The 72,089-nt window shown below is 33.9% G+C and overlaps 1 protein-coding gene across 3 annotated transcripts; it reads left to right on the forward strand.

Moving 5' to 3' along the window:
• The first annotated feature begins 25,680 nt into the window (after positions 1 to 25,680).
• LOC107421780 (putative disease resistance RPP13-like protein 1) lies at positions 25,681 to 30,039 on the forward strand. Of its 3 annotated transcripts, none has more exons than XM_016031094.4 (3): positions 25,681 to 26,089; positions 26,175 to 26,236; positions 26,805 to 30,039. In XM_016031094.4, exon 3 carries the CDS (start codon positions 26,958 to 26,960, stop codon positions 29,790 to 29,792), a length of 2,835 nt encoding a protein of 944 aa, XP_015886580.3. In that variant the 5' UTR covers positions 25,681 to 26,089; positions 26,175 to 26,236; positions 26,805 to 26,957; the 3' UTR covers positions 29,793 to 30,039. The 3 variants fall into 3 exon arrangements, with proteins under 3 accessions (XP_015886580.3, XP_015886579.3, XP_015886581.3); XM_016031093.4 differs by having other exon boundaries at positions 26,192 to 26,236; XM_016031095.4 differs by lacking the exon at positions 26,175 to 26,236.
• Positions 30,040 to 72,089: the final 42,050 nt, after the last annotated feature.

A 72,089-nucleotide genomic window follows, 5' to 3' on the forward strand; every position in this document is an offset into this window, starting at 1 on the left:
CCTACAAAAGAGATGAAATAGAACTTGACAATTCAAGTTCTTCAAGGTTAGCTTGATGATTTAAACAAGCATCTTTATAAATCATAACCAGCATAGGTTTCTTACTAAAAAATGCTTTATTAATATCACCTAAACAAAGATAAATTTTTTTATTTTTCTTCTCTTTCCTCCTAGTTTTTTATTTTTCTTCTCTTTCCTTCTAGTTTTTTATTTTTCTTCTCTTTCCTCCCTTTGTCTTTGCTTCTCTCGACCACCTCTATTTTTCCCTCACTCTCGGCTTTCTTACCATTTTTCTCTCTCTCGAGTTCATCTCTCTTTTTCCCCTCAAATTTAGTTTTAGAAGACTTACCTTGGATGAGTGGATTGGCCTTACCTTCTTTTACACTGGGTGAAGCCATGGGTACCACACTTGCTCTCTTCTTTAGCTGTTTGGCCTCCTTCCTTTGTTGCATTTGCTCTCTCCTTTAGCCGTTTGGCCTCCTTCCTTTGTTGCATTTGTAGTTGGTCTCTAAACACTTCTCTTGGAGTCAACGACTCAAGCTTAATCTTCCTTTCCTTAAATTTAAAAATAATAGCATTTTCCTGACCATAATGTATAGTATCCTTATTAAATTGTCATGATCTTCCTAATAAAATATGTCCGGCACGCATAAGTACAACATTGCAAAAACAACATCCACATATTTATCAATGCTAAACTTTACCTTGACTTGCTTATTTACCTTCATCTCACCACTATCATTAAGCCATTGTAGTCTATATGGTTTGGGATGTTTAACTGTTGTTAACCCTAATTTTTCAACCACAACATTACCAATGACATTAGCACAATTTCCATTATCAATTATCATACTACAAATATTACCTTGAATTTTACATTGGGTATGGAAGATATTTTCTCTTTGGACTTGATCCTCATCTTTATACACGGTTAAGACCCTCCTTGCCACCAAACTCAATTCAGCCTTTAAAGCTTTGAGAGTCTCGACTTCATCTTATTCTTCATCCTCAATTTCTTCATCTACAATTCAATTTTAACTTCAGATCCCTCACTTTCAGATTCCAAGTCTTCATTACCTTTTAGCACCATGATTATTCTATATAGGCATTGGTTGGCAATATGTCCTCATCCTTGGTACTTAAAATAAACAATATCTCTAGTTCTTAAGGATTTAGGATCAGATTTACCTTCCAACTTGGGTACTTGAGTGGAATCCGGCCTTGTATCTCTCCGTGGCTGATTGGAGCTTTCACCTTCTAGCTTTGGTTTTTTTCTTGAATCAAAGGTGGGATTGCTTCTCCAAACACTTGAACTTGACCTCCCACTGTTTAAAACCCCTCCAAACCGTGAGCTTGTACCCCTCCTCTTGAATTGGTTCTTAATTTTGATGGCCACATGCAATATCTCTTCCAATTCCACTTGGTTGGCTCTCTCTCGGTTCAAACATCCCAAAAACCGTGTCATGGTTACCTCACGGTCCTCATTCATGTTAAATGTTAGGACCCATCCAAAATTCCTCACTGGAACCCTAGACAAGTCCTGATCCCAAGGAAACCCTACCGGACCTTACAATGGAAAATCCGGCAGAACTTCCCCTAAGGGTTAGACTTACCACAAATTTGCTGCACTGAAAACACACTTCTATAAATACCATCTCATTCCTCCCATCTTAATACAATTTGTTTCCACAAATTTACAGCACTCCAAAATACTAACAGGGAATTAATGCAGTATTTAATACAATGTGTCCAATACAGTATACAGAGCATTATACAAATAAATATGAAATTAATACAATGTCAGATAAAGAAGCAATACAAGATGAAGAGGAAATGCTTCTTGGACTTTCGGCAATGAACTGAGACGTCGGGCTCGCCTCGGTTGATCAACGTCTTCGAATCCTTGTACCTAAGGGAACAAAATTAGAAATATGATATGCTAATCATCTCAGTGAGTGACCCTATTTACTGTATAATTATAATAATAACGACAATTATAGTACATTTGATTAATTAAGAATAAGTAAGTAAATAAATAATAATTAATTGAAAATAATATTTTCTCTCAAAACCCTCACCATTCACTCCGTTGGAAAAGTTTCCCTTTCAAAACATTTTCACAAAACCCGTTATTTGTATTCCCCGAAAACCAAGGAATCAATTAGTCAACTAAATATCAAATAAAATATAATAAATCAAGCATCCAAAATTTATAATGAAAATAAAATAGGAATAGAAATAAAAATAATTTCGTAACAATTACTAAATGATTAATAAATGTCATAAACAAATAATACAAAAATATTAATGAAACCTACATTAAGACAATTCAGGAAATAATAAAATAATTAGAATGAATCAATTAATTGAACAATTAAATAAATGAATAATTAAATCAAATTAAAACCTCCATTTAAAATTAATGGTAAGAATATAGTAAAATCGCTTTAAAATCAGCAAATCAATATAAATAGTAAAATAAATCATTTAATTAATAAAAGAAATACTTAAATCAATTTAATAATCTATTTGAAGTAAATGATAAAAATATAAAAGAATCCAATCCATTTAAATAGTAAAATAATCAAGGTAAAATGCATTTTAGAAACATTGATTAAATAAATTGTAAAAATTCCATTAGATACATTTTTATTTTAGATACTCTTTAAAAACATTATTATTTGGAAATAATATCAAAAGCTATTTGACGTGCCACACTATATACCAGTGATGTCCCACAATACCCAGCGTCCCAAGTACCGTGTAATGGGAGGTTAAAGAGAGAAACTTGCATACGGTCGCTTCAGCGTCTCGACAGCGTCGCTGCTTAAACCGTCATCTCGGCCATGGAGGGAGGCGGTTTATGGCCAATATCAAACTTGCCTACCCTCGGTCCAATGGTAACTCACTGGAGACATTATAACTTGCGTGCTCATCCACATATTTAGTATAGAACACTAGTACTGTATGAGTGCGTCTAAAACAGATAACCAAATTTATTATTAAAATATGCAATTTTTCCAAAATTCACCGTGGGAATTATACCATTTTTCAAATTCACATTCCCACATTTTTCTTAAATAACACCAGCATAAATCCATCAATAATATATAATTTTTCTCATATCATAAAATCAACTAGATAATATTTCAGATGCATAAATATAAATTTTGAGAGCACCATAACTTAAATCAATATTTTTCTTGAAATCTTTAAAATCAAATCATACCAAAAATAATATTAAAACCACATGAATTTCATATATAATTTAATTCACATAATTGTGCACAATAATTGAATAATAACCATAGCAATAATTAAAATAAAATCAAAACCATAAATTCTTTAAATTCCCAAATATATTCTTTTGGCACCAAAACATATATTGAAAACATTATAAATTGGCAATACAATTCTAGATAGAAATTCTCATAATATCGAACACATAAACATTTTTTGGAAATATTCAATTATGAAATATTCCAACAATGAAATTTGATAATAATTACCAAAATCTCAAATTTCTTAAAACGAAAATATTTTATAATGTACAAATATTTAATTCCATTCAATTTTGGCATCAAAATTCCAAATATAAATTTACTAAATATTCAACACATCAAACATATTTTTCAAATAACCAATTAACACAAAATATATATATTTTAACATCCCAAAACAATTTTGAAGGTGGGTCACTCACCTCGAGCACGCAATTAACCCAAGATCCTTCATGGGATCAATTCCACGACGCACACGTGCTCCTAGAACAACAATATTGCACAACTCAAATATATTAATATTTTATTCGGATAAATAATATCCGGTACCCGGGGGGACTAACACAAACGTTAACCAAAATTTATGAGTAATATACCGAAATGAAGCTTATGGAACGAGGATTACGAATCTGGTCTTACTTCCTAGAGATCGGACCCGAGGTGGCCAGAATCTCGGCGGAAAGCTTTTGGAATTCAAGTCCTCGATTCTCTCAATTCGTTAAGAATTGGGGAAAATGGACACAGGATTTGGGTTCAGAGGGTCGGAATTAGTGGGAAAGGAGGGGCGGTGCAACTAGAAACTCGCCGGAAAGTCGATTTCCCAACGAGCCGCCGTGGTCACAGGAATCTGCCACCGCCGGTGGTGCGTCCAGTGGCCACTGGCCGTGATTTTTGGTGGAAGGTGGATCTGGAGATGGGTAACTCAATGGGACCGACGGTGAGGCAAACGGTGGCCGGAATAGGGAGAAATCTGGGTTTGAAGCAATCGGCGCCGCCGCCGAAAAAAGTCTCGATTCGGGTGCATCGACGGTCGGTTGGCCGGCCGGTTTTCAGGTGGGCTTCAAGGTGGGGTGGCATGTGTACTGTTCTGGTGGTCGGAAATGGGTGAACGATGGTTGGCCGGTTGTGTTTCTCTCTCTAGCTCTCTTTCTCTCTCCTCTCCCCGGCTTCCGTGTTTTGCCAAAATAAAAGCCACCCGTGGGTGATACTGTTCACTCACGGGATTGGCTGAAAATACGACACGTGGCACACACTGTTCACTCAAGTCAAAATATATTAAAATATTACGGTATTCGGAAAATTTTGCATGTCCATAACTTTTTAACCAGATGTCCAATTTAAGCGTGCCACTAGTCTATGAACTCATATCGATGAGTATTTCACAACCATACATGAGTCAAAGCTTAACTTTGTATGAACAAAAAGTCAACTTCGACACCCCTTGGACAGTTTGGACCTCAACTTGCACCCCTTGGACAGTTTGGACCTCAACTTGCTTTGCTCATAACTTACAAACGATAGCTCCATTTTTGACGTGCTACAAGTCTATGAACTCGTGCTAAAGTGTACTTTTTAATGGTGCCTCGATCAATGTGAAATTCCATTAGGAGTAAAAAGTCAACATTTGACCCATTCTCGGTCAACGATGGTCAAACCCGGTCAACCTTGGTCAAATTTGAGAAATTTTCGATGTACTTCGGGACAGGGTGTTACATTCAACCTCATCATGAGCATCTCATCTCTTTGTATTAGTCCTCCATGGTCGTACTTCCTTGTGATAATGATTGAATCCTTTGATGTAGCAACCTATGGTAATGATTCGGCACAGATCTCTTCCTCATGGCTCCCTTCATTGGCTGCCAAATGGTAATTAGTTCATCATCAACTGTCCTTCGGGTACCTTGTTCATTATTCCACCATTGGAGTGCACAATAACTAAATTCCAAAGCAGCTAATTTTATCTTCTTTGCCTCAGAATAGTTATGGTAATCAAATATCATCTCCATGCACTCTTCCCACTATAGGTAAGCCCTTGATCACTCCTTCGCATGAATGGTGGTATATTGACCTTAATATTTCCAAGATCATCGTCTTTCTTACGGGTTTACCTTCCACAGTTTTGCCTTTGTTGGAGTGCAAAAATGTCTTCAAAATCCTCCTCAAGGTTATCTCCATAATTACCTCCTTCAGATTCCTCCCTAAAACATCCACGGCTTCCTCGACCTAGACCTCGGCCTCCACATGGTTCATGCCTTGGATTCAATACATCTTGTGATGTTTCAAACCTGTCCATCCTTTGATCAAGTTGATTGAGGCGAGTATCCATCCTTTGAATTTGTTTCAAAACCGCCACATGTCGGTAGGTTCACCTCCAAGTCCCATTGCTCTTGATTCGCCTTTGAATCCCATGGATTGCTCTTCAAGGTTTCTTAACGAACCATCTCCTCTTCTCATTTTTGGGTCTGCCATGTTAATAAAAATAATGTAAAAATCCTTATAAATTCACATTCTCATGTGTATCACTCAAATAAGATCTCGACACTCGTGTTTGCAAACTAGTTTTGGCTTTTAACCCTCTTTTAAGCTCATACTCTCTTGCCTTTTTTTTTCCACTCACAAAAATATCTCAAAATTCTATTAAAACACACTCAAAATAGCAATTAGATCACAAGTATGCCCTAATTAAACTTATCAATAAAACAGCAACAAAAAGCAAGCAAATACTGAATGAATTGATAAAACCTCGTCTTGACCTTACTAACCAAAAACAAGGTAAAATAACAATGCAAATTTTTTGAATTAGAAAAGGAATAAACCAGAATTATTAAGGACTAAAAATTCAAAGATTAAAGATAGAAAAGGATCCAAGCAATTAACAAGAACACAATTCGAACAAATATGGAATAGTTGTTGGTTGTAGTTCTTGTAATTTAAGTCTTTGTATCAAATACTTTAACCAATTTTAATCCAAACAATTTTACCACTCAAAATTGAAATCTCCAGCAGCAATATAGATTGAATAACAACAACTCCAAATAATCACAATTGAAATTCCACAAGAAACAACCTGAATTCTTCAATCCTTAAAAACCGGCCTTTTTACTATTTTTTTTTTTATATTCGGCTTTCTTTTTTTTTCTTTTTTTTTAATCACTCACATAATATAAACACAATATAAAGTAGCAATTATCACCACCCAAAATCACAATTTTAATGCCAAAATTTTACCAAACCCGATCCACACTTTCAAACAAAAACAATTGCACAAATTTTAGGGTTTTATGCAATATGCTTTCAAAACTCTCTCTTTTTCTTTTTCCCTTTGAATATGAAAATGCAACTAATTAAGATTAAAACAGTAAATACAAATAAAAAATAAACCAAATTACTAAGAAAATTTATTCAAAACAACCAACAAACTAGAAAGCAAAAATTCGGCTAAAAAAAAGAACCTAATTTTGGCTATGAATAAATTTTTTTATTATATATATATATATGCAAGCTATGAATAGATAGGAAACAACCTTAACCTAATGTTAAAATGGCAGATTAACACAAAACAAAATAAAGCAAATAAGATAGATCAAACCTAAACAAAATTCGGCTTTGATACCAAATGATATGAACCTAAGTCGACACGCTCCTAAACCTGCATTATATTACCCGAATCAAAATTAAGTTCAAATTCTAACGGTCACCTTAATGCCTAATCAATTTATGATTGGAAACCTTAGTATATGATGAAGACACCACAATAGGTGATGGATGTCCTATTGATAAGTCAAACTAAAACACTTGATCTCTATTAAGTGTTTTAGGTGTTCAAAGAGAACAAAGATAATTCTTTTCACAAATAATTTTTGAATGATCCAAACTGTCCTTTGATTGAAAAATAAGCCTTTAAATAGGCTAAGGTTTACAAAACAAAGAAAACCTCACCAAATTGACTCCCTCACATGTATCACTCAAACAAGTTCTCATCACTTGTGTTTTCGTACTAGGTTTGGCTTTTGACCCTCTTTTAAGCTAACACTCTCTTGTCTTTTTTCACTCACAAGAATTTCTAAAAGTTCTTTTTAAACACACTTAAACAGCAACTAGATCACAAGTATGTCCTAATTAAACTTATCAAATAAAATATCTTCAATGGTGGAATAATGAGTAAAGCACCTGAAGGAGAGTTAGTAATGAGCTAATAACCACTTGGTGACAAATGAAAGGAGCCATGAGGAAGCATCAAAGATTACAATCTTTATCTCAAAAAAGTAGGTCGGTGGAGAACTACTACAAGGATATGGAGATGCTCATGATAAGGTTGAGCATGAGTGAAGACCATGAGGCAACAATGGCGTGGTTTTTGGGAAGTTTAAATCGAGATATTGCTAACCAAGTGGAATCACAATAAGATGTGGAGTTCGAAGAGATGCTACATATGGCCATTAAAATTGAGAACCAACTCAAAATGAGAGGTAGTAGCTCACAGTTTGGAGGTGTTTCTAGCAGCGAGAGGTCAAGTTCAAGTGTTTGGAGAAGTAATCCCTCATTGGAATCAAAACCAAAACTAAAATTGGAGGAAGGAAGCACCAATTGGCCAAGGAGAGACAACCAAATCGAACATGTGCAAGCACCAAAACCGAAGGGTAAAGATGAACTTAAACCATCTAAAACTAGTGATATTGTGTGTTTTAAGTGTCAGGGTCATGGACATATTGCCAACTAATGCCCAAATAGAAGAATTATGGTGCCAAAATGCAATGGAGAGTTGGAATCGGAAAGTGAGGGATCTAAAGCTGAAACCAAACTTGTTGCAGAAGAAATTGAAGAAGAAGAAGTACATGGTGAACCCAAGACACAACAAGCTTCAAGGGCCAAATTAAGCTTGGTTGTAAGAAGAGTATTGATCATGTACAAGGATAAAGATCAAGTGCAAAAGGAAAACATCTTCCATACTAGATGTAACATTCAAGGTAATATTTGTAAGATGATTATTGATAGTGGAAGTTGTACCAATGTTATTAGTAATGTTATGGTGGAGAAATTAGGTTTAACAACAATCAAACATCCCGAACCATATAAACTTCAATGGCTTAATATAGTGGAGAGATGAAGGAAAATAAACAGGCCAAAGTAAAGTTTAGTATTGATAAATATGTGGATATGGTTTTGTGTGATGTTGTAACTATGCATGTTGGTCATATTTTGTTGGGAAGGCTATGGAAATTTGATAAGGATACCTTATATTATGGTTGAGAAAATGCCATTGTGTTCCGATTTAAAGGAAAGAAGATTAAACTAAAGTCATTCACTCCAAAAGAGGTATTTAGAGATCAATTGCAAATGCAACAAAGGAGGGAGACCGAACAGCAAAAGGAGAAAACAAGTATGCCACCCATGAGTTCATCTACCAAACAAGAGAGTAAGGTCGAACCACACAACCAAGGTAAGTTTTCTAAAACCAAGAGTGAGAAGAAAAAGAGATAGAAAGCTGAGAGTGATAAGAAAAGAGAGGAAGTCGAGAGTGATAAAAAGAGAGAGGAAGCTAAAGTGAGAAAGAGAATAAAGAAAAGAAAAAGAAAAATATATATCTTAGCCAAAGTGAGATTAAAAAGGCATTTTTGAGTAATAAACCTATGTTGATCTTGATGTTTAAAGACGCTTATTTAAATCATCTAGCTAACTCTGAAGAGCTTGTATTGCTAAGTTCTATATCTTCTCTTTTGCAGAAATTTGATGATGTCTTTCCAGAGGAGATTCCTAGTGGTTTACCACCTATTCGAGGGATCAAGCATCAAATAGATTTTATTCCTGGAGCTGTAATTCCTAAGAGGCCTACATATAGAAGTAATTCTAAAGAGACAAAGGAACTTCGAAGCCAGGTAAGTGAATTGCTTAAAAAATGATACATTAGAGAAAGCACGAGTCCATGTGCCATCCTTATTTTGTTAGTAGCTAATAAAGATGGATCATGGCGCATATATATAGATTGTAGGGCCATTAATAATATAACCGTTAAGTGTAGGCATCATATTCCTAAATTAGATGACATGCTTCATGAATTATATGGTGCATACATGTTTTCTAAAATTGATACTAGGAATGGGCATCATCAAATTAGAATGAAAGAGGGAGATCAGTGGAAAATCGCATTTGAAATATGTATGGTTTGTGTGAGTGGTTAGTAATGTCTTTTGGTTTAACTAATGCACCGAATACTTTAATAAACCATGTTATGCATCCATTCATTGAAAAATTTATAGTTGTTTACTTTGATGATATTCTGGTATATAGCCAAAATTTAGATGATCATGTAGGACATCTTAGGTTAGTTTTTGAAGTGCTTAGGAAGGCAAAATTGTTTGCTGATATTAAAAAGTGTGAGTTTGCCAAATGAGCTTGCATTTTTAGGATTTGTTATAAGTGCTGCAAGGATTAAAGTTGACCAATCCAAGGTTAAGACCATACAAGAGTGGCCAAAACCTATGAGTACCACATAGATAAGGAGTTTTCATGGTTTGGCTAGCTTTTACAGGAGATTTGCCAAAGATTTTAGCACTATTGCAGCACCATTAACTAAAATTGTCAAGAAGAATGTTGGATTCCAATGAGGAGAAGCACAAGAGAAGTCTTTTAATTTGTTAAAAGATAAATTAACTAATATTCATTTATTAGTTTTACCAAATTTTTCTAAAACTTTTGAAATTGAATGGGATGCTTCAGAGGTAGGTATTGGACCTGTATTGATGCAAGAAGGAAGACTTATAGCCTACTTTAGTGAGAAGTTGAATGGAGTGGCATTGAAGTATCCAACCTATAACAAAGAGATGTATGCTATGGTTTGAACTTTGGGGACATGGCAACATTACTTAATGCTGAAGGAGTTTGTGATTCACACGGATCATGAATCATTGAAGCACATCAAAGGCCAAGGGAAGCTCAACCGAAGGCATGGAAGATGGATTGAATTCATTGAGATGCTAGATTGCTTGGTTTTGAACAATTAAAAGAAAGGTAAGGAAAACATAGTTGCCGATGCATTGTCCCAAAGGCATGTATTGTTTTCAACCTTAGATGCTAGATTGCTTGGTTTTGAACAATTAAAAGAAATTTATAAGCATGATAGTGATTTTGGTTAAATATATAGAAATTGTACTAAACATGACAATAATAAATTATATATCTTTGAGGGGTATTTGTTTCAGGAAAGTCAACTTTATGTGCCTAGTTGTAGTATTAGATAATTGTTAATCAGGGAAGGACATGGTGCGGGCTTAATGGGATAGTTTGGTGTTCCAAGAACTTTGTCCATGTTGTAAGAACATTTCTTTTTGCCAAACATGAGGAGTGATGTATAGAGGATGTGTGAAATGCGTTTAACGTGTAAAAAGTCCAAATTCAAGCTTATGCCGCACGGCTTGTACATGCCATTGCCAATTCCTTCTCCTCCATGGGTTGATTTATCTATGGATTTTGTACTTGGTTTACTTAGGTCTAGGAGGAAAAAGATTCAATTTTTATGGTTGTTGATAGATTTTCTAATATGGCATATTTCATTGCATGTAATAAAACTGATGATGCATCTCATATAGCTAAATTGTTCTTTAGGGAAGTAGTAAGACTTCATGGTATGCCTAAGCCAATTATTACTAATAGGGATGCTAAGTTCTTAAGCTATTTTTGGAAAACATCGTGGGCTAAGTTAGGCACTAAACTTTTATTTTCAACTACTTGTCATCCACAAACTGACGGAAAAACTGAATAGTGAATAGAACTTTGTCTGCATTGTTAAGAGCATTAATTAATAGAAATTTAAGAACTTGGGAGGAATGTTTTCCATATGTAGAGTTTGCTTATAATAGAACCATATATTTAGCTACTAAATATTCTCCATTTGAAATTGTTTATGGTTTTAATCATTTAAATCCATTCGGTTTAATACCTTTTCCTTTAAGTGAAAGTGCTAATCTAGATGCAAAACAAAAAGCTGAATTTGTTAAGTAGATTCATGGGAAGACAAAAATAAACATTGAAAGGAGGACTGAGCAATATGCCAAGATTGCTAACTAAGGCCGAATAAAGGTAGTGCTTGAACCCGAAGATTGGGTTTGGTTGCACTTAAGAAAGGAGAGGTTTCCAAAACAATGAAAGTCAAAGTTTATGACTCAAGGAAATAGACTTTTTCAAGTTTTGTCAAGGGTTAATGAAAACGGCTATAAGATTGACCTACCAAGTGAGTATAATGTGAGTGCTACCTTTAATGTTGCTAATTTATCTCCACTTTCTATAGGTGATGATTTTAATTTGATGGTAAATCATTTTCAAGAGGAGGGAATGATGAGAATCCGCTTGTACTCGTGCAATCAACTACACGCTGGAGTGCTGATCCTGTGTAACTGAAGACGGGACCAATTACTAGGGCACAAGCTAAGAGGTTTAAGGAAAATTTGGTTAACTTCATACAAGGTGTTATTAAATCTCAAGAAGGCATGATAATACTTGAAGATTCAAAGCCTGTACTGTGCATCCAAGTTATAAAGGCAGAAATGGATCTGGGATGCTATTTTGGAATATCTATGGACTCCGAGCAACAAAGGACTAGTTTATTAGCCTATGAACATGATTGAGCTCACTAAGGGGCCATGGAATCATGTCAATGCATAAGAAAAGGTATCTAAGATCATCATTTGGGCACAAGCCTTCAACGTGGCCGATTTCGGTGGTTTAGGCACTGAGAAGGACTTTACTTGCATTTCAAGTAAGCTTTGATCATTCCAATCAAGAGAAACATATGGGAACTAGTTCTAATCTTATTTGGAATCTTACATGGCATATTAGAGCTAATTTGGAGCCTACACTAGTTGGTGATTAGAGAAAGACAGCTTGTTTAGAAAGTTAGTCAACTACTTTTCAAATCTGAAATTTGACTTTTTGTTTTAGGAAATAGGCTTTGTATTTTAGTTTTTATTTTATTATTTGCTTGATAAATTAATTTAGGAAGTTGATATTTTATTATTTTGATTGTAAATTAATTAATTCCTATTTCAAAATTAAGAAATTAATTAATACAAATTAGTTTAAGAAACTTGGAAAAATTAGGCACTTTCCTAATATCTTTCTATGTTGGCCGAAATTAACCTAGTTGTTTTAGGGTTCGATTTTTTATAACTTTAGCCTATTTAAAGGCTTATTTTTCAATGGAACAGCATCTTAGATTATTATTCAAAAATTATTGTGAGAAAAAATTCTCTTTGTTCTCTTTGAACACTTAAAATATCGAATAGAAATAGAGTGTTTTAGTTTGACTTATCAATAGGACATTCATCACCTATTGTGGTGTCTTCTTCATATACCAAGGTTTCTAATCACAATTTGATTAGGGGTCAAGTTGACCATAAGAATCTGAACTTAATTTTGATCTGGGCTAGTATAATACGAATTTAAGAGCAAGTCAACCTAGGTTCGTATCATCTAGTACCAAGTTTAGCCCATAAAATCAATTTTAGAGAAAATACAAGCATTACGCAATTCATTAAGCATATCATCTAACCTAGGTATTGGATGTCTATACTTTAATAGTTATGTTATTAATGGCCCTACAATCAACACACATTCTCCATGTTCCATTTTTTTTAGGCATTAATAACACAAGCACAACAAAAGGACTCATACTTTCTCTAACATAGCATTTATCAAGAAGCTCACTTACCTGACACTGCAATTCCTTTGTTTTCTCTGGATTGGTTTTATATGCAGGCTTACTAGGAATTGAAGCTCCAGGAATGAAATCTATTTAATGTTTAATTCCTTTTAATAGAGGTAATCCTTAAGGAATCTTTTTTGAAAAGACATCTTCATATTCTAGCAAAAGATACATCACAGAATTAGACAAAACAGGGTAATCAAGGTTATCCAAATAATTCAAATGACATTCTTTATACACCATTACAACCATTGGCTTCTTGCCCAAGAAATCTTTCTTAATTTCACTCTGTTTTGCATAAAATGCCTCTATTTTCTTTCCCCTCTTTCCCTTTTATTTGTCTTTTTCTTTCATCTCATTTTCACCCACAAAGTTGACACTCTCTTTCTTGGAATGCAGCTCGACCTCACGTGATTTCTCCTCCTTTATGTTTTCTTGTTGGCCAAAGGTGGAATCATTTTCTCTCATTTTTGATTTTTGGCCTCTCTTGCAATTTGCTTGCCCATTGACTTTTCTATGACTATTTGATTTTCCAGTGCCTATCTAGGAGATAATGGTGCAACTACAACTCTTTTACCTTTATCATTAAACTCATAGTTGTTAGTTCGGCTATGCTGCAAAGCATCCTTTTCATATAGCCAAGGACGGCTTAATAACAAGTTTTCAGCCTCCATAGGAACTGCATCAGATAAAACTTCATCAGTGTATTTCTTGATGATAGAAGTAACATTAATTTGTCTAGTCACTTTTACATCACCACTATCATTCAACCAGTGTAACCTATAGAAATTTGGATATTTAAAGGTAGGTAAACCTAGTTTTTCAACAAGCAAAGTACTAGCAACATTTTCACAACTACCACCATCAATTATCACACTACGTGCCCTGCCTTAGATTTTACATCTATTGTGAAAGATGGTCTCACGTTATATATTCTCCTCATCTTTATACAATGCCAATGCTCACCTCGCTACCAAATTAAATTTTTCATGATATGGCAGTTCTTCCTTGTCTTCATAATCATTGCAATCTTCCAAAGGTGGCATCTCATTGTCACTTAAATCCTCCTCCTCGGACTCTACTTCTCCACTCTCTTGTATGACCATTATGACAGGACCCACCTCGGGAACCCTCCCAGGATCTCCCGAGTGGTCCCGCCTATTGAAGTTCCACCGGACAATCCCTGGAGAATATCCAATGGAACCTCACCTTAAAACATGAACAACAAACACAAGCGATATCAATAATACCTCAATATATATATATACATATCCACAACAGCATAAAGTCCGTAACTGGCCTACTGTACAATAAGCCATAACTGATACGAACCTAGGACAACCTGCACCTAAACCCGTATTATATTAGCCCGGATTTAATTAAGTTCAAGTTCTAATGGTCACCTTGACCCGTAACCAACCTGTGATTAGAAACCTTGGTATATAATGAACACGCCACAATAGGTGATGGATATCCTATTGATAAGTCAAAACTAAAACACTCATTCACTAATGGTGTTTAGGTGTTCAAAGAGAACAAAGAGAATTCAATCTCACAAATAATTTTCTATATAAAATTCAAGCTTGATTTCTCATTGAAAATAAGCCTTTAAATAGGCTTTGAATAAACAAAATAAAACCCTAAAAGGATTAGGAAATTTTGGCCAACACAGAATCCAATTAGGAAATTGCCTAATTTCACACCCTTTCCTAATCTAATTTAGATTAATTAATTTACAATGAAAATAATAAAATAATAACTTTCCTAAACTTATTTTTCTAGCAAATAAATAAATAAAAACCAAAAGTAAAGGTAATTTCCTAAAACAAAAAGTAGAAATCAAATTAGAAAACTAGAATACTAGCTTTTTAACTAAGTTGACTTTGACCAATATTTGACCAATTTGAGCTCCAAATCGACTTCTATATGCTATTTAGGATGCCAAATAAGATTATTATGGAGTCCCACATACTTTCCTTGCTTGGACGAAAGAGAAAGAGCCAACTCAGCAAAATACAGTAAAGCCAGTGGAAAATACAACAAAACCCGGCCAATTTCTCTCTCATGCGAACACCACTTAAATGACCAGCTTAGCTTCGGCCTTGACCAATTCTCATGACTTCTTAGTGATATCAAGTGAATTCAAGAAGAATTGACCCCATTTTCCACTGCCCGGAATCCATAAATGTACCAAAACGGCTTGGTCTATATCGGCTTCCACCACTTGTATGCTCAAAACAGGCTTTGTATCTTTGGATACGGATAAGCCCTCTTGAGAATGAGTTACTCCATGGATAAAGGCAGCAATTTTGTCCTTAAATCTCTTAGTTTGAGCCCTAGTGATCGCCCGGTCTTTATCCTATCGAGTCAGCACCTCAGCGGGTTGTCAGCTATGCGGGCATGGGTAGATTCGCATCAATAACTACACATACAAGTACCATGGTCTCTACTGAGTTCCATGTTTAAAATCAGAACATTCTAAGAGTGTCAACGAAGTTTAGGAGTACAAATAAGTAATAAATACATCCAAAAGATAATGATAAATGAAGAAAGGATAAATATGGCTGTTGTCGTGGAAGGAACAAAGCGACAGACAGTGTGCGAGGTAGACTACTACTAATTGCCTGGGACCTAGGGGAATGGATTTAAAACAAATAAAACATGAAATAAAAAAATCTCAGTGAGTGGAATGGTATAATAGAAAAATATTAATTTATTTTCGTAAAAATCTTTCTCTTAAGACTTCTCGTTCCACTCGTTATAAAAGTTCCCTGTTTAAAAATTATCTCATAAAACCCGATCTTGTATCCCAATTTAATATCATAAAATCGATGCTCAAAGTTAAAAAAAAAAAAATGAATGATCAATATAATATCACAAAATATCTTAAACAAGATATAAATATTGAGCATAAAATCTTATAAATATATTTTCACGAAATAAATATGAAAATGCAGAAATAACCACAATATTTGAACCAACAATATATTCAAACGTATACCATGTACCATTCGATGTACCAATCTGTAAACCATGGGATACACCCACCTCACGATCCTTAATATTCGAAATGTATGGTGGAAATAGTAAACCATCGGGACGTACCCAACCTCATGGTCCATGGCAATAATATCCTATGGGTTGAACCTAACCCACAGTACTGTGGCAATAATATCCTGTGGGCTGAACCCAACTTCATGGTACCATGGCAATAATAACCTGTGGGGTATACCCAACCTCATGGTCCGTGACAATAATATCCTGTGGGCTGAACCCAACCTCACGGTACCGTGGCAAAACCCAGGGCACTGTAACATTATATAATATAATACTGATCCAAGATATTGGCACTACATGGTACATCAATTTAAAAATAACCAATAAAATATTCTTAAAACAATCTTGTAAGATAATATATACTTTTTCCAAACGATACTGTATCATAAATCATAATTTAATATTTATCAATCTGCTCCCAGATAAAATATTTTCCAAAATTCTCTAAAATTCTAAATTCAAATACCAGAATACTTAATTAACATAATTATCAAGTTCACTATAAACTCATCAAAATTAGAAATCATTAAAAATCTTATTAAAGTCTGCATAAAATGATAACTCGTGTACGTGAAAGCAGATATTTTATATGCATAAAGCAACCATTTCAATCAATTCATATATACGTAAAATATCCAAAACACACATATATATTATTCTATATGCCCAAAACATTTTAAAAATAATAACCACTAACAGTACTACAGATGTTCACTCTTGCTCCTTTGCAGGATCGCCTCGAAGCTTAACTCAAGTATTTGTACTATCATAAAATATTTCTTAGGCTCCAAATAACTAAACCAAAGACACATTTATGACCCAAATTTCTTAAAATAATTTATGGTATTATAAAATTACAATATATTGGACACCAAATAGTCCAATTATACCGCGTACCCTTAGGATCCGATACCCAAAATTGGAAATTTTCACCCGAAGCTTAATCTTTCGAAATTTAATCTCCTAATGGGTCCTAATAATATCCAAATTCATTAATCCAACTCCAATTTCAACCAATTTGATCAATTTTGTCCAAATACAGTCTAAAATTACCCGATAATTAACTAATCGATCCAAAAATAGAAAAATTATCAAACGACCTCCAAAATTCATAAATTTTATATCAACGGAAAGCTCAAGAGACAAGGAACCCATCAGTTCTCAAGAGACAAGGAACCCATCAGTGCTCAAGATACAAGGAACCCATCAGTATGCTCACCATGATCTAAAGGTGTCATTCGTGGCCCAAAAACTCATCCCAATACTCGGTCGAACTCCACATTGATGTATCTCTCAAATGGTGAGGAATCTTGGCAAAAGGACCATAGAAATGAGTTCAGAGGGTCCAAAAATGATGGGAAAGGTCTATGGGCTGGGCTAAAATGGCTGAAAAACATGAAAATCTGGTGACCTACCTCATCGATCGTTGCCGCCTTCACTGGCCAGATCCGAGCGCGTTCGGCCGCTGTTCGCTGTGAAATTTCATGGCCAAGCTCATCTCGATGTGAGTTTCCTCCCTAGATGACGTGTATACAAGGTTGGTGGCCAGAGTGGGAAAAAATGGTGATGATCCTGTTCATCATTAAATGGGTCAAACGACCCAGTTCGGACCCACGAGTTGGGGGAGGATTTCTCGGGTTTTGGGGATGAAATGGGTATTTTGGGGTTTGCTTTTCTGTTTGGCACACTTAATGAGGCTTATATAGAGCCTTGGGTCACTAACAGACAAATGCTTGGGACTGGTTTGGACACTGATACAAAACTTATGTTTAAAATTTCTTAGAACCATAACGTTTTATTCATAACTCGAAATTTGGCATGCCGCCAATCTATGAACTCATATCGACAAAATCTACACAATGGTACCTTAGTCAAACCAAAAATATTGACCATTGAAAAAGTCAACTTGGACCCACATATTGTTCACTTGGTCAAACTTAGTCAAACTTGTTAAAATATGTGTATTTTGGTACGGGTTGTTACAATTGTCCTTCAATTTGGAAATTGGCTAGCTATATGTCCCCTGCCTTAACACTTGTAACACATTATATTACGATTATGAGAAGGGGTTGGATTGGACTTACTTGATTGTAGTGGCTTAGAACTTTTGACCTTAGTTTCTATTTTTGGCCTTGAAGTTGTTTTAAAATATGGTTTGGCTTTGTTGGTGCTCCATAGATTGGTTGTTGATTTTCAAGGGCTTGGTGCACTAGATACACGTGTGGTATCCCTCCTTTTGAGTTGTTGAATTGCCATATGCAACATCTCCTCAAGATCCATGTATTGGTGCAAATCTATTTTGTCAGCAATGTTCTTGATTGTAGTGGCTTAGAACTTTCGACCTTAGCTTCTATTTTTGGCCTTGAAGTTGTTTTGAAATTTGGTTTGGCTTTGTTGGTGATCCATAGATTGGTTGTTGATTTCCAAGGGCTTGGTGCACTAGATACACGTGTGGTATCCCTTCTCTTAAGTTGTTGAATTGCCATATGCAACATCTCCTCAAGATCCATGTATTGGTGCAAATATATTTGGTTAGCAATGTTCTGGTTCAAACCGGTAAGAAAATAAGCCATTAGGGATTCTTCGTCCTCCACCATATCAACTCTAAGCATTAAAGACTCCATCTCTTCATGGTACTCCTCTACATTCCTTGAAACTTGAGAACAAGTTTATAATTTTTGATAAATACCATGATAATAATGACTAGGTACAAAGCTCTTTCTCATTAAAGTTTTCAACTCTTCCCATGTAGAAATTTAGGCTTGGCCAGCTCTCTTCCTAGTAGTGCATTCCTTATCCCACCCCTTTAAAGTATAGTTAAGAAGCTCCACACTTAGTAGCTTGACCTTTTTTAGATTCTGAGTAATCATGACAGTCAAAAATCATCTCAACATTTTACTCCTATTCAAGTTAAGCATTAGGATCCATTTTTCCATGGAATGAAGGTATTTTAAGCTTGATACCCCCATTGTCTTCCCCACAGTTCCTCCTTCTTATACTAGTTGAACCAGCCTCTTCATCTTCCAAGCCATCTCCTTCAGTTCTACTAGTGAATTCATCTATTTGCACACCTTTTCCCCTATTTCCTCCAACTTGTGTGGCTTTTTTTTTGTACGGAAGCATTCATCCTTGATTTGACTCCATTAATTTCTCCCCTAAACTCTTTTATTTCCACCTTTAATTTAGTCTTGAATTCCGTCTTGAGCTTCTCCGTTATGTCATTAATTAGAGCTTGTAAAAGTTTTGAATCAAAATATGTTTTTTATGCCATTTATTCTAGAAAAAAAATTAGAAATAAAAGTACAATAATATAAAAGATCCTCACAATTTTACTCCCTCATGTGTTTCACTCAATTAAGAACTCAACAATCGTGTTTGTGCACTAATGTTGACTTTTATCCTCTAAGAGCTCATACCCTCTTGCCTTTTCCACTTTTAGTCAAATATATTGGTTCTTTGCAAACCAAATCCCAAACAATACTAACCTAAAAATTAGGTTCAATTAACTTATCAACAAGATTAACTAACTTACAAAACCAAGAAGTAAGCAAAAACAAAATAACTAATTTTAGCCAATGAAAAAAATTGACCAAAGAATTGAAAAAAAAAATGACCACAATAGCAAATCTGGAAATAATAAGTAATTTAGATAGCTAAAAGACAATTTAAGATGACAAAGAATCAATTAAACCCAAGAATCAAAGAGTAAGAAAACAATACCTTGAATCAGCCTTAACTGTTTCTTTGAATCTTAAGGCTTAGTGTTCTTTTTTCTAGCCAATTCTAAATCACTCAATTTGTAATATATATATACATATATATTTTAATCTTCACAATATACTTCGGCTTTCACCTTATTTTTACCTTTTTTTTTTTGGTAATAAAGCAGAAGCAACAATTTGACCAAATATCAAACTCAATCAAGGTAATTCAACATAGCTCACAAATTACACCAATGGATAAAGTTGGATTCAATTAAGTTCCACTAATATATTTCGACTAGGATGCAATCTAATGCAATTTTTTTTTTTTATCGATATACTATGATGATAATGTAAAATTAATAACTCGAATTCAGCAAGAAAAGAGCACACAAAAATCAAATTCTTCAAAGAGAACAATTGATGCAATTTTGGCCAAAATTCAAGATTAGGAAACAACAAATTAATTTTTTTTTTAAAGTAAATGGACAAAAGGACACCAAAAGTTTTAGACCTAAACAAAGTTTGATACTCAAGAAAACCTAAACAAGATTCGAACTCAAGCAAAACCTAATGCAAGAAGAATAATTTTTTTTTTTTGGATTTTTTTTTTTGGATGCTGATGATGAAGAAATAACACAAATATATTAGAATGCAATCTAACCTAATACTAAATTGCAGCAAAAACACAAAAATCAACTTAAACGATAATCAAACCTGAAAATTAGAACCTTGCTTTGATACCAAATTGATACGAGCTTAAGCAATCCAACCTAAATTCATACAAACTAATGCTAGATCATCTAATTTATTTAGGTTCTATGGAATGAATGATACCACAAAAGAGTTGCAGAACCATCCTATTGATAAGTCAAGGTTAGAGCTTTAATTCTTAAATTAGAAAAGTTCAAAGGATAGTTGCTAGAGAACCAAAAGGTTTAACTCTCACAACTATTACATTTTACTAAAGATCAAAAGTTATTGTATTAATGAAATTGAAGCCATTTTATAGACAAAAGTACATGCAAAAAAGATCAAAAATTCATCCAAAATTATTTCCTAAATGCTAAGCCTTAAATTCTACTTCATTTTCTAATTTAAATTTTACCAGTAAATTTCTTTATAGTTTAGGAAAATGACTAATTACATGACAGATTAAGATTAGAAAACTAGTTAACAATTAATTGTTCAAATAAAAATAATTAAAAATATAATAAAAATTAAAGGCTTCTTAAAATCAAAATAAAACTAAAATTGTAAAACTTAGAGAACAAGTAACTTGGTGATCAAGTAAGACATATAATTCAATCTAAAAAGGAAACAAGTTGATTTCTTTCTTTTCAAACCACGTTGGATAGCCACTTAAATGCAACATGTCCAAAGATTCTATGTCATCAAAGTGCCACATAATTATGCTCTTGAGAAATGACCAAATTATCCCTAATATTGTCCTCCTTCATGCCTTCATATCTGTAGCCTTCATGCTCAATATTGTTACCAATTTTGATTCTTTCCTAACAAAACTCTTATACTCTTGATTGATAAACACCTTCTGGATAAAACTATTCAATGTTTCATTAAACCTCTTTCCATGAACTCTTGTAATTAGTCCAGTTGGCAACTTCAATGGCTCAGAACTCCATCTTTGAGTGCTTCCATGATGATCCTCATCATTTTGTGTTATTTTTTCTTTATTCTACTCTTCGCTTCTTGATATTTTATCATGGTAGAAAGCATGTCAATGGGACCTTAGTCAATTATGTTTTTATACTTTTTATTTCCACGATGTTCGTTCTACTCATGCATTTTTGTTCTTCACATTGGCACGGTGTTCATTCCGCATGTCCCTCATTTTTTTTTATTTTTTATTTTTTTCCTTTCATGTTCGCACCATTTTGTGTACATTATCTTTCATTTTCAAATTAGAGTTTTCTCTTAAAAGTTGAAGATTTGCAATATTGGAGATCTAAATGTACAGCCCAACAACATCTTGTTTAAGTTGGCCACTTCCAGTCAACTTTTCAGTGTGCCATCTTGAAGGGGAGTATTGAAGATTAGCCATATTAAAGCCAAGATTTAAGGATCAACATAATTAACTACAATGAATTAACCCCATAAAATAAAATAAAAATAATAAAAATATTAAATTTAATTGATTATTTCATTTATTATATATTCTCTATTTTCTTTTCTTGATTACATATTTACACGCTTATAAATATTGATATTTGTTCATATATTATAAGCAAATAAGAGAGTTTCTTTTCTTGATTACATATTTATACACTTATAAATATTGGTATTTGTTCATATATTATAAGCAAGGAAGAGAGTACGATGAAATGTTCTCTTTTAATTTTTTGTTTTATGGATGTAGATCAATATTACCGAACCACATTGAATCCTCTGTGTTATTTTTCTCTTTTCTACTCTTTTGTTTCTTCGTATTTTATCACCTTATTTCTTTGTCTACCACTTTTCCCTTCAAATCTTCCTTTCATTTTTTTTTTCCCTTTCAATTACCATTAATCTTTTTTTTTTTCTGCATGAAAAAATGACCCAATTAATCTGCCAAAACAAATAATTTTATAATAATTTTGGTTAATTTTTTGGTTATGTTATATTTGAAGATAAATATTTTGAGGATCATGAGAATTATTTGGTAATTTCAAAAACTTGAATATTTTTGGATGTTAGATTTAGTTTATTACTTTTTTTAATCCATCAGCACCCACGTAAGCATAAGGTAATTTCCAGATCATTTGACTTTTATACGAATATTTTAGGGTGGATTAAGTTGCTAATAGAGAAAAATGTATAGTTTTAGAAAAAGAAATAAACCAGTACTCTCCTAAAGTAATTTCATCTTTGGGTTAAATGAAGAGAAGAAGAGAAAAATACAATAAAACTTAAACTGCCTCCATTACCTTTTCTCTTTTTTCCTATTTGTTGCTTTCTTTTTGTTTTCTTTTCTTTTTCACTGTGAGTTCCCTTTTCTTTTTTTTTTTCTTTTTTTCCTTCCTTTCCCAACCTCCTTTGCTCTTTTCCCTCCATGTATAGAAGTGGGAGACTCCAGATAGCTAGAATAACTTTGAATTTCAGTTTGGTTTATCATTTGAAATTCAATTTTTGATTTTTGATAAATTTCAAATATCCTTATCTCTCCAGATAAAATATCAGATAAAGAGTGATTTAAATGGGAAAACTAAAGTCCCATAAATCACTCCCATCATTTAATAGTCTTTCTTTTGAATTTTTTACCGTTCAACTATGAGTATATGAAGCAAAAATAGAATTTTTTTTTGCTTTAATGAATGAAGCAGAATGTTGTAGAACCCACAAATTATATATATATATATATATACACAGACCATCTACTATCAGGTCGGACCGCATGTTATCTATCGGACCAAAAACGTTTTCCAATCCACAGCCTTTGGATTTTAACACTCGGAATGGACGACTGAGATTGAAAAAATGGCTCACGCGTGAAAACTTTGCCCAAATCTCCCTTTTCCATTCGCACAGCAACTTTTTTCTTCTCCTCTTCTCCTCTTCTCCTCTGCTTGTACCGAAATCAAGCCCCACCATTCCAGCCACCCAAAATTCAGCCCCACCATTCCGTCCACCAAAATCCAGCTCAACTGGCCAGTCGATCGGAACCAGAAAGGGTTATCACCATGCGTGCCAGACCTCTGCCTCAGCATCATCAAAATGGCTCGAATCATAGATTTCATTACTCCCTTGTTCAACCATACAACAGCATCTTCCCTTTCTTCTTCCCCAGGGTTTATGGATACTCTGGATTGGAAATGCACAGCTAGCACAACAGTGACAACAACATGATGATGATTTATGAATTGGGTTTCTCTCATATCTCTCATTCAAGCAGTATGAGTAATCACTAGGAAAAAGGAAGAGATCCATTGCTTCCAAAAGAGTATACAGCTGAGCTAATATAGCTGTTTAGCATATCTATATCTATCTGTGAAAAGACAAACACAGCAGCACTCAAAAGTTTCCCTTGAACTCAGAAGTGGGATTTGGATGGTGTTTTGAGCTGAAGCTGTTGAGGAAAATCATGTGGGTCATAACATATTGGACACGAATAAATTCTCATACATATGTGTGTGCGTGTGTGTGTGTGTGTGTGCGCGCGCGCGCGCAGAACTTCACGAATCGGAATTCATTCAAGAACCCAGAACAAGTTCAAAAGTAAATAACCAAAAAAAAAAAGAGAAAAAAATGATATCAAAACAATCCATCATTACCAAAGCTTAAATGATTTTTTAATGTCCAAATTTCTTTATGGCTTGGATTTTTAATTCCCCACCGCCCGCCCCTCCCTCTCAGAGTGTGTTCTAGTGTGTTCTCTTCCGATTACGATAAGTAGTCATTTTTTTCTTAGATAAGTTCAATGTCTCTGATCTTTGATTTTCCATTCAAATGGAGGATTTTCGTACCCCAATTAGGATCACAGAATGTGTGTGTGTGTGTTTTAGACTTCGTAATTATGTTACCACCTGCATTTTGATTTTGATTATTTTAGACTCTGTAATTATGTTATCACCATTATCATCATCAAAATGGCTCGAATCATAGATTTTTATTCATTTGGGCAAAGTTTTCACACGTGAGCCATTCCTTCAATCTCAGCCGTCCATTCCAAGTGTTAAAATCCAAAGGCTGTGGATTTAAAAACGTTTTTGATCCGGATGGATAGCATACGGTCCGACCTTATAGTAGACTGTCTGTATATATATATATATATATATATATTTTTATGTGTCAGTAAAGTCGCACCATAGAGCCCCCAAGTCCGACCTCCATAGGTTGCCTTGAAACTTCAAAAACCAGCATGTTGGAAAGCTTTAAAGTCTCTCCCACCCCCCCAGTTTCTCACTGCACTATCAAGCCACCAAGTTTAACCAACTACAACTATTCTTCTCTCTATGCTATAGATTGGGTTAAATTGCCTTCCTATTGTTTTTTCCCAAAAAAAAAAAAAAAAAAAAAAAAAGGATTGGGATAAACACATTAATTGGACAATATTTTATTTTTGGGTTTCTAATTTGTTTGTATTTATATATTTATTTTTTATGCATTTGATACCTTTTAAATTCTAAAAAGTTAGATAGCATATTTGGAAGTACTTTTTCACTAGAATTTATTTTCCATAATAGTTTTGTTAAAAAAAAAATAGTGAATGTCTGGCTATAAAAAAAAAGTTGCACTTAGTTATCTATTTTATTTTGATATTTTAATTAATGCAATGGCTATTATTTTTTGCTCTTCGGGCAACACTTATTTGAAAAAAATATAAATTTTGATGCTTTTATTAAAGGTATCTTAAATGCTTTTTTTTTTTGTTTTAATTAAAAAAACATTTTCTATTTTTTTGCCAACATGTTATCATGTGTTTTTAGTTTTAATTTTATATGGCAAAAATTATTAGAGCTCCAAACACTACCAACATGCTTATAAATTTTATTTGGATGAAAGTGAAATTCTATTATGAATCATATACAGTTTAACAGTTTGGTAGAACAACTAGAAATTTTCTAAGAAGAAATAAGAGAAAAGGCAACCTTTTTGAATAACTAGCATGCATAATGCATAGTTTAAATAGTTGAGGAATTATAATGGTAATTTAATATATTATGGGATAAAATGCAAAAAAGGCCAAATTTGAGGGGGTATTAATGCAAAAGTCCATTAGAAATTTAATTCCCCTACTTATATTTTCAAGAGTTAATGACTTAATATAATTTTTTATTCATAAAAAAAAAAAAAAGGGTTTAGTATAACTTTGATTACCACCCAAAAAAAAAAAAGGTTGAAATCATTCTTTGAGGATCGACATAAATTCAATCCTGTCTCTTTAGTTTCAAGTGTATCTTCTGTCTCCAAATTTTTTCAAAAAGAAATTCATTTATCATTCTTACTGTCTCATTTACACCCTGTTGAATTTCTTACCAATATTTTTCGCACTACCTCATAGAAGTATAATTGATATTTTCAAAACATAAAAGGGTCTCGTTTAAATAAGGAAAACCTCAAGGGGCATGAGAGAATTTATCCCTGTTTTCAAAAGAGTCCCTGTTAGAGAGAAGCTGTAGAGTCTTCTTCATCACAAACAAGTCTTCTCCAACACTTTTATCTGTTGACTTGGTTCCAATCATCTCACCGGCGACCCTCACTCAAGATCTCTCCTTTCTTCCTTCATAAAACGGAAAAGTCTTTTGCAGAGGTTTTTTTTTTTTGGGTGACATCAAAGTTAGACAGTTGAATAGTCATTGCTGATCGTCTACTGAGTCGTCCTACAACGAGTTAGGCCATAACTCAATGAGTTGGTGAGTTAGAATTGCCATCCATCTTTCATATTTTGTGAGCTCTGCTTTCATTAAATCATCGTTATTATTATTGTTATAATTGTAGTGCTTTTATACTCACAGAAACTAATCTGATTATCCTCTCAAAATTCAAATATTGCAAAAAAGGTAATTCTAACAAATTAACTCTCATTTATTCCTTTACCGTCTTTTACTACGCTTGCGTTACATTAAAAAAGGGGGAAAAAATGGATTGTTTCGATTATTTATATGATTTTTATTGTTTAAGTACATGTTGCCTATTTTCATTTCCTGTAATTCAAAAATATCATATAATATTTAAATGTCAAAAGGAGACGGGGCTTATAATAGGTAAGTATATTCATTCTCAAAGTTCAGCATATAGTTTTTAGCCAAGTTTATTCCTTCCAAAAAATAAAAAATAAAAAAAAAGGGTATAAAGAGCCTAGCAAAAAACATACACATTGAACGTGCTTCAAATTAAAAGTATAATCTTTTTGGAATGGAAGAATGAAAAAAATAATATAATTCTATGAATTATTGGTATGAATTAATCTTATTCAATAGAAAATTAAAAGCATTGTTTATAACCATTAGCGTTATTATTTATATATATATATATATATATTGATCATTTGCATTACTCTTGTTCACCCATAGTCCCCCTAAAGGGAAAGTTTGACTGAAAATGTGTTATGATTGTTCTGTCTTGCAGGTTACAGCACTCCGAAAACATGTTAGAATGAGAACCAAGAAAAAAGTAGAAATAGGTTCAAAGATTAAAGATAAATTCAGCTTGCCCTGTCCAAGAAAGTGAACAAGTCGTGGGGTGTAAAGAAAATTTGTTTCTCTTCATTTCCGAACATTCATGGAGTCTATCGTTCTTCAGTCAGGCCTTACAGCTGCTTTTTTGGAGGTTGTTCTTGATAAATTTACAAACTTTGCACAAAAAAGGTTTGGCCTGATTTTGGGTGTAGATGAAAAACTTAAGAACTTGGAAAGAACAATTGTTAAGATCCAAGCTTTGGTGGACGATTCAGAAATCGACCAACTTTCTAACAATGCAAGTGGGCTTTGGCTTCTAGATCTAAAAAGCGTTTTGAACGATGCAGAGTACTTGCTTGACGAAATAGCTCTGGAGCTTGAGAGATGGAACTATGATGATGGAAGGCTCAGCAGCACCAATCATGTGCGCCATATGGTATCGTCATCATTTCAGTTCAGTATTCCGTCTCAAATACAGGAAATGCAGAGAAAGCTTAATGCTTTGCTAGGTGAAATGCAAAGTTACTTCATGATGGATGTTTTGAAATTAAGGCGGGCCAAGGTTTTGAACATAAAACATTCCACTTCATTAGTCGATGAGTCATTTACTGTTGGAAGAGACAAGGACAAGGAGGAAATTTTAAGGCTATTAAGTAGTGGGCTTGTGGATGGGCAAACACCTTCAGTAATTTCAATAGAGGGTATCGGTGGTATTGGTAAGACAACGCTTGCTCAGCTTGTTTACAATGATGATGAAATAGCAAGGAATTTTGACTTGAGAATTTGGGTTTCTGTTTCTGTACAATATGATGTACTAAGGATTACAAAATCTATTTTTGAATATGTTACCAAGAAGATTATGCACTTTTCAGATCTGAATCACATCCAAATTGAACTTCAGAAAACCCTTCTGGGAAAAAGGTTTTTACTTGTCCTTGATAATATGTGGGATGAAAGTCCTAGTGATTGGGACATCTTACGACTACCTTTCAAGGTTGCTGCAATGGGGAGCAAGATTTTGGTGACCACTCGTAGTCAAAGAGTTTCGACAGTTTTAGGGAGTCGATTTGCTTACCATGTACAAATTTTGTCCGATGAAGATTGTTGGGAATTGATAAAAAAGATAGTACTCAAAAATAAAAGTATGCAGATCAATCAAAAGTTAGAGATAATTGGCTCAAAGATAGCAAAAAAGTGCAAAGGGTTACCGTTGGCTGCTAAGATGGTAGGAAATGTTCTCTGTTTCAAATCAGGGGAGCAATGGGAGGACATGTTAAAAGTTGAACTTCGGGACATGGCTGGGAATAGAAATGAAATCTATCCATCTCTAAAAGTAAGCTACGATGATTTGTCTGCTTGTCTGAAAAGATGCTTTGCTTATTGTTCCATTTTTCCTTATGATTTCGAGTTCATAGAGGATGATTTGGTCCAAATATGGATAGCTGAGGGGTTCATTAAAGCAGGAGGAACGAGAAATACTGAAGATGTTGGCCGAGACTATTTTGATGAGTTGTTGTGTAAGTCTTTCTTTCAACCTTCATCATCTAATACTCCCACCTATAAAATGCATGCACTGGTAAATGATTTGGCTCAACTGGTTTCAAGGGACTTATGCCTTCGAGTGGAGGATACAACATCGTGCTTGTCGCCTAAATGTACAAGTGTTTGCCATTTATCCTTACTTTGTCAAAATTTTCGGCCATCAGACTTGAGGACTTTTTATCGATACAAAAGCCTAAGCACATTCATGTCAACATCGCATATTGAAGAAGTTCCTTATGATTTCTTTTTGAATATAAGACGCTTAAGGGTATTGAATTTGAGTTCTACTGGAATGTATGAGCTTCCCGATTCAATTGAGAAACTAAAAGTTCTTCGTTACTTGAATGTCTCTTGTACCCGTATCAAGAAGTTGCCAGAATCAGTTGCTAATTTATATGCTCTTGAAACACTTAAGCTAAATAATTGTTTCAGACTTCTCCGATTACCCAAATACATGAAGAATCTAAGTAAGCTACGACATCTCGAGTTGGATGTAAAACGCCAAATCAGTTGTATGCCTTTTGGACTTGGGAAACTGACTAATCTACAAAGGCTTCAAGCTTTTATAGTTGGTAAAAATGAAGGGCATCGTATTGAAGAGCTGCAAAACATGAACAAGCTTTGCGGATCCATTAGCATCACGAATCTTGAGAATGTTGCAAATTATGGAGAGGCCAAAGCAGCAATGTTGGATAACAAGAAGTACTTGGACAAACTGGAATTAGAATGGTACACACATGAGACGAACCGAGTGCAAAGGTATGAAGAAGTTCTTGGAGGCCTTCAACCTCATTTTGGATTGAGAGAATTGCAGATAAAAAATTACGGAGGAATAATGTTTCCAAGTTGGTTAAGTGATGCATCATTTTGTAAACTTGAGACGATTGATATACAAAACAGCCTAAATTGCAGAATACTACCTGCTTTAGGTCAGCTTCCAATCCTCAAATCTATCTACATCGAGAAGATGCATGATTTGGAATCTATAGATTCTCATTTTTGTGGGTTGCATGGGGTAAGTTTTCCTTGTCTAGAGTCACTTACATTTCAAGACATGCCTAATCTACAGATTTGGAGTGGAATAGGTTACAATGTCATGCCCCAGCTCCGTCGGCTTACTGTTATAGATTGTCCTGAATTTCGCACTCTACCTTCACTTCACTGGCTTGCTTCTCTAAAATTTTTGGAGATCAATCGCTGTCCAATGCTTCAATCATTTCCAGATGAAGGACTGCCAACTTCTCTTGAGAATTTGATCATTATGGAATGTGATCTTCTAAAACTACGATGTGCTGTGGAAGAAGGTGAAGACTGGAGCAAGATCAAATTTATCCAAAGTGTAGAGATTGATGGTGAAAAGGTTCCAACAGAAGGGAATGGAAGCTACACAATCTAGTGTTTGCTGGTTTTTAACGTAATGGTTGTTTATTTGCTAATGTGGTTAATTTATATAACTTCCAATATAACTAGGAGTTTCAAATTTCAGTACTCATAACAGAACCAAACATATATATGGGTAAATTATTGTTATATTTTTATGTAATGCATCTAGGACTGGGGTAATTAATTATTTCCTAAACCAGCTAGCAAGCCATGTAAATATATAAATTTATGGGATCACAGGACATGAACTTTTGAAGATATTGCATGAATATTGTTGGTACTGAAATTTAGCCAACCTCTTTCATGGCTTTCTCATTGCTTTAATTAGATTTTATAACTTACTAGGGGTTAGCCTTCTTTTCGCCGTACTTGGAGGAGCAATTTATAAGCTTGATGAAGCAGATTACTATTCCCTTTTTTCAACCTACAATGCCCTTTTTTCAACCTCGTATTTTCTTTAGACTAGTTGCTATTGACTTTAGACATGTTCCTATTCATGGGCCCACTTGCCATTTTGACGTGGCTGGTGCCTTTGAAGATTTTGACCCATCCACAAACATAAATTCTCACGAAATCATTCAATGGAATTTAGGCCATTGATTGCTTCCTTTTTTTTTTTTTTTTTTTTTGGCCGTTGTATCAAGCGACAAAAACATACTCTCCAACTTTTTGGGCGGCCGTTGTATCAAGCGACAAAAACATACTCTCCAACTTTTTGGGCGGTCCTGTATGGATATTCAATAGGTGGTATGCAATTTTTTTATTTGATATACTATACAATAAGATATAGATTCTATATATTATATTTCAAAATATTCGTACCAAGTTAAGAACAAGAAAAATATTCAAACCAGGTTTTTTATATTCAAAATAAATTTTAACCAGTCCGTCAAGATTTAAGATCTTGGAATGTAAATTTAGCAGTTAGTCTAATAAATGGGCTTATCTTGAATCTGTGGTCATGCTTTATATTTAAGAGTTTATCATATGTGCTTGAAATAGTGATTTATATCAGGCAAAATTACTACACACTGCTTCAACTTTCAACCATTTTTCAATTTGCTCTCCAGACTTTTTTCTTTTCTTTTCATTTTTTTCATTTTTTTTTCAACTAATTTTCCACTAGACTATATAGCATAACGTCAAATTGCTCATCTAAAAAAGAAAAAAAAAAGTGTTACTTATTGGTAAATTAACCCTAGCATATATAACGTCAAAATTAACCATCTAAATTTAAATTTGTTAATTATATAAACATATTTGTGTAAATTATAACCTGCTTTGAGTTAATATTGAAAGGTAACACGAAAATTATTTTTTCAAAGTTGCAACTTATCCAATTTTTATGTATAAACATCTTTAGATACTCAATTTCATTAAATTTAAACAAAATATTTTAAAAGTGAGTAATTTGACTTTTTTTTAAAAATTGAATAAAAGAGATTTTAGCATCAGGTTTTGAACAAAGGATTTATGGATTTTCAATCAATGATTATTGTTATATAGATTTTTAGGGCATAACAACTTATTTAATAAAATTGATATGTGGTTTTAATCACAAAGATGGGTTTTTAACAAGTCATGTCGAAAAAGCCCCACGATTAAAAGCTTCAGTCACCATTAAAAAAATATTTGTGACCAAACATATTTTGTCATAAACCAACTCCGTAACTAGAAATTAAAACCAAAATACAACAATTAATCAACATGTTTTATGGTTACAACTTATTTTATAATCAAAGTATACTATTCACAACTTGCTTCATACGACTTTTATCCCAAAAAAAAAAAAAAAAAAAAAAAACACAATATGTCACAATTTCTTTATTATATTAGTGACTATTTAATGTGTGGTTGAATATGATTTGGGTGGTTTTTGTCTTTTTCACTTATATCTATTAAAATACGAGTGAAGATCTAATTATATATAAATAATTAACTCTTATTTTTTTGGTTTATTTTTTTTAAGACATAAGTTGTATTATGGTGTAATTTATATTTAAAGACTTAATTATCCATAATTAATAAAATATGGTACATATTTATAAATATTATATTTAAATTTATAAAGTTATTCAAATTTTAGCATCTGATTAACCAAAGTCCCTTCCTAATAATTAAAAAGAGAGAGAGAGAGAGAGAGAGAGAGGGATATGAGAGAGAGAAAGAGACAGAGAGAGGAATAATCCAGAGGAGAGAGAAAGAGAGAGACAGAGAGGAATACACCAGAGGAGAGAGAGAGAGAGAGAGAGAGAGAGAGAGAGAGAGGAATCAGCCAGAGAGGGAGGAGAGAGAAAGAGAGAGGCTTTGATGGAGGCGAGTTTAGATTTACAGGCTTGGGAAAGATAATTTTGGACTAAAAAAAATACGTAAGACATTTTTAGTTAAGATAAAAGCAAAAATTTCTAACTTTTTGGAATACATAAAAAAATCTTATATTACGTGTTTAGATGGAAAAATAAACAAAAATAAAATCAATTAAAAGAAGTTAAGTTAAGATACAAGTGAAAAAAAAAAAAAAGGATCTTTGACAACCATTTATACTATGATTAAAAGTTTATTACATATTAAAATTTATATAATTAATAATTATTATTTAATGTAGTATATATAATAATTTTAAAATTTTATCAATAAGTTGTTATAGTGTATGAACGAAATCCAAAGTTAATCAAACATAAGTTTCATTAATTATGAATCAAATTCACATAATCTATAATAAGAGAAATAAATTGCAAAACTCGGAATAAAAAAAAATTTACAATTCTACAAGTCCAATACAATGAACTAATTACAGAAAACTTCATGACCTAAATGTGAACTAATATATTTTTTCAAAAATAAATAAATAAATAAAATTAAAAACCAAAGGAAAAAAACACAGATAAAAGCTCTCCATGTCCAACTTCACAACCTACAAAACAAGCATGAAAATAATTAAAAAGGATGAAAATCCAAGAAAACTCTTACGGGTCAAATAGTCGACAGTATATTGGCATATACATGCAGGATGTCACAGTCCTATTGTTCTAGGTGTGCAACCGGGCCGTGCAGTGCTTATTCGCCCTCGTGGGTAGTAAGCCAACCATTAATTCTGTCGCAAGCAAATAACACACACGATATTAGTATTGTGCAAGCATCAAGGAAGCAATAAAATAAAGCATGTAATCACAATTGTTAAAAAAGGGTCAGCAAACAAGGCAACAACACAATTGAATGGAAATGCATTCATTTTATTCGATCTCAATGGAGAGAATAACAGAGAGGTTTACAAGCATACTATTAAGAGTTCTCATCTATGCCAGTGGTCTAGCCCAACAACTCACCGAATAGCCATCCCCTTCTAAAGAGCTTATTGAGCTATTTTGATTCCGATAGGAATATACATCAAACTATACGAGGAATCATAATGACACTATTTCTTACAATAGAAACTAAAAATTCAAGCAAATGACCATGGGCTTGACTAATGATCGTGGATGAACTTGGCTTGGTAATTATAGTCAAAATACGGAGGCCTGTGTAACTCTTACACAGGGCATGTGCATAAATAAATAGGCAACTAATAGCAGTGGGTAGAGTAATACTTGACAATGATGACGAGCACAGCCCCATTTGGTCCAATGAAGACAATTGTTACATATATAGTTTGATTTTAAAGCATAATTAATGATGTGGCAAATTGCTTACAGTACCAACTCCTATCCCAGCCAACCCAGCCTGTATGGAGTATGCAAAACATGTGAGGTTATGCACAATTGTTACCAAATTTAACAAGCAAGTATAACATCATTTTCTTCCTCTCCAATAACAAGTTTAGTATAGTAACAGACCATTAATCAAGTCATCGGGAGGTAATAATATACATGACAATAAAGAAGTAAATAAAGGAACTAGAAAACTAACATGAACATTTCAATTCATGAGTATAACCTCTATAATTGGTGTATTTAGAATCCCCTTAGGGATATTTCTCCAAAAACTCTTTTAGGCGTCTATATAGGATGGATGATAAAAGCAAACTCTCAGACAAATTTATATGTTTCATAGTGCCTTTGAAGAATGTAGAAAATTATAATTCAATTAGTCTAACCTATAGGCATCTTCATATTCCCCAACTTGCATGTGCAAAAAATAGAGCATAATAGCAAAAAAGAGCAGAGGTTAAAAATAAAATCTATCATATCTTCCAATCAAAAATAAAATCTATCATATCTTCCAATCTTTTCACCCATCAAAAAAACTATAGGATCAGCAAATACTTTCTCATCAGATGCAGAGTTCAAAGCCTCCCTCATAGTCTCATTTGTGATATAATTATGAGTTTCCAAAAAAATGTATGTTATTGGTTTTCTAGCTTGAGATATTACTGTTGTGCCTACATAATGTTAGGTTTCTTGGCTAAAATCTAAATCACCATGTTAGCTTAAGGAGAAATCAATTACATAGACAAAAATTCTTATTTGTGTTAAAAAGGCACATGCCATAGGATCAGGACACGAGGGAGTACCAGCTGGGACAGTGTATTATTGAAACTTAATTCAATACTAATCTAACTTACAACAGAAATAAAGAAAGAAAAACACACAAATTTATGAGGTTTGGTTCAGAATTGACCTACATCCTAAAACTCCATCCAAGAAATTCTTGCACTATAAACAAAGATCGATATACTATTTAAGCAATTCCTCTTGGTTTATACATATTCTCTAAACCTAGAAACCCCTTTTACAACTTCTAAGTTTAGATATTTTACAAATCACTCACCCAGAATAATTCTAATTAGTACCAAGAGAAAGATAAAAACACCTAATAAGAGGTTACAGGAAGAAAGGGAAAAATGAGAAGAAGAATGGCCCTTGATTGAAAAATAGAAGATTCTGTTGCAGTCCCTCTGTTTCTACAATCGTGTTTCTTTTATAAGCCTCCAACATATAAAACTAATTCTTTCTGAGTCAGCTTTCTTGCCAAGTCAATTTTCTTGGTGGGTTAGCTTTAAAACAGATTGAATAGCATTGTTTGATGAATGAGGCTTATATATATATATATACATATAGTAGCTTCTGACCTTGACTTTAGTCTTTTATTTCAATCACCACTATAGCACGTAACAATGGAAAATGCTTCAATGCAAATTCCCTCTAACACATATACCTTAGGTATGTTTTATGCAAAACAACATATCCAAATCTAGGAACAACCTACTAAAAAAATTAAGATAAACTAGGACACATAGGTAAATGTTCCACAAATAATCAAATGACAAAATAAAGTAGTTATAACGTCAACGGCTAACCAAAAAATTATATATAAAAAAAAAAGAGACACATAATTCATGTTTCTTATATTGATTCTTAATAACAAATTACGAATAACATTTTTAATTACAAGCACTAAGCATATTATATAGTTGTATTTTTTATAAGAAAGTTGGAAGTAGAAAATCTAATAGAGTTATGATCATAAACATGGGAGGAATGCAGTAAGTATGTGTTAGATTTGTAATGATTAAGTATGTTTTAGATTTGTAATGATTTAAAATAACAAGTGCTATATTCTGAATCTCATTAATGTTGTAAGGTGATTAAAAATAACAAGTGTTGTGTTCTGCATCTCACTAATGTTGTACTTCTTAATTACAGCTCTTCGTTCCTCTAATGATTATAGCTTCATATTTGGTTTGGTTGTTGGAACATCTAAACTCAAGTTGAAATGCAAATTGAGTTTTCGAACATTGGAGATTTTATCACGATTCCGATTCTCACTATGCCAAATCTTGAGTACTTAACCCATCAAAACTAACTTCCATGGGCTGAGAGAAATATAAGTTATCTCAATAGTATCCAATTCCCTTTCGACATTTATACAAGGATGGTCAGCTAAGAAAGCAGCCAAAACTTGCCCCTTAACAGCTTCTGATATCGAAAAAGAAGTCAAATAATAACATTGTCCATCTACCGATCCCTCCTCTTATAATTGTTCTCGAGAGTATATACTTTATCAAGCCAGTTTTTGAAACGATAAAGACCACAATTGTCTCAACTTGTTAGTAGCAAAATATAGTGCCATACATAGCTTTTAAATTGGAGAATAATTCAACTTGTTTGGATTCAGCGTTCTGCTTAGGTAGTAAACAAACATGTCTTTTCCAAACTCATTGTCTTGGGCTAGTAAACTCTCAACAAAATTCTCTATGGCTGAAGTGTACAACTTAAGTGGCTTATTCTTTCTTGGTGGCATTAAGGCCAGTGGCTTTATCGAGCACTCCTTTGTTTGATTAAATACTTCTTGATGTTCATTATCCCATTTAAACTCATTTTGATCCTTAAGTTTAAGTAAAAACGAATTAGGTTGAATTTTCTAAAAGAATTTAAAGAAGGATAGTGAATGAGATTAATCTATCTAGATTTGAAGGAAAGCCATTGGAAATATTAATTAATTCAATACTTAAAGAATCCAAGTAGGTCAGCTAATTGAAAAACTCGGCTGAGGGAAATTAATTATATCTTCTTTGACAATAGTTGTATAAGAAAGGTCAAGATGATATATGGATGATATGAAGACATGGTTTTTATTAGCCAACTATTTTATGCCACTGCATCAACTATGCCAAAGGATATCAACTTTATCTAAAGCATGGCTTAATCTAGCATATCATAGTCATATATCTCAATCCTATAACTAAGCCCTAACCTTTTCGAATATGGACTATAGGCTCAATTGGTGAAGTGTATGCATTTTCAATCAAGAAACATACATTTATAGTCATGGCTATGAATTACTTTATAAAATAGATTGAAGCAAAGCCTAGTCAATTAATCAAGCTAATATGATCAAGTTTTTAAAGGAAGATAGTATTCATAGGTTTGGCCTTCTCTATAATTAATTAAGACTAGTCGGGAAACTGTGTTTAATGATGATGCAATCCAATAATTTGCCAAAGAAAGTGGATTTAAGCTTACACACTTAACCCAATACTTTGCATAGTCTAATGGTCAGGCAAAGTCATAAAGTTCTTAAAGGAATTTTAAAGAAGATGATACAAGACAATCCAAGAGGTTGACACAATATACTTTTAGAAACTCTATGAGCATACTGGACATCAAAGAGATCAGGTACATGTGCTACACCTTTTGCTTTAACTTATAGTCATGATATTATTCTCGTAATGGAAGTACATGTCAAATTATTAAAGTTTGCATAGCAATGTAACCTCAGTCTAGTTGACTACACTCAAGCCATTATACAAGAACTTAAAGAATTAGATGAAGAATGTAGTAGCTCGGCCTTATAATAAATGGATAAAATTCAAGGATTTTGGAGAAAGAGACCTAGTTTGGAAAGTGATTTTACCTTTTAGCTCTAAGGACCCTAAATTTGGCAGGTGATCTCCTAATTGGGAAAGAGTATTTATCATTTTTGATTGTTGGATATGGGACAAACCAGCTTCAAGATATTAATGACTAATGACACTCAAATCCTATTAATGGTTGATTGTTAAAGAGATATTATCATTCAATCTAGGAATCAATTAGAAAGGAATAGCAAAAATAATAATTTTGAAATTAGGTTGGAATAGCTATTTGTAAATGCAGGCTAGCCAAACCCTATTTTTATTATTTTTGAATTAATAACATTAGGACGCTATAATATTAGCATACCATTTATCCTTTTTATTTTGAGCAAATTTCACCTACACTTTTTTTAGTTTTGGTATTATTTCACTTAGACCCTATACTTTTGAAAAATCACCATTAATATCCTTTAGTTTTATATATCTATCAAATCAAACACATTTATCTATTTTTATTAGTTAATCTTAACAGTTAAAGGCCAAAATGGAGTTAAAAATCTATACTTTTTGATCGAATAATATAGAAAAATTCAATTTTGGCCTTTAATTATTGAAATTAATTGGTAAAAATTGCAAAAACTAGCAGATTAGTCCTTTTGATAATTTTAGAAAACTAAAGAGAAGAAAATAATGATGATTTTTCGTAAGCATCAAAAGCTAGATTGAAAGGGGGTGTAAATGAAAATTTCCCTTTTATTTTGTTATCTTCATAAATTTTGAATTAAGGAAATAAAAGAAATAAGATTCACATAATTTAAATTAAAAGGTATGTTGGCCTAAAGGCCACTATAAATAGTTCGGCTAATAGTTATTGTCTTTAAAACATAAATGAATAAACTAAAGAAATGGAGCTAAGCTTGAGTTAAATGAAATCTAGTTTGTCTGATCTATGAGAGGATTTTATTACCAAGTTTCTTTTTCTTTCCAATTTCCATAAACTCTTCCTCAGCTTAGGCAGGTATATCTTTTGTGGCCAAAGTTTGGACAAGCATGCTTTTATTCGACTTAACTTGTGTCCCAAAATTTTCTTCTTGGTCTGAGCGCAAATATTTTATGGTCCCGAGTCATGAGTCTTTTGCTCAAATTTTGAGTGTTTGCAAAGTTGATTGTTTAGCTTGATATTTCAATCAAGCTAACCAACTTTTGATGTGCTTCAATATCATATGAAGTTGAAAGATATGACTCAACATCTCATTCAAAAAAGTTCTAAGACTTATGAAAAACATATCGAAGATTATATATAAGTACCCTAGCTTCTATCAAATCATTGAATGCTTGAGAAAACTTATCTCAAACATTAGCATCAACAATAAAGTGAAAATCCTTGTTAATAAAGTCACATAAAAATTCTTTGTTTTTACCAACTTTACCTAATAATGTCTCCAAATTAGGCTAGGGAGAGTCAACACAAGGTAATTTAAGAGAGAAGTCAAGAAAATCACCAACATCGATATACAAATCATGGTTATTTTTAGTTTGCTGATGGGAAGATAAACTAGTTAAGTGATGTGGTAAAGTTGCCTACAATAAATAAATTATATTAGGAGCCTAGAAAACGTCCATACCTTTTAATTTCAATAAATGTTGGATTATTTTACCTTAACATCAGTAGCGTGAATGATTTCATAATGAGTATTTGCTTGATAAATCTTCTTTAAGGATATTTGAGTTCATTACAATTATAAGCTGAATTAGTAATGACTAGGTAAGATGGTTGATTTCAATTATCTCAATGATCTCGATAATTAATGCATCATCAAGTTGTCCAGCTGAAGCATCATTTGGTTGAACGATCCCTTTATCATGCCAAAAAGTGATTGAAATGTTTGACTCTGAAGTAGAGAGAAGATGAGGTTTCTTCTGTATATTACTAAGTCAACGACATAATGCAAATGAAGGTTAAAATAAAAATAGGGTAAATTACATCCTCCTCCCTTGAGGTTTAGGAAAAATAAAAATACGTTATGAGGTTAGAGAATGTTGTGATCCTTTGATTACAAAATAACACATAAAACTAACACAAAAACAAAGAGAGACAAAAAAACACAAAAATTGAGAAGAAAAATATGTATTATTTGCTATGAAATTTATACACAAAAAGACTTCTCTAAAACTCTCTCTTGGGGTCTCAAAAACCTGTGTTATCTCTAAGGTGTGTTATGTATGATGCACGACTAAAATTAAGCATCCATTTCTAATGCTCTTTAGGGTTGAAAAAACCTTAATGGACCGGGCTTTAGGAGAAAAGTGCTGGACCCCCACAATTCTCCTCCTCCAACCACATTTCAAAAACTCAATGGTCATCCACCATCTAAACCAGCTATGTTTCTACACAGTCTCAACTTCTCTGGTGTGACAACATTTGTAAGCATATTTGCTGGATTCTCTTTTGTGTGAATCTTCACCAACTTGAACAATTTATGCTCAGTCACATCGCATATCCAATGATAATGGATATCAATATGCTTTGCTCAACAATGATACAATGAGTTCTTGTTCAAATCCATAGCATTCTGGCTGTCACAATGTATCTTTTAGTCCTTCTACTTGATGCTCAGTTTATGGAGTAAATGCTTTAACCACATCATCTCTTTACCGGCTTCTGTTGCAACAATGTATTATGCTTCTATCGTGGATAAAGCTACACAATTTTTCAAACATGACTGTCATGACACAGCTCCTCCAGCAAAAGTGTAAATATAACTTAAAGTAGATTTCCTGCTATCAAGATCTTCTGCCATATCTGCATCTGTATATCCATGTAGAACTGGATCACCTCCTCCTTTTTAGGATTTGAAAGAAATCTGCTCATGGTACCAACTATATGAGCAATGTCCAGTCTAGTACACACCATTGCATACATTAGACTTCCCACCACTGAAGAATAAGACTCTGAAGCCATCTTCTCTATCTCTCCTTTGGATAAGGGGCACGATCTCTTACTCAACTTGAAATGGTTTGCTTATGGAATGCTGACTGGTTTGGCATTCTCCATGCCAAATCTCTTTATCACTCATTCAACATACTTCTCTTAAGATAACCATAACTTATGATTCTTCTTATCTCAAGCTATTTGCATTCCTAAAATCTGTTGAACTGGTCCCAAATCCTTCATATCAAATGACTCGGAAAGTTCCATCTTTAGCTGGCTAAGTTTTATTGCATCTTATCCAACGATCAACATGTTGTCGACATACAACAAAAGTGCAATGAATTTTCCATCTGGAAATTTTTGAATATAAAGACACTTGTCTGCATCCGTCTTTTGTATCCTTGACTCACCATAAAAGAGTCAAACTTTTTGTACCACTGCGTAGGTGCTTGCTTGAGGCCATACAAGCTCTTCTTTAGTTTGTAAACGAGGTTCTCTTTCATTGAAACCTCAAAACATTTTGGCTACTCCATATAAATCTCCTCATGTAAATCACCATGAAGGAATGTTGTTTTCACATCCATCTCTTCAAGCTCTAGGTCTAGATAGGCTACTAAACAGAGAATAACTCGTATCGAAGTCATCTTTACCACTAGTGAGAAATCTCATCAAAATCAATTTCTTTCTTCTCAAGGAAACCTTTGACGACCAATCAAGCTTTGTGCTTCACCATACGTTTGCTGCCATCTTTCTTGAGCATGAATACCCATTTGTTCTTCAGTACCTTCTTTCCCTTTGGAAGCTTAACCAACTTATAGGTATGGTTCTTCTACAAAGACTCCATCTTATCTTGCATTGCATGTAGCCAATTTTCTTTGCCTTGATGAGAATTATCTTCTTGGAAATTCTCTAGCTCCCCCTCTTGAATAAGCATAATATATTGAAATTTTGGATATCTCTTTGATGGAATACAACCTCATTCAGATCTTCGAAGAGGTGTACCATCATTTAACTGTTGTAATGGTCCTGCAGCTGCTGGGTGTTTGAGCATCTCCTTGCTCAATATCCTCTTCTCTCTTCTGTTCTGCTCATGGTAATTCTTTATGCACCTCGTCATCATGTGTGGCGGGTTATGCTGGTGCAGGATCAGGAACAAAATCATGGGTACTGGTACTAGAATATTTCAACTACTTCTCAATGTCTTCTATAGTCTGGTTTTCTTGGAATACTACAACCATGCTTCTGATAACCTTCTTTGCTTTTGGAAACCATAATCTGTATTTAACTTCTTCGTCTCCATATCCAATAAAGATGCATGGACTAGTCCTTGCGTCAAGCTTCTGTCTAAGCTCTTTGGATACATGTGTAAAGGCTAAACATCCAAATACTCTTAAATGAAAGTATGAGGGATTCTTACCAGACCACACTTTTTTTGAAAATTCAAAATTTAATGGTACTTATGGCGATCTGTTAATCAAATAGCAGGTGACATGAACAGCTTTTCCCTAGAATGACTTTGTTAGCTTAGCCATACTGATCATATTTCTAACCTTCTCCATACTTGTCTAGTTCATTTTCTCAGTTACACCATTATGTTGTGGGGTGTGAGGGATCATCTTCTCATGCTGAATGCCTTGTTCTCTAAAGTAGGCATTAAATTCTCGAGTAGTATACTCACCTCCATTGTCTGAGCGAAGACACTTCAGCGTCTTTCTTGTTTCACACTCTACCATGGCATGAAACTTTTTGAATTGATCTAAAATTTGATCTTTCATCTTTAGAAAATAAACCCACACCTTTCGAGAATCATCATCTATAAAGGTCAGGAAATATCTATTGCTCCCTAGAGATTCCTCTTCCAAAGGTCCACAAACATCATAATGCACTAGACTATGCAGTTCTGATCTTCTGGTTAAAGAGGATTTAAATGAGACTCTGTGTTGCTTACCATACAAACAATGATTATAAGGATCTAGCACAGCATCCTTGGAAATATTGATAAGCTTTTTATTCATCAAGATAGATAATCTTTTCTCACTCATGTAACCGAGTCTTTAGTGCCATAGATTTTGAGATACCTCTCGAATGGTAATGTTAAGGCTATTTGCACAAATTTTCACATGAGTCTAGTAAAGTGCTCCACAAATATGTCCTCGAGCGACAACCATAGCTCCTTTTGTCATTTTCCATGTACCATTATAAAAGTGGTTGTCGAAGCCTTCCTTATCAAAGGCTATTCCTGAAAGCAGATTGAGCCAAAGGTCTGGAACATGTCGGACATTCTTCGAAATAATTATATGTCCAACGTTGATCTTTATCTGTACATCACCGGTTCCAATGATCTTAGCGAAACTGTCATTTTCCATCTTCACTGTGCCAAAGTCTCCTGCTTTATATGTTTTGAAAAACTCTATGTGTGGAGTAATGTGGTAGGATGCTGTAGTACCAACTACCCACTCGACTTCTTGGCTTGAAGTGTGAAGGCATGATTCTTCATGTGTGGAACAATATACCACTTCTCCTCTGACAGTGACTAAAGTTTTACCATCTTTCTTTAACAGATTGCTTTTTTGTCTTTCTCTCGTAGCATCTTCCGACAGTACTTCTTCAAGTGTTCTTCTTGGCCACAATAATGACACTTATATGCTGGCTTTCTTCCATCTGTGGATCTACCTCTGCTCTGGCTCCTGCCTCTCCCCCTATTATGAGTACCTTCTTGCTGTCTCTCCATTTTCTTTGTGATAAGGGCATATGTTTGATCATTGCTAATGCCCTTTCTCCTGACCTTCTCATTAAATGGGGCATCTGTCACCATAGCCATGGTAAGTTTGTCGTTAGGGGCTAAATTGTTGAGAGAGACTGCTAGTGTCTCCTAGTTGTCTGGAAGAGAGCTCGTAAGTAAAAGTGCTTGTTCCTCATCCCTTAGTTGTAACTCCACCGCAGACAATTGGTTTACCAAGCTCTGAAGCATACTGGTATGCTCGACTACAGAAGTTCCATTCTTCAACTTCAAATTCACCAAACGCCTCATCAACAAGGCTTTATTCTGAGCAGTCTTGGCTTGGTATATGTCCTCCAATTTCTTTCAAAGGGTGTATGCATTTATCTCCTATGCAACATGATGGAAGACACTATGGTCAATCTATTGTCAGATTTGACCAGTCGTTTTTCTGCTCATCTTCTTCCATTCTGCTTCTTTGGTGGGATAAGGATTCATTCCTTCAACATCCAAGGGGACAAATAAGTCCTTGTAATTTATAAGATCTTCCACTCGATGTCTCCAAAGTGCATAGTTGGTGGCAATAGGCTTGATCATAGCTCCCGAGTATGACTCGTCTATTGATATCTTGTCCTGCAAAAAATTGGAGCTAAGTTTGGTAAAAAGTCCACAAATGTGTTTGAAAGGTCAAAAACATTCAGTTTGTTTCCTTTTGGGTTAAAATCTGAATCTCCACAAGTTAGGGTCAAAGTACAGTTTCCAAAAGTTCTAGGTGAAGCTGCAAATATCAAAACTTCTAGGACAACCTGTAAATACCAGATCAAAATGACTGGCGGTAGATGATGTGGTAGATACTAGGTCAAAGTACATGGTAGATGACATGTCAGGGTGATGCAGCACGGCTCGGCTCAGGGACTGGGTTTGCAGAGCGACTGGTAGCTCAGCTTGGCTTGGGGGCACAGCTTATGGCCCGACTAGGCTTGGAGGGGGCATGGACAGTGCGTGTGCATTGAGCGACACGTGAAAACTTGCATAAAAATTTGACCCGTGCATGTGGCTCAACGGGATCTACCTCCTGGTATGCTTAAATCATTTGTTTGAGCTTTTGGACGGTGAACCCTATTTCTAAACCAGGCTTTGATACCACTTGTTGTGATCCTTTGATCATGAAAAAACACACAAAACAAACACAAAAACAAAGAGAGACAAAAAAGCACAAAAATTGAGAAGAAAAAGAAGTATTATTTGCTATGAAATTTATATACAAAAAAACTTCTCTAAAACTCTCTCTTTGAGTCTGAAAAGCCTGTGTTATCTTTATTATGTATTATGTATGATATAAGATTGAAATTCAGCATCTATTTATAATGCTCTCCAGGGTTTAAAAAACCCTAATGGGTCGGGTTTTAGGAGAAAAGGGCTGGACCCCCACATAGAATTGTAAGTACCTCCCCTACTGTTATTTTTTTATTGTTAAAACTAACAGACGAGGGGCATTTTGATCTTTTTACAATATCAAAAAATTGATCCAAACTAATTTACATTATTTTTTCTCATTATTATATAAATATTTATGTATTTCTCTCTCCTCATGTTTCTTCTTTCTTCTCCTTCCTCTAATCTTTGCTTCATACTTTGTGATTTCCATTTCTTTCTTCACCAACACTTCTTCTTTCAAGTACAAAAAAAAAAATAAAAAAAATAAATTAAAATTCCTTCATCTACTAACCAAAACACAAGAAAAGAAAAAAGAAAAAAAAAATAGCTACTAGCTTTGATTTTGGTGATTGTTGATCCTCCATTATTGATTAAATTATGCTCTCTCTCTCTCTCAAACAAAGCAAACTAAAGGAGATAATTAACATAACCATAAGCAAACATATATTTTAACAAAAATACAAAATGCATAACCATTAGACCTTGGACAAACAATTATAGCCAATTACCTAAAAAAAATATAAAAAAAATTTCCAATACTGCTTCCAAATGTAGAATATATATCATTCACTTCTTTTGTCTTTGACTATTTTTCTTTTTCCTTTTTTTTTTTTTGTTTTTTTTTTTTGGTAAATCTCTTGTCCTTGACCAATTAGTTGAAAATTTTGATTTGGATATACACTGGTAAATATGTGAAAACTCAAGAAAGTTTTTTTTAAACAAATAAAATAAAGTAAAAAATTGTAAAAAGTGGCACATACTTGATTTCACCAATCTCATCCATGAAAAAGAAAAAAAGCATTTAATTTTAGTGTCTATTTGGTAGAGCTTTTTTTTTAGGTTAAAAGCTCTACTTAAAGGCCAAAAACTCTTTTGTTAAAAAATAAAGATGTTTGGCAAGAGTCAATAAGCACTTGTTGACCAAAAAACAGCATTTTTTAAATTGTTTTAGAGAAGCTTAAATTTTGTGTTTTTCTAAAAAACTTTTTTTTTTAAACTTATATGGAAACCAAATAAACATTTAATGAAGCTTAATGAGCATTTAATGTAGCTTTTTTATTTACAACCAAACACATATTATCTTTTTAATACAAATTATTTTTTAAAAAGATCTATTATACAAAATTCTACAGGCTCAAGTTCTACTTTCATCAGCTATACCAAATAGACCTTTAATCTATTTTACTTTAAAGCTTTTGATCCACACATGTTTCACATATGCAGCAAGTGATCCACAAATAAAAATCCATTTAATTTTGAATTTGCACACTATTTAAAAATCCACCACGTAGCAAAAAAGTAAAAGCTCATTCAATTCTTTAATTAATATTTCCTAAATCACTAAAATGTCCCACACCCTAATTAAGTAAAAATATTCCACATAATAATTGATTTTTGTCCTCTACTATTATTCATGAACAAGAAACTCCCATACAACATTTGGACTTTCCTTTCTTTCGACCAAAAATAAATTTTCCCACACAATAAATGATAAATATCTTATCCATTCATTTTACTCAAGTAACAAACACCTATCACACTTTATGTATATATATGACCGAATAATTTGAGGTTAATGGTCCAAAAATTTCTTCTAATTGGGTTGAAGTTACTTTGAAATCATGGTCATTATAATTTTAATTTTCCTTTGATTGGCGTTATGATATTTTTTTTCTTAATTTAAAATCTTAATTCCTCCACTAAACCAAAAATTTTCCTTTAGGTCAACCATTTGTATTAACAACCCAAAAGCCTTCTTCCTATATGACCAAAATCTACTATAAGGTGAACATTTTAATGTCCATGGCCAAGAATTTCATCCTTCAGACCAATATTTTGGCCAAAGAATTTGCAAAGAACTCATTAATAGATATTTTTGCAGATCATGGCTCCTAAAACTTCTCAAAAAAATTCAAAAATTCTAAACAAATGAAGATTATCTTCAAACCTAATTGGCCTAGGTCTTTTGCAGATGACATGAAGCTTGCAATTATCAATTCTCTTGAAGATATATCCAACTAACCTTTAACTCTTAGCGGTAAAGAAAAAAGAGAATATTTTCTTGGTCCAAGATTATTGAAGACTATCTCAAATGAACTCAAATCTATTTACAACGTGATGAAAATCTGCTCATGCCCGCACAACCGACAACCTGCTGGGGTGTTAACCCGATACGGATGAAGACTGGGCCAATCACTAAAGCTTAAGCCAAGAGATTTAAGGATAAACTGGATGATTTTATACAGGGAGTAATTAATTCTTAAAAGGCTTGTCAATACCTAAAGATACAAAGTGACGCGAATCCACCCGAGACTGCTCGACCAACAACCCGCTGGGGTGCTGACCCAATACAAATGAAGGTGGGACCGATCACTAGGGCCCAAGCCAAGAGGTTCAAGGACAATATTGCTGTCTTCATACAAGGAATAAGTCATAGCCAAGAGGGGTTGGCCACATCTAAAGAACCAAGGCCTGTTTTACTCATACAAGCAATAGAAGCCAAAACAGGGCCGGGTGACGTTTTTGGTGCTAATAAGGAGGCCGGGTTGTATGAATTGGAAGCCCATCTTTATGGGATCAATTCATATGGAGGATGAGTCATAGAAACCAGCCAAAGCAGCTTCAAAGCCGACCAACAAGGTGGTTTGCGCACAAGGAGAAGGAAAGGGCCGGATTTGCTGTATTCTCCGCGGGTTTTACTGTATTTTACTGTATTGACCTTTTTTCATACTTCCAAGCAAGGGCAACGTGGGGAACTTCACAATAAGCTTATTTGGCATCCTACAAAGCATATTGAAGCTGATTTGGAGATCAATTTGGTCAAAGAATAGTCAAAGTCAAATTAGTCAAAAAGCTAGTATTTTAGTTTCCTAATTTTATTCTACTTTTTGTTTTAGGAAACTACCTTTACTTTTTAAGTTTTATTTTCTGGATAAATAAGTTTAGGAAAGTTTTTATTTTATTATTTTCATTGTAAATTAATTAATTCCTAAATTCAAAATAAAGGAATTAATTAATCCAAATTAGTTTAGGATTAGGAAAGTTTCGGCCAAGGTAGGATTCTCCATTGTGTGGCCGGTTTTTCCTAGGGTTTTTAGGGTTTATGTTGTTTCTTTCAAAGCCTATTTAAAGGCTTATTTTTCATTAATAAGAAAACTTTAAAACTTTAAACTTTGATTTGATTAAGAAAATACTTGTGAGATTAATTATCTCTTTGTTCTTTGAGAACACCTAAAACACCATTAGAGAATTGGTTGTTTTAGCTTGACTTATCAATAGGTTTTCCATCCCCTATTGTGGCGTCTACATTATACCAAGGTTTCTAACCACAGGTTGGTTAGGGGTTGAGGTCCATTCCATTAGAACTTGAACTTAATTAAAGATCCGGGCTAATATAATACGGGTTTAGGAGCAGGTCGTCCTAGGTTCGTATCATTTGGTATCAGAGCTAAGTTTTGTTCAGGTTTGATCTATCTTTATTTGCTTTATTTGTTTTTGTGTTATTCTGCAATTTTAGCATTAGGTTAAGGTTGCATCTGTTCCATACACGTTCAGCATATCTTTAAAAAAAAAAAATAAAAAAAATTCATTCCTAGTTGAATTAGGTTTCCTAGTTTTATCGTATTTTTGTTTCCTAATTTGTTGGTTGTCTTTTATCATTGTTCTTGATAATTTTGGTTTTTGTTGATTTTTCTTTGCTGTTTTAGTCTTAAATATTTGCATTCATATATTCAAAAAAAAAAAAAAAAAAAACAGGAAAAAAAAAAAGTTTGCGGCAACATTTAAAAAAAAAAAAACTGCACATTTTGTTTATTTGGAGGTCACGGGTTTGGTGTTTGTTTTGGAGTTGGAATTGCAATTTTGGTAATTATTCTTGCTACTGCAGTTGTTTATGTTCTGTGAGTGAAAAAAAAAAAAAAAAAAAAAGGTAAAGCCGAATATAAAAAAAAAAAAAAAATTTTTAAAAAAAAAAAAGAAGAAAAAATATTTCGGTTTGTTGGAGTTTGATTTGTTCGCTGGAAATTTGTTGGAGCTGCTGGTTTTTTATTATTTATTCAATATTTGAGTTGCTGGAGAATTATTTTTTGCTGCTGGATATTTGGATTTTGGGTGCTTAAATTTTTTGGATTAAAATTAGTTAAAGGAATTGATACAAAACTTGAATTACAAGAACAACAACCAACAGTTTTCTTTATTTTTGTTCTCTTTGATTCTTGTTCGTATTTGAATTTCTTTTTCTGGAATTTTATTCTTGAACTCATAATCTACTACCATCTGGTGCAGTTTTCAAAAATTCCAACGTTTTCCCATTATTTTGCGTTTTCTTGTCTAGAAAGCCGAAAAATTAGGATTTGTTGGATTCTTTCGGTATTGCCTACTTTTTGCTTCTGTTTTGTTGATAAGTTTAATTAAAACATACTAGTGATCTAATTGCTGTTTGTGGGTGTTTTAATTAGAACTTTGAGATAATTCATTGAGTGGAAAAAGGCAAGAGTGTGTGAGCTTAAAAGAGGGTAAAAGTCGAAACTAGTGTGCAAACACGAGTGTTGCGACCTTGTGTGAGTGAAACACGTGAGGGAGTGAATATTGTGAGGATTTATTTTATTTTTGCAGTATTTTACTAATATGGCAGATTCTAGAATAAGAAGAGGAGATCCACCCTTGAGGATCAATGAGGAAGAGTCCGTAGCATTTCATGGCGATGACCGAGCTACCGGAAGTGGAGATCAAGTGGACTTGGGAACTATTTTGGAATCAATACAGCGGATGAGTGCTCAATTTGAGCATGTAAATCAAAGAGTGGGAAGATTAGAAGCCTCACAAGGAAGGCCGAATACAAGAAATAGGCAAGAATTCCATGGAGGACGAGGCCGAGGACGAGAAGGTCGCGAGAGGCCGAGAGAGGAATTTGATGAGGAGCCATTGGACGGTGACTTTGAGGAAGGTATGGACGAAACCTTTGCTGTCCAAGATAGAGCTGGCCGTGGGAGATATAGGAGGGAGGATACAGATGAAGATTTGGGAAATATGAAGGTTAATATCCCACCTTTTATGGGTAAAAGTGATCCTGAAGCTTATTTGGAGTGGGAAGAGAAAATGGAGATGATTTTTGACTGCCACAACTATTCGGAAGGTAAGAAGGTGAAGATGGCAGCAATGGAGTTTGGCCATTATGCACTCCAATGGTGGATAAATGAGCAAAGCACCCGAAGGAGGGTTGGTGAAGACTTAATTACAACATGGCGACAAATGAAAGGAGTCATGAGGAAGCGGTTTGTGCCATCCCATTACCAAAGGTTGCTGCATCAAAGGCTTCAATCTTTGTCTCAAGGGAGTAGGTCCGTGGAGGATTATTACAAAGAGATGGAGATGCTAATGATGAGGTTAAACATGAGGGAGGATAGAGAGGCAACAATGGCAAGATTTCTTGGAGGGTTAAACCGTGACATTGCCAACCAACTTGAATTACAACAATACTTGGAATTGGAGGAGATGTTGCATGTAGCCATTAAGCTTGAGAACCAATTCAAGAGAAGGGGTGTTAGTACACGGTTTGGAGGAGTTTCTAGCAGTGGAAGGACAAGTTCAAGTGGCTGGAAAAACAATTCCACTTATGAGAACAAGTTGAGGCCGAAATTAGGAGAAGAATCAACCAACCGGCCAAGAAGGGAGGTCAAGACCGAATCTGTCCAAGCACTTAGAGGTGAGATAAAATCTGATCCTAAACCTCAAAAATCTAGAGAAATAATTTGTTTTAAGTGCCAAGGAAGAGGACACATATCCAGCCAATGCCCAAATAGAAGAATCATGGTATTAAAGGGTGATGGTGAGCTGGAATCCGCAAGTGAAGAAAGTGGAGCTGAAACCGAGCAAGAGGAGGATCGCAATGAAGATGAATCCGAACCTGTGGATACATCTAATGTCGAGTTGAGCTTGGTTTCAAGGAGAGTACTTGCTGTCTACAAGGATGAAGAGCAGATACAAAGAGAAAACATCTTCCACACTCGCTGCGAAATACAAGGTAAAATTTGTAGCATGATTATAGATAGTGGGAGTTGTACTAATGTGATAAGTAATCTTGTAGTTGATAAATTAGGCTTGAAAACAATTAAACATCCAGAACCTTATAGATTACAATGGCTTAATGATAGTGGTGAGATGAAAGTAAACAAACAAGCCAAAGTAAAATTCAATATAGGTAGATATGAGGATGTAGTTTTATGTGATATTGTGCCTATGATTGCCGGACATATACTATTAGGTAGACCATGGCAATTTGATAAAGATGCTACTCATTTTGGTCGAGAAAATAGTATTGTTTTCAGGTTTAAAGGGAAGAAGATCAAGCTGGAACCATTATCTCCTAAAGAGGTTTACAAAGATCAATTACAAATGCAACAAAGGAGAGAAGCCGAGAAGCTCAAAGAAAAAGCAAGTATGGCACCAATGGCCTCACCATCCATTCAAGAAGGTAAGGTTGAGGTTGCTGACCAAGGTAAGGTTTCTAAGGTTCATATTGAGTGGAAAGACCAAGGAAAAGCCGAGAGAGAGGTGAGGAAAGAGAACAAACCCGAGAGCATACAAAATCCGGAAATTTCCGCCAATGAGAGCCAAACCGAGGGAAGAAAAAGAAAAGAAAGAAAAGAGAGGAAAAACCAGAATTTTTATTTGAGTTTAGGGGATATTAACAAGGTTATTGAGTGTAAGAAACCTTTGCTGGTCATGCTTTACAAAGAAAATTATTTAAATGATCAAACTAACTTTGAAGAACTTGAATTGCCAAGTTCAATGATTTCTCTTTTGAAGGAATTTGGAGATGTCTTCCCAAATGAGATTCCAAGTGGTTTACCACCTATTCGAGGGATAGAACATCAAATTGACTTTGTTCCGGGGGCTGCCATACCAAATAGACCAGCTTATAGGAGCAATCCCGAAGAAACAAAGGAGCTGCAAAAACAGGTAAGTGATTTGCTTGATAAAGGATATATTCGTGAGAGTTTAAGTCCATGTGCTGTTCCTGTTTTGTTGGTACCTAAAAAGGATGGTTCTTGGAGAATGTGTGTTGATTGTAGGGCTATAAATAATATTACCATCAAATATAGACATCCCATTCCTAGATTAGATGATATGCTTGATGAATTGCATGGTGCTTGCATGTTTACAAAAATTGATCTTAGGAGTGGTTATCACCAAATTAGGATGAAAGAAGGTGATGAATGGAAAACCGCATTCAAAACTAAATATGGGCTGTATGAATGGTTAGTTATGCCTTTTGGATTATCTAATGCACCTAGTACTTTCATGAGGCTTATGAATCATGTAATGCGTCCATTTATTGGTAAATTTGTGGTTGTTTATTTTGATGACATTTTAATATATAGCCGAAATTTGGATGACCATGTGGATCAACTTAGGCAAGTTTTGCAAGTTCTTAGAAAGGAAAGATTATTTTCTAACATTAAAAAATGTGACTTTTGCAAAGAAGAACTTGTATTTCTAGGTTTTGTAGTAAGTGCTGCAGGAATCAAAGTTGACCAAGCTAAAGTGAAGGCAATCCAAGAGTGGCCGGTTCCTACATCCATTACCCAAGTGAGGAGCTTTCATGGCTTGGCAAGCTTTTACCGAAGATTTGTCAAGGATTTTAGTACCATAGCAGCACCATTGAATGAAGTTGTCAAGAAGAATGTTGGCTTCAAATGGGGGGAAGTACAAGAAAAATCTTTTAATTTGTTGAAAGAAAAATTGTGTAATGCACCTTTGTTAGTTTTGCCAAATTTTTCTAAGACTTTTGAAATTGAGTGTGATGCTTCGGGTGTAGGTATTGGAGCTGTTTTAATGCAAGAAGGAAGGCCCATAGCCTACTTTAGTGAAAAATTGAATGGAGCTGCCCTAAACTACCCGACTTATGACAAGGAGATGTATGCTTTGGTGAGGGCTTTGGAGACGTGGCAGCATTATCTCATGCCAAAGGAGTTTGTGATTCATACGGATCATGAGTCTTTGAAGCATATCAAGGGTCAAGGAAAGCTCAACCGAAGGCATGCTAAGTGGATTGAATTTATTGAAACATTTCCATATGTGATCCGCTACAAAAAAGGTAAGGAAAATGTGGTTGCCGATGCATTATCCCGAAGGTATGTGCTCTTTTCTACCTTAGATGCTAGATTGCTTGGATTTGAACAATTAAAAGAACTTTATGAGCATGATAGTGACTTTGGAGAAATTTTTAGAACCTGTTTGAAACATGGATTTAATAAATTTTACATATTTGAGGGATATTTGTTTAAGGAAAACAAACTTTGTGTGCCTAATTGTAGTATTAGGGAATTATTGGTTCGGGAAGGACATGGGGGTGGTTTAATGGGTCATTTTGGTATTTTAAAGACTTTATCCTTGCTGCAAGAACATTTTTATTGGCCTAACATGAGGAGAGATGTTGAGAGAATTTGTGAAAGATGTGTGAAGTGCCGAAAAACAAAATCAACATTGAAACCGCATGGATTGTATAAGCCTTTGCCGATTCCTACCTATCCTTGGATAGATTTGTCTATGGATTTTATTCTTGGGTTGCCTAGGTCAAGGACAGGTAAGGATTCAATATTTGTTGTAGTAGATAGGTTTTCAAAGATGGCACATTTTATTGCATGTAATAAAACTGATGATGCATCCAACATTGCTAATTTATTTTTCAAGGAAATTGTGAGATTACATGGTATGCCAAAAACTATTGTGTCGGATAGGGATGCTAAGTTCTTAAGCTATTTTTGGAAAAACATTGTGGGCTAAATTAGGTACTAAGCTTTTATTTTCAACTACTTGTCATCCAGAAACTGATGGACAAACCGAAGTAGTAAATAGAACCTTGTCTGCATTGTTGAGAGCATTAATTAGTAGAAATTTAAGGACTTGGGAAGAATGTTTGCCACATGTTGAATTTGCATATAATAGGTCTTTACATTCAGCAACTAAATTTACTCCATTTGAAATTGTTTATGGTTTTAATCCTTTGACTCCATTAGATTTAACACCTTTGCCTTTAAGTGAGCGTGCTAATCTAGATGGAAAACAAAAAGCTGATTTTGTAAAGCAGATTCATGAGAAGACTCGAGCAAACATTGAGAGAAGGACTGAGCAATATGCAAGGGTGGCTAATCAAGGCCGAAAATCATTGGTGTTTGAACCTGGAGATTGGGTATGGCTGCACTTAAGGAAAGAAAGATTTCCCGAACAAAGGAAATCAAAACTCATGCCGAGGGGTGATGGACCTTTTCAAGTTTTGGAGAGGATAAACGACAATGCCTACAAACTTGATCTACCGGGTGAGTATAATGTTAGTGCCTCCTTTAATGTTGCTGATTTATCTCCTTTTGCTGCAGGTGATGACTTCGATTTGAGGACAAATCCTTTTCAAGAGGAGGGGAATGATGCGAATCCACCCGAGACTGCTCGACCAACAACCCGCTGGGGTGCTGACCCAATACAAATGAAGGTGGGACCGATCACTAGGGCCCAAGCCAAGAGTTTCAAGGACAATCTTGCTGTCTTCATACAAGGAATAAGTCATAGCCAAGAGGGGTTGGCCACATCTAAAGAACCAAGGCCTGTTTTACTCATACAAGCAATAGAAGCCAAAACAGGGCCGGGTGACGTTTTTGGTGCTAATAAGGAGGCCGGGTTGTATGAATTGGAAGCCCATCTTTATGGGATCAATTCATATGGAGGATGAGTCATAGAAACCAGCCAAAGCAGCTTCAAAGCCGACCAACAAGGTGGTTTGCGCACAAGGAGAAGGAAAGGGCCGGATTTGCTGTATTCTCCGCGGGTTTTACTGTATTTTACTGTATTGACCTTTTTTCATACTTCCAAGCAAGGGCAACGTGGGGAACTTCACAATAAGCTTATTTGGCATCCTACAAAGCATATTGAAGCTGATTTGGAGATCAATTTGGTCAAAGAATAGTCAAAGTCAAATTAGTCAAAAAGCTAGTATTTTAGTTTCCTAATTTTATTCTACTTTTTGTTTTAGGAAACTACCTTTACTTTTTAAGTTTTATTTTCTGGATAAATAAGTTTAGGAAAGTTTTTATTTTATTATTTTCATTGTAAATTAATTAATTCCTAAATTCAAAATAAAGGAATTAATTAATCCAAATTAGTTTAGGATTAGGAAAGTTTCGGCCAAGGTAGGATTCTCCATTGTGTGGCCGGTTTTTCCTAGGGTTTTTAGGGTTTATGTTGTTTCTTTCAAAGCCTATTTAAAGGCTTATTTTTCATTAATAAGAAAACTTTAAAACTTTAAACTTTGATTTGATTAAGAAAATACTTGTGAGATTAATTATCTCTTTGTTCTTTGAGAACACCTAAAACACCATTAGAGAATTGGTTGTTTTAGCTTGACTTATCAATAGGTTTTCCATCCCCTATTGTGGCGTCTACATTATACCAAGGTTTCTAACCACAGGTTGGTTAGGGGTTGAGGTCCATTCCATTAGAACTTGAACTTAATTAAAGATCCGGGCTAATATAATACGGGTTTAGGAGCAGGTCGTCCTAGGTTCGTATCACAAAGCCTGTTTTTAGCATCCAAGTGGTGGAAGCCGTTACGGACCTGGGTAGCTATTTTGGTGCAAATATGGACTTCGCGTAGCAAGAAATGGTTCCAAAACTTCATGGATTCAATAATATCTCTAAGAGGTCATGAAATAATGTCAAGGCAGAATTAAAAGCATCTAAAACCAGCTTGTACGGACAACATCTCAATTTGGCCTAAAATGTGCTATTTAGCCTCTGACTTTAACTTTTCTTCTTGTTCAAGCACGTTTGACTTATTCCAATCAAGGGGCAACATATGGGAATCATTATTAATCATATTTCACATCCTACATGGCATATGGAAGCTGATTTGGAGCTCAAACAAGCTTGAAATTGGTCAAAGATACCTTAGTAGTCAAACTAGTCAACTAGTTTCTGAATTTGATTTTGACTTTTTGTTTTAGGAAATTAGTCTTATAATTGGTTTCTATTTATTTATTTGCTGGAAAATCAACTTAGGAAATTTATTATTTTATTATTTTCATTGTAATTTAATTAATTCCTAATTCAAAATAAAGGAATTAATTAATCCAAATTAGTTTAGGAAAGTAGATGAATTTCAACCAACATGTTTCCTTTTCTCTTTGGTAGGCGGTTTTAACCTAAATTTTTAGGGTTTATTGTTATGTGACTCTAGCCTATTTAAGGGCTTAATTTTGAGGAAGAACACACCCTGAATAATATTTAGAAATTATTTTGTGAGATATAATTCTTTTTGTTCTCTTTGAACACCTAAAACATCATTAGAGAGTGTGCGTTTTAGTTTTGACTTATCAATAGGGCATCCATAACCTATTGTCGTGTCTTCATTATACCAAGGTTCATAATCACATGTTGGTTAGGGGTTAAAGCTTTTCCATAAGAACTTGAACTTAATTGAGATCCGGACTTATATAATACGGGTTTAGGTGCAAGTCAACCTAGGTTCGTATCACAATGGCCTGCTCAACTTCTTAATGGATACATGGCATGAAAGACCTAAAATCCACTTTTGTGAAGCCTAGAAATCAACAGGAATATATGATGCTCTTGAAAGCTTTTGCTATGACATCCATGTGACAAAACTATCATTATTGTTGTGTTGTGTTTTTGGTCAACCTTTCAACTTCAAGTTTTGGATGATGACTCAAACTCTTTAACCCCATGATTTTTAAATCTACTATTGCTTTTGAGTTTCCTGGGACCACCTCCATTGGTACTTCATTCCTTAAGGAATAGACATCTTAGGGCATCTACATATCTCTTCACAAAGTTAAAGACAACACCACTCTACTATTCAAGAAAACATAAAATATCTTCTTATATGGCTTTACAAGATCATATTCGATCTTGCTTCCAACAAAATAACTAAGGAATTTGTTCATATTACTAAGAAACTTGCTTTTGGCCAAATAATTTCTCTTGGTCTAATTGTTCTCAACCATCTTTTTAGGAGCATCACTATGATAGTCTACCAAGTGTCTTCTAAGCATCCAAAGCTAATTTTGGATACTTTTGCTTTGACTCCATATTTATTACCATAAGCTTGCCCCACCTCATCAACTTCAACCTCATAGAAGTCTTGGCCTATCAATCATTAAATCCAATATCTTAGGCCATTCTGCAAGAGATTGCTTCAACTTTTCTTTTCAACGTTGAGATTGCTTCAACTTTTCTTTCAACTTTTCTTCTCAACTATGGAATGAGAACCATCTAGTTTCTCTAGGATACTTGATCATCCAAGCTATCCAAATGTCATTTCCAAATCCAAATTAGTAACTTAAATATTCTTTATGATTTTTGGTTAGTGTCTTAATATGTTGAGACCTTCTTTTTTGGTGGTATGATTGGGAACTCAAAGAATTACAATAATGGAGTAGAAGTCGATTGCCTCCATTTAGTGGCATGACAATTTAGATATTGTGTAACACCCTGTCTTGAAATACACAGGAAATTTTCTCGTGTTGACATAGTAACTGGATTTAACCACCGTTGACCAAGTGGGATCAAATTTTGACTTTTTTCTCCGAATGAAATTTCATGTTGACCGAGGCATCATTGTGGAGTACACATTGATCCAAGTTTGTAGACTAGTAGAACGTCAAAAATGGAGCTGCGGTTTGAAAGTTATGAGTGAAATAAGATGCAGTCTGAACTGTCCAAGGATGCCGAATTTGACTTTTTAATTTTTTTTTAATGTCGCTTTGACTAATGTATGGTTGTAAAATACTCATCAATACAAGTTCATAGATTAGTAGCACACCTAATTTGGACATTTGGTTAAAAAGTTATGGGCCTAGAAATTTTTTCTAAGACATCATATATAATACATCGATCTGTATGTGTGCACAGTGTCCAATGACATTGTGCCATGCGTCAAAAATCTAACCAACCCATGAATGCACAGTGGCACCCATGAGTGTTGTTTCAATTGGTGGAAAATTGAGTGAGGTGGCAGGGAAAGAAGAGAAAGAAAGAGAAGGAGAGAGAAAAAGGTGAGAGTGAGAAACCGGCCACAATCACTTACTCATTTTCCAGCCACCACCTTGCTACACGACCTAACACCACCACCACCATTTCATTTCTAGTCGGCCACCCAAATTTCATGGCTAACCAGCCACCCACGCGCCCAGATCGGTCATTTTTTGAAGAGGATTTGTTTTCTTTCTTCAGTCGGTTTCTCCCAAACCAGCCACCCAATTTTGACACCGCCAATACCATTGAGACACCCATCCTCCGATCTACCTCTCCACCAAAAATCACGGTCATTGCCCATCGGATACACTGCCGACGGTGGGCTTTACCAGCGGGCATGGTGTCTCACCGGAAAACTTGATTTCGTTGAGTTTCCGATGACCCCACCTACCTTTTCCCATTAATTTGACCCCCCTGAGTCCATATCAATCCTTTTCCCTCTGTGAGATTTGTGGACATTAAGTCCGAGACCTTTCTGGTGAGATTCCGGCCACCACAGGTTTGATCTCACCTGATTTGTAATCCTTGCATCGTAAGCTTCTTCTTGGTATATTGTTTGTGTTAGCTCTCACGAGTAATCATGTATAATTTACCCGATTAAATTGTTAATTTAATCAATTTTGTGTGATATTGATATTTTAGGAGCACATGTGAGTCGTGGGAGCGATCCTATTGAGGGTCTTGATAGATACACGTGCTCAAGGTAAGTGACCCATCTTCAAGATTATTTTGCGATGTTAAATTATATATATTTTGTGTTAATTGATTATTGAAAAAATATGTTTTTATCTGTTGGACTTTCGATAAAAACTTCTATTGAATATATGATGCCAATTTGGATGAAATAAAAATATATGTTGCCTAAAAATTATATCTTGATTTTTAAGAAATTATGGTTTAAAGTTTTTAATTAATTATTGTTAAGTTTAATTATGAATTTATGACGCATAATAAATTTGTTTACATGATTTTAAGAATATATAAATTTCATGAGGTTTTAATATTATTTCTGGTACAGATTGATTTTAAGGATTTGTAGGAAAATATTTATTTAAATCTATTATGCATTGGAATAATTTTGGGATTTATTTTATGGTATTGATGAATTGTGGAATTTAATTATGTATGAATTTTTCATGGTTTTAATGATATGTTTGATTTAAATTGATTTTGAGGATTTGAAAAAAATATTGTTTTAAATTATTATGTTTCAAAAATATATTTATGCATTTAAATATTAAGGGTTTCGTTTTATGCCATTGGAAATTTGGTGTATTTATATTGATGGATTGAAATTGATGGATTTACATTCATGGATTTTTAAGTGATGGATTTGTGATGATGATTTAAAAAGAAATGTGGAAATTTTACGGGTTTAAAGGTGATGTGGATTAATGGATTTGAAAAGTGATATTTATGAGATTTTGAGATTTGGAAAATATATGCTTTTACTGGTTTTTAGATACACCATGCAGTACTGGTGTTCTATATTGTATATGTAGATATGATTAGCGTGCATGTATATAGAGTCGTCCCATGGGATATTGAGGACTTGAGGGTTGGCAGGAATTATGCGTGGTGAGCAATAGCTGCCATCCATAGCTGGGATGACTGTTAATAGTAGCGGCGCTGTGGGATCCCAAACCACTCGTATGCTGGTTTCTCTTTTTAACCTCTCCGTTAGGTGGTGCTTGGGACATTAGGTGCCGTCGAGCACCACTGGTATATAGTTTGGTGCATCAAATATTTTTCTTGATACGATTCCCAAAATAATAATGTTTTAAAAGAGTATTTAAAACTAAAATGTATTTAATCGTGTTTTTATTATTTATTTCCATTGATGTTTTCACAATTCATTTTACCATGGTTTTACTATTTAAATTGAGTTGGTGTTTTAAAATAATTTCTATTATATTTTTACCATTTATTTCAAATGGATATTTTAAATTGATTTAAATAATTTTTATTATTATTTAATTGATTTATTCTACTTATTTAAATGCATTTATTGATGTTTTCATTATTGTTTCAATGTGGGATTTTAACATGAAATTTATTGTATTTTATTGCCTGAGCAAATTGAGGTTTTAAACTAATTAAAATATTCCTTTTATTATTTATTAGTTCATTGATTTAGTTAATTGAAATTTTATAAATCATATATTGAGTTTAATTTTGTTTTATGCCAAATTTCTCTACTACAAGTTTATTTATGATTTTATTTTATTATAAATTCAATTATTTGTTATTAAATTATTCTCAAGGGCATATTTTAAATTTTAAATTATTTGCGCTTTATATGTTATTTACTTCATTGATTTTGGGATATAAAAATATTGGTTTTCATGAAAATGGTTTAAAAAGGAAACCTTGCCAATTGAGTGAATTGTGAGGATTTTGGGGGAAAATATTATTTTTAACTAATTATTATTTATTTATATATTTATTATTAATTAATCAAGTTTATTGTATTGTTATATTATTATTATTATTATTGTATAGTAGATTGGGTCACTCATTGAGATGATTAGCATATCATATTTTTAAATCCGTTCCCCTAGGCCCAGGTTAGTAGACGTTGATCGTCCGGAGGCAAGCTCAATGTCTTTGTTCATTACTAAAAGTCCAAGAAGCTTTCCTTTTTTTTCCTTCCTATCTTATAATTTTTCTTTTATCTTTTGTTGTATTAGATTTTATACCTAGTGGTGACTTTAAAATGCTACGTATAGTATATTGGATGTATTTCATTAATATTGCACTGATTCCCTGTATATTATCTTGAAGTGCTTTAAACTTGTGGTAATAATTTGTAGTAAGCTGGGAGGAACAAGGAGATATTGTTAGAAATGTATTTTCTGTGCAGAAAATTTTGTGGTAAGTCCAACCCTGAAAGAAGATGCTATCGGATTTTCCATTCAAGGGTCCAGTAAGGTTTTTTTAAAAACAAGGCTTGTCTAGATTTCCGATGAGGGATCTTGGATGGGTCTTGACATATTGCCAAGCCATTCATGTTCTTCATGCAATCCAATTACTTATAAAGCCTTATAAGAATGCATTAAATAATGTGATACTAGTGAATTTTATTCAAATTGTATGACTTTTCGTCTCATCCTTATTCCATTGATGATGTTGAGCAGTGGTGGATTACCAAGACATGTGCTACTTTCAAGCACATTGCAAATGAAGTGCCAAATGAAAATTTTAAAACTAGTGTCTTCACCACCAAAGCTCAAATGTCCAAAATTTGCTTGCTCAAACAACAATCTTCAAACAAAATTATCCAATATAGGTACACTATTTGAACTTCAAAACTTAACAAATTTTCTACTATTTGGCTGGAATATTAACACTTATTTTTATAGGTGTTTTACATGCTGTGACCACCTCTGAGTAGGTCCATCCATGAGTAGAACTTCAAAGAAAGGAAAATATGCACCTTGGATCAAATCCATCATTCATGTGAGAATTTCTACTTGCCATCTCATTTTCTAGTCAATTGCCTCTTACCTTTTATTGGGTTTTGTAAAAGAAACCTTGTGCTCCCTAAACCTAGATTAGTATGCTTCTACCACTCATTCTCTAAGCAACCAAAATGAAGAAACCCATTATGTGAATGAAGAATCGGAGGGAAACTTGGAAGAACACATGGATGAACACTTAGATAATAGAGCATCAATTGAGGACTTAGAAACTCAATGAAAGATTTAATCAATAAAAAAATATGATGAAAGATGTAATCACCTAGATTTCCAGAAAGAAAGAGGAACCAATTGCAATGGATAAAGAAACAGTTGAATTGAAAGAAAATTTGACCAAATTGAAGGCAAAAGTAGCTTCTAAGGAAGCTAAGAAGAAAGAAAATGATGAATCCTATGCCACTTTAAGGAACAAAGATATCTCTTCCAAAACAAAAGCTCAAAATATTCAAGAAAACAATGAGAAAGCTAAGAAGAAAAAACAGCCCAACAAATCCTCTCCTAATGGAATTCTTCATGGAACTTAAAAAGGAAGTCCTCAAAATCAATGTAATTTGTCATTTGTTCTTCTCTAAGTTTCCTAAAAATTGAAACTTATTACCACTTCTCTACGGATTTATTCTTGGTTTACCTAGGTCAATGACAGGTAAGGATTTTATTTTTGTTGTTGTGAATAGATTTTCTAAGATGGCACATTTTATTATATGTAATAAAACTGATGATGCATCTACTGTTGCTAATTTATTCTTTAAGGAAATTGTTAGGTTGCATGGTATGCCTAGAACAATTGTTTCGAATAGGAATGCTAAGTTTTTAAGTTATTTTTGAAAAAATTTGTGGGCTAAATTAGGAACTAAACTTTTGTTTTCAACTACTTGTCATCCACAAACTGATGGATAAACCAAAGTAGTTGATACGAACATAGGTCGACTCGCTCCTAAACCCATATTTTATTAGCCTGAATCTCCATTAAGTTAAAATTTTAATGGATTGAGCTCAAACCCTAACCAACCTATGATTAGAAACCTTGGTATAATAAAGATGCCATAATAGGTTATGGATGCCCTATTGATAAGTCAAAACTAAAACACACACTCTCTAATGGTGTTTTAGGTGTTCAAAGAGAACAAAGAGAAATTCAATCTCACAATTAATTTTCTAAATATTATTCAAGTTACATTCTTGTTGAAAAATAACCCTTAAATAGGTTCAAAACATGAAACGAAAAAACCCTAAAAAGATAGGACAAAACCATCCACGAAAGAATAGGAAACTTAATGTTGGTCGATTCTCACTCCTTTCCTAATTCTAATTTGGATTAATTAATTCTTTTACTTTGAGTTAGGAATTAAATAATTTACAATGAAAATAATAAAATAATAACTTTCCTAAGTTGATTTTTCCAGCAAATAAATAAATATAAACCAAATAAAAGACTAACTTCCTAAAACAAAAAGTCAAAATCAAATTGGGAAACTAAATAACTATCTTTTTGACTAAGCTGTCTTTGACCAATTTAAGCTCCAAATCAGCTTACATATGCCTTTTAGGTTGCCAAATATGATTACTTTTGAGTCCCACACATTGCCCTTGATTGGAACAAAGAGAAAATGCCAACTCAGCAAACTACAATAAAGTCAGTACATAATACAGCAAAATCGGCCAACTTTCTCTCTCATGCACACAAGCCCTTTTTGATTGCCTTTGAAGCTGCCTTGACTTGATTCCATGACCTCTTAATGATATTCATTGAACCCATAAATTGTCGGAACCATTTCTTGCTGCTCGGAGTCCATATTTGCATGAAAACTGCTTCCCGGGTCTGTATAGGCCTCCACCACTCGGATGCTTACAACGGGTTTTGTATCTTCGGACATTGACAAGAAATTTTGAGAATTACTTACTCCTTATATAAAGGTAGCCAAGTTGTTATTGAATCTCTTAGATTGAGCTCTAGTGATTGGCCTAGTCTTCATCCGTATTGGGTCAGCACTCCAGCAGGTTATCAGTTGTGCGAGCACGGGCGGATTCTCATCATTCCCCTCCTCTTGAAAAGGATTTGCCCTCAAATCAAAGTCATCACCTGCAGCAAAAGGAGATAAGTCAACAACATTAAATGTGGCACTAACATTATACTCACCCTTTAAGTCAAGTTTGTAAGCATGTTCATTGATCTGCTTCAAAACTTGAAAAGGTCCATCCCCACACGGCATAAGCTCTGACTTTTTTTGTTCTGGAAACCTCTCATTTCTTAGGTGCAACTAAACCAAATCTCCTGGGTCAAACACTAACACAACAAAATCTAGAAATACATGCTCATAATGGTAAAAATTACACTTTTTAATGTTAGCAAATAATCTCTTCCAAATTTTCAAATTTCCAATAAGTAAAGCTCTCAACAATGCAGATAAAGTCCTATACAATAAAAAATATTTAAATAAGCATATTTATAAATCATAACTAGCAATGGTTTCTTACTTAAAATTGCTTTATTAATATCACCAAAGCTAAGATAAAAAAATTTATTTTTCCTTTTCTTTCCTTTCTTTTTCCTTCCCACTCACGGTGTCACTTTTTCCACTCTCACTCTCAGGTTTTGCTCACTCTTTCTCTCTCTTGGCTTTCTCTCTTTCTTTCCCTTCAATTTTGAGTTTAAGACACTTACTTGTTTGGTTTTGTTTGGCCTTGCCCCCTTGGATTGGTGTTGTTGCCGTGGGTGCCATACTAGTCATTTCTTTAAGCTTTTCGGCCTCTTTACTTTGTTGTATTTGTAATTGATCTCTATATACCTCCTTGGGAGTCAATGGTTCAAGCTTAACCTTCTTTCCCTTAAACTTAAAAACAATGGAATTTTCTCGACCATAATGAATAGCATCTTTATCAAATTGCCATGGTCTACCTAATAGAATATGTCTGGCATGCATAGGCACAACATCACACAAAATAACATCCACATATTTATCTATGCTAAATTTTACCTTGGCTTGTTTATTCACTTTCATCTCACCACTATTATTAAGCCATTGTAATCTATAAGGTTCGGGATGTTTAATTATAGCTAAGCTTAATTTATCAACCACAATGTTACTAATTACATTTGTATAACGTCCACTATTAATTATTGTACTACAAATCTTACTTGGATTTCACATCGGGTGTGGAAAATGTTTTTCCTTTGAACTTGAGCCTCATCCTTGTATACACTCAACACTCTCCTTGCCACCAAGCTTAATTTAGCATTTGAAGCTTTTAAAGTCTCTGCCTCATCTTTAAATTCTTCCTCTTAATGCTCGATCTCAATTTCAACTTCATCACTATTGGATTCCAACTCCCCATTGTCCTTCCTTCAACACCATGATTCTTTAGTTTGGGTATTGGTTGGCAATATGTCCTTGGCCTTGGCACTTAAAGCAAACAATATCCCTAGTTCTTGAAGGTTTCAGATTAGATTTACCTTCACTTTTGTGTGCTTAAGTAAGTTCGGGCCTATCATTTCTCCTTGGCCAATTGGTTCATATTGTTGAAGCTCCACTTGGTTGGCTCTACCACAGCTCAAACAACCCAAAAACCTTGCCATGGTTGCCTCACGATCCTCATTCATGCTTAGTCTCATCATGAGCATCTCCATCTCCTTGTAATAATCCTCCACGGATCTACTACCTTGTGATAATGATTGGAGTCGTTGATGCAGCAACATATGGTAGTGAGTCGGTATAAATCGCTTCCTCATAGCTCCTTTCATTTGTCACCAAATAGTAATCAATTCATCACCTACTCTCCTTTGGGTATTTTGCTCATTAGTCCACCATTGGTGATACAAACCTAGAGCAACCTGCCTCTAAACCTGTAACAAAGATTGAATTAGACCATCTAATTACAAGTTATCAATGGAAGACCTCGACCCGTTACCTATATTTGAGGTAAGAACCTTGGTATAGTGAAGACGCCACAATAGGGTGCGCACTAACCCATTGATAAGTCAAATTTGAACTCCACAAACAAAGCTTGAAAAAGTTCGATATACTTCTTAGAGAACCAAGAGAATCACTCTCACTTTAAATCAAAATTGTAATCTCTCCTTTATTCATCCATGCTTTCTTTGCTTTTGTCTTGTGACATGATTTTTCTGCAAAATTTGCTAATAAAAAAGAAAGGTCTCACAACACTCCCTCATGTGTCTCGCTCAAATTCAAGGTCACTCGTGTTTGTACTCTAGTTATAGTTCGGCTTTTACCCTCTATAATTCTCACCTTTCTTGCCTTTTACCACTCTAGTAATTCTATTTGGTTCTTTGTAAACTAATTTCAAACTAAAACAAACTAGCAAGTAATAATCAAAATAGACCTACCAAACAGTTATGAAAATAAAGCTACAAGAAAATAGAATGAAAAGTAACAAGAAAAAGGCAACGATGAAAGCTCAACAAGAAATTTAGCAAAAACAAAAAAAACATTAGAATGTGAGGAACAAATTGGAATGAGATTTGCAAAATGGAATTAGTGAATATTCAACAAACCTTATCTTCGGTATTGATTTTGGCTTGTTTTTGGTGCTCCTCAAATCAGCTAAAAAAATTTCACTATCTGGTTTCTCTTGAAATCTCAATAATTCAATGCCACAAACCACAAGAACAAATTTTTTTTTTTGTTTTTTTTTTTCACTCACACAACATAAAACAACTGTAGTAGCAAAGACCAACACCAAAAATTACAATTCCACACCAAAAATCCACCAAACACGTGGCCTCCAACGAAAACAAAAGTGCCATTTTTTTTTTTTTTTAAGATGCAGAATGTGTATGATGATAGAAGCAACCTCAACCTAATGCTAAGATTGCAGAATAAAAAAAAAACCAAGAAAACAATGAAACAAAAGAAAAGAAATAGATAGATCAAACTTGTAATTAGAAACTAGCTCTGATACCAAATTGATACGAACCTAGAGCGACCTGCCTCTAAACCCCGTAACAAAGATTGAATTAGGACCGTCTAATTACAAGTTATCAATGTACACAAAACATGATTCATAAGTCTCAAGAAAGTACCAGGGGCATTAGTTAACCCAAATGGCATAACCAACCACTCATACAAACCATGCTTTGTTTTAAATGCTGTTTTCCGTTCATCACCTTCCTTCATGCGAATTTGATGATAACCACTTTTAAGATCAATTTTTGAAAACATGCATGCACCATACAATTCATCAAGCATATCATCTAACCTAGGAATAGGGTGACGATATTTGACAGTTATATTGTTAATAGCCGTACAATCTACACACATTCTCCATGTTCCATCTTTCTTAGGGGCTAATAACACAGGTACAGCACATGGACTCATGCTCTCTCTAACATACCCCTTTTCAAGCAATTCACTTACCTGCCTTTGAAGTTCCTTTGTCTCCTCTGGATTACTCCTATAAGCCGGCCGGTTTGGAATTGTTGATCCTGGCACAAATCAATTTGTTGTTCGATCCCTCTAATCAGTGGTAACCCATTTGGAATCTCTTCGGGAAAGACATCATCGAACTGCTGCAAAAGAGAAACAATAGAACTGGGCAAAACAGATGCATCAGGGTTAGTTAAATAATTCATATATGCTTCTTTGTACATCATTACAATCATAGGCCTTCTACAACAAAAAATCTTCTTCATCTCACTCTGTTTTGCATAAAAATTCTCTTTTTTCTTTCCACTCTTTTTCTTTTCCTTTTCACTCACACTCTCATCCTCACCACTCTTTTTCTTCTCTTGGTGGTTGGATACAATTTGATTGTGTTGTTTTTCAGCTTCTCTCTGCCTTTGTAAAGCCAATTGATCATCAAAAACTTGTTTAGGAGTCATCGACATAAGCACCACTCGTTTACCTTTGAAATTGAAGACAACCTTATTAGTTCGACCATGATGATTAGTATCTCTATCAAATTGCCACATCACCATATTGTAAAAGTCCATGCGTTAAACTCTCTTTCACGTTGGCATCCACCACCCCAATCATATGGACCAATTCTAGTTCATCTTCACTAATGAACTTGCTTCCTTGGGTTGAAAACACCTTTTGAATTAAACCAATTAGTGCCTCTTTCAATCTCGTTGATCGTGCTCAGGTTATGGGTCCTGTAGACATTTGAAGTGGATCTGGGCTCCATCTTAAAGGGCTCTTGGTCATGTCCTCATCAATTGGAGTGCATAATGTCCAAATTCTATTGCTGCCAACTTAACTTTCTTAGCCTTCGAATAGTTATGGCAATCAAAGATCATCTCCACACGCTCCTCCCATTCCAAGTAAGCCTCCGGATCACTTTTTCCCATGAAAGGTGGTATGTTGACCTAGATAATTCCAAGATCATCATCTTCATTCCTTGTTTGTCTCCCAAGAATTGGCCTTCCTTGAGGTTCAAAAATTTCATCAAACCCCTCATCCAAGTCATCTCCAAAATTGCCTTCCTCGAATTCTTCTCTAAATCGCCCACGGCCTCCTCGACCTTGACCTTAACCTCCATGAACATCAAACCTTGTATTCGAAACTCCTTGTGATATTTCTAACCTGTCCATCCTTTGATTTATGTGATCAAATTGACCATTTATCTGCTGTAATTGTTCCAAGATGGCCCTCATGTCCGTGTTCTCATCTCCACTCCCGTAGCTCGAGAATCTCCTTTGAATCCTACAGACTCTTCTTCATTAATTCTCAATATTGGATCTCCTCTTCTTACCCTTGAATCTACCATGTTGTATGAATAACACAAAAATAAAATAGGACCTCACCAAATTCACTCCCTTGCATATTTCACTCAACAAGGTCTCGACACTCGTGTTTGCATACTAGTTTCGGCTGTTACCCTCTTTTAATCTCACACGCTCTTGCCTTTTCCCACTCAATGAATTATTCTAAAGTTCTAATTAAACACACTTAAACAACAACTAGATCACAAGTGTTCCCAATTTAAACTTATCAATAAAACAGCAACTAATAAGAACAAATATCGAGTGAATTTAAACACATAATTCTTCACTTTTCTAAGCAAAAGTAAGGCAATTTAACAAAGAAAATTTCAGAAAGAATAAGAACTGAATCAGATGGTAAGAAATTAAGAATTCAAGAATAAAATTATAGAAAAAAAAATTCAAACACGAAAAAGAATCAAATTGAACAAAAATATAAAATAGTTGTTGGTTGTTGTCCTTTGTAATTCAAGTTTTATGTTTCAAATCCTTTAAGTAATTTTTAATCCAATTAATTTAGCATCCAAATAAAAATAAATCTCCAACAACTCTAGATAATGAACAAATAGTCAACAACTCAGCAGTTCAAAGAAAATTTCCAGCAAACAAATTCCAACACCAAATTCAACAAATTGTAGTTTTTGTTTTTTAAATTTGACTTTTCCATCTTTTTTTTTTAAAATATTCACTCACAAAAATTCAAACACAACTCCAATAGAAAAAATAAAAAATAAATTTGCAATTCTAACACTAAAAACTACCAAACCCGAGACCTCCAAAATCCAACTTGCAAATTTTGTAATTTTTTTGTTCCGCAAACCCCTTTTTTGTTCTTTATTTTTTTTTTAATCACAAATAGAATAAGGCAAACACAAATCCCAGAAGTACCAAAAACAATACAATCCACAAACTTCAATGCCAAATACAGCAAACCCGATTCTCCAACAAAAAGAAAAACAATTGCACAATTTTAGGTTTTTATGCAATATGCTTTCAAAACTCTCTCTCTCTTTTTTTTTTTTTGGGAATATAGGAATTCAAATAATTAAGATCAAAAACAGCAAAGAAAAATCAATGATAAACTAAATTACTAAGAACAAAGATGAAAAACAACCAACAAATTAAGAACAAAAATACAGTAAAATAAGAAAATCCTAATTTGACTAAGAATAATTTTTTTTTTTGTTTGATATGCAAAACGTGTATGATGATAGAAGCAATCTTAACCTATGCTAAAATTGCATATTAATATAAAACAAATAAAGATAGATCAAACCTGAACAAAATCTTGGCTCTGATACCAAATGATACGAACCTAGGTCGACTCACGCCCAAACCCCGTATTATATTAGCCCGGATCTCAATTAAGTTCAAGTTCTTATGGAATAAACCTTAACTCCTAATGCTAAAATTACAAATTAACATAAACAAAATAAAGTAAATAAGATAGATCAAACCTGAACAAAACCTTGGCTCTGATACCAAATGATACGAACATAGGTCAACTCGCGCCTAAACCCGTATTACATGAGCCCAGATCTCAATTAAGTTCATATTTTAGTGGATTGATCTCAAGCCCTAACCAACCTGATTAGAAACTTTAGTATAATGAAGACACCACAATAGATTATGGATGCCCTATTGATAAGTCAAAACTAAAACACATACTCTCTAATAGTATTTTAGGTGTTCAAAGAGAATAAAGAGAAATTCAATCTTACAATTAATTTTTTGAATATTATTCAAGCTACATTCTTATTGAAAAATAACCCTTAAATAGGTTGAAAATATGAAACAAAAAAAAAAACACCCTAAAAAGATAGGACGAACACACACTCTCTAATAGTGTTTTAGGTGTTGAAAGAGAATATTTTTTGAATATTATTCAAGCTACATTCTTATTGAAACATAACCCTTAAATAGGTTGAAAATATGAAACAAAAGAAAAACCCTAAAAAGATAGGACGAAACTAGCCACCAAAGAATAGGAAACCTAATGTTGGCCGATTTTCACTCATTTCCTAATTCTAATTAGATTAATTAATTCCTTTATTTTGAATTAGGAATTAATTAATTTATAGTAAAAATAATAAAATAATAGCTTTTGTAAGTTGACAGCAAATAAATAAATAGAATCCAAATAAAAGACTAATTTCCTAAAACAAAAAGTCAAAATCAAATTAGGAAACTAAATAACTATCTTTTTAACTAAGCTGTCTTTAACCAATCTTTGACCAATTTAAGCTCCAAATCAGCTTCCATATGCCTTATAGTTTCCAAATAGGATTATTGTTGAGTCCCACATGTTGCCTTTGATTGGAACAAAGAGAAAATGCCAACTCAGCAAAATACAATAAAGCCAGCATATATACAGTAAATCAGCCAACTTTCTCTCTCATGCACACAAGTCTTTTTTGATTGCCTTTGCAGCTACCTTGACTTGATTCCATGACCTCTTAATGATATTCATTGAACCCATAAAGTGTTGGAACCACTTTTTGCTGCTCGGAGTATGTATTTGCATGAAAACAGCTTCTGGGGTCCATATAGTCCTCCATTACTCGGATGCTTAAAATGGGCTTTGTATCTTCGGATATTGACAAGCCCTTTTGAGAATTAATTAGTCCCTATATAAAGGCAGCCAGGTTGTCCTTGAATCTCTTAGCTTGAGCTATAGTCATTGGCCCGATCTTCATCCATATCGGGTCAGCACCCCAGCGGGTTGTTGTTGTACGGGCATGGGCGGATTCTCATCACTAGTAAATAAGACTTTGTCTACATTGTTATGAGTTTTAATTAGTAGAAACTTAAGAACATGGGAAGAATGTTTGCTATATGTTTAATTTGCTTATAATAGATCTTTGCATTCAGCCACTAAATAGTCACCATTTGATATTGTTTATGGTTTTAATCGTTTGACTCCATTAGATTTAACACATTTACCTTTAAGTGAATGTACTAATCTAGATGACAAACAAAAAGCTAATTTTGGAAAGCAGATTTACGAGAAAACAAAGACAAATATTGAGAGGAGGATCGAGCAATTTGCAAGGAATGCTAGTCAAGGCTAAAAACATGTTGTCTTTGAACCTAGAGATTAGGTTTGGTTGCACTTAAGGAAGGAGAGGTTTTCCGAACAAAAGAAGTCTAAGCTTATACCGCATGGAGATGGACCCTTTCAAGTTTGGAAGAGGATTAATGAAAATGCTTACAAACTTGATTTACCGTGTGAGTATAATGTTAGTGCTACATATAATGTTGCTGACTTGTCTCCTTTTGCTGTAGGTGATGACTTTGATTTGATTGCAAATCATTTTAAAGGGAGGGGAATAATGAGAATCCGCCTTAATTGACAATCCACTGGGGTGCTAACCCAATATGGATAAAAACCAGACTGATCACTCGGACTCAAGCTAACAACATACAAAGCCTGTTTGGAGCATCAAAGTGGTGGAAGCTGTTATAGACCTCAGGTAGCTATTTTAGTGCAAATATGGACTCCGAGAAACCACGAATGGATCCAACACTTTTTGGATTCAATGGATATCACCAAAAGGCCATGGAATCATGAAAAGGCATAATCAAAAGCATCTAAAATTAGCTTTTACGGACAGCATCTCAAATTGGCCAAAAATGTGTTGTTTAGTCACTGGCTTTAACTTTTCTTCTTATTAAAGCAAGTTTGACTTATTCCAATCAAGGGGTAACATGTGGGAATCATTATTAGTCATATTTGGCATCCTAAGTGGCATGTGGAAGCTGATTTGGAGCTTAAACAAGCTAGACATTGATCAAAGATACTTTAGTAGTCAAACCAGTCAACTAGTTTCCTAATTTGATTTTGACTTTTTGTTTTAAAAAATTAGTCTTATATTTGGTTTCTATTTATTTATTTGCTAGAAAAATCAACTTAGCAAAGTTATTATTTTATTATTTTCATTGTAAATTAATTAATTGCTAATTCAAAATAAATGAATTAATTAATTCAAATTAGTTTAGGAAAGTAGGTGAATTTCGGCCGACATGTTTCCTTTTCTTTTTGGTGGTTGGTTTTAACCTAAATTTTTAGAGTTTATTGTTTTGTGACTTTAGCCTATTTAAGGACTTGATTTTAAAGAAGAACACAACCTTTAATAATATTCAGAAATTATTTTGTGAGATTGAATTTCTCTTTATTCTCTTTGAACACCTAAAACACCATTAGAGAGTGTGTGTTTTAGTTTTGACTTATCAATAGGATATCTATCATCTGTTGTGGTATCTTCATTATACCAAGGTTTCTAATTGCAAGTTGGTTAAAGATTAAGGTTTTTTCCATAAGAATTTGAACTTAATTAAGATCCGGGCTAATATAATACGAGTTTAGGTGCGAGTCGATCTAGGTTCGAATCAACATTCTTCCAGGGTAACAGAATGTACTAAATAAATTAAAAATTCACTTCTACTACTTCGGGTTCCCAAAGTTAAACTCTAAGGGACTTCAGCTATACAGTAATCTCGATTGGCCTATTGTTCGAAATTTGGGTTTTCTTCTAATTACACTCAATTTTATGAAATTGAAATTCCATTAACTTCTTTTAGCCACCGTAAACCTATATGCAATAATTTTCTAAGGGGAATTTCCAACACAATCCAATTTTTACAGCAATTTCTAAATTAACTCAAAAATGGTAAAATTTTA

The sequence above is a fragment of the Ziziphus jujuba genome, chromosome 3, assembly GCF_031755915.1.
Source record: "Ziziphus jujuba cultivar Dongzao chromosome 3, ASM3175591v1".
NCBI lineage: Eukaryota > Viridiplantae > Streptophyta > Magnoliopsida > Rosales > Rhamnaceae > Ziziphus > Ziziphus jujuba.

Excerpts from the sequence above, each read along its gene's own strand:
- LOC107421780 (XM_016031094.4), top strand. The coding sequence starts at position 26,958 with ATGGAGTCTATCGTTCTTCAGTCAGGCCTTACAGCTGCTTTTTTGGAG.